At 35.7% G+C, this 63882-nt stretch overlaps 1 protein-coding gene across 1 annotated transcript; it reads left to right on the top strand.

Moving 5' to 3' along the window:
• The first annotated feature begins 18695 nt into the window (after positions 1-18695).
• Positions 18696-60307, top strand: LOC142344450 (protein transport protein Sec24B-like). Its single transcript, XM_075396103.1, has 15 exons — positions 18696-19446; positions 20042-20642; positions 27781-27887; positions 28431-28662; positions 31674-31831; positions 32475-32576; positions 32855-32978; positions 39502-39654; positions 39913-40058; positions 40948-41086; positions 46524-46843; positions 51712-51842; positions 52446-52572; positions 52649-52752; positions 59587-60307. Exons 1-15 carry the CDS (start codon positions 18745-18747, stop codon positions 59708-59710), a joined length of 3270 nt encoding a protein of 1089 aa, XP_075252218.1. The 5' UTR covers positions 18696-18744; the 3' UTR covers positions 59711-60307.
• The last annotated feature ends 3575 nt before the right edge of the window (positions 60308-63882 follow it).

Raw genomic sequence — 63882 nt, forward strand, 5'->3', positions numbered from 1 at the left:
CTCAATTCGCGTCCTTTAACACCCGTAAGCGCCGATCCGTGCGATTTGAACGCTTTAACGCCCAACCACTTTCTTTTAGGAGAATACTCTACCGGTATTCCGTCTGTTGTTGGCAATAATGAGCTTGACCATCGTAAACGCTACGCCCGTGCGCAGTCGTACGCTAATGCGATCTGGTCCCGTTGGATCAAAGAGTACGTACCGACGCTGAACAGACGCTCTAAGTGGCAGACGCCTGCCGAGCAACACCTTAAGACCGGTGACTTGGTTTGGATAGTTGAAGAAACCAACCCTAGGGGTTACTACCCAACCGCTCGGATTGTGGAACTCCGTTACGGCTCCGATAGCGTCGCGCGCTCCGCCGTTTTACGTACGTCGACCGGTTCACTCGTCCGCCCGCTTGTAAAACTTGTACCAGTTTTCCCAACATCTTCTTCCGGGCCGGAGGATGTTACGAAGTAAATAAGTAAGCGAGATATTATCAGCCAATCAGAATCGAGTATTTCTAAACTTTAAAATAAGATTTAAATACGTTCTAATATACGTAGAAAGTTCCGAAAAAGTTCATTTAACCTAATTTAAAATAAATATAGCCACTATATGTATCGATTAAGCTGGATTTCAGCTTAATATTTTTAGGTTTTCTAGACAACTGCCGATTGAATACGAACTGATTTGACGTCAGTAACATCAGACAAAAAACCAGTAAAAGAGCATCGAAAAAACCTTGCCGTCTAAGTATCACTTGTTGCTTTGTACGTCTTAATGCTTACACGTTGTTGCTATCTTATACGTTGATTTGTCCAATTTGCGCTTTATATCGATTTGGATTATGAATAAATTGAAAATCTGAAACGGTAGACTGTTTTACTTCTCAGCTACATTGAGTTTTTGGGAAGAAAAATAATTAAGCTTTACATAGATGTGGAGCTTCGCTAATTTCTGATTGTTGTATTTTCACCCAGTGTAGACCTGGATAAAAAAATCTCCGGCAGAAAATATACTATTTGGATCGCTGATATAGGAAAACCTCTCAGCTTCATTATGGGCGAATCTGATTATAACTTATGTGTGCCAATAAACTTCAAAAAACACTATGTAGGTCTGGAAGAACACAGCCTGCGACAAAAAGTCCACTATTTTGATCGCTGATAGCTGATCTCAGCTTCGTCGATGTAGATTCTAAAAAAAACTTCTCATTGGTTGCCTCAATTCCACCTAAAAACTCTCTCTTTAAACCTCGTCCAATTACAAATTATTCAACGTTGTCCGCATCCAATGTGCGGAACTCTTCATTCGGACATTGTCTCGGGCCATTGGAGGCCCAAGCGAAATCCTCGTTGCATCGGTCCCTAATGTGACCTTTTTGTCGTGGCATCCTCTTTAATGCCAAAATGTCCCTTTATATTTGACAGAATAATGAAAAAAAAAATTAAAGCACTTAATGGAAACAAAACAGGTCGTGAACCTCGACAAATGCTCAAACGACCTCCTCTAGTTTTTTATTTGGAACATGACACAAGCATTAAAACTGCCCTACATTTAATACTTAAGACTTAAAACTCCACAATCACTTAATCAACAAAAGCATACCAAATGCAGTCGATAAACCACTTTATGGACTCTGTCTCTGATGATAGACACAAGTTCTGCGGATTCATTTTTGCTACAATAGATCTTAATAATGAATATACCCAAATCCCCCTGCATCCTTCTAACAATGTCATGTTTTGGAGAAGTTTCCTTTTATTGAAAAGGACATTAAAAGAGCAGGAATCCGATATTAGCACCGTCCTCGAACAGCTCGACAACCCAAATTTGGCGATCAAACTCAAAAATTCAAATTGGCCCGTTCAATCATGTGACTGGAATAATATATCTGCCCACTGGGTAAAAATCCAAATTTTTGAACAAACAGATTCCATTAGGAAAATCAAACCCACTAGAAATCTTATACAACATAGCCAGTTAATCGGCTCCATTATGCAACGAACAAAATTCTCGCTTTATCTGGTACCCCTTGACCCTATTCTCGCCCTCCCAAAAAAATGATTGAAAAATAGTACAATAAACCGAAGCAGACACGTCGGCTCTTAAACGCCATCAAAAAAGTTACAGAAATCATGGAATATAAACATTTCGATATCACAAAAAATAGCGAGAGAAATTTGACGCCGGTGATCTTAGTTTGGGCACTTACCTTGATCCGTTACATTACTGGCACTCCACGCAGTAGTTTGGGCAGATTAACTTTCTCGCTACTACCTCCATGGCTCAGAATTTTGGGTAATTACTGACCGGAGTACCCTCTGTCGGCACTTAAAATAATAGGGGGCACAAGACGAGAACGAAGCACAGGAGGCGGCCCTCCTCCTCTGGCTCAAATTCACAATAAATCACTTTCCTGGTAAAGTCTTGAGATTCACCGATTACTTTGCTTGGCAGCACCAAAAGTCAGCGCAGATGACGAAATCCTTGTTAACTGAATAAATGATGTGACGCACATAAACTAGCCTCTTTTTCTGCCAGTCAAATGGCTGTAAATAATAAAACATTTCCGACTGGATATCATCATTAGAAAAACACAACCCAACAAAGTTTTGTTATTCTCCTACTGATGATCAAACGCTTTTTCCCATTCATTCTTTACTTTCACTGAATTCATTTAACCACAAAAAACAAAAAAACAATTTCCAACAAAATATACGTGCTAAAAAAGGTAGTTCGTCAAGTGAAACCTCAGAAATTTCAATAAAAAAACGTTATCGTGCATTCAACAGGACTGTCACAATCCCAATGAACCACTAGCAACCTCCCGAACACTTATCAATAGAAATTCAAGCCAAGCCGTCGGCGGAGACAAAACTGATCCAAGAGTATATGCATCCATCTCCATTCTTTTGAACTCTGAACCGACTCAAGATGACTGTCATAAATTACAAAAAGGTTTCTAGAGAGAAATTTTTAGTTGAAGCTACTCTCAAAGATTGCAATGTCAACACAATTATTCCTCTCCTGGACAAACAAAATTGGAAAACCGTTAAATCAATTAGCAAATACTTTTCAGCAGGATCTCTCAATCTGCCCCTGTTGCTGTCTGGTCTACGATGGGAAACTAGTATTCCTCCAACAACTAAAATTGCTCGTGCTTAACGCGCTTCATTGGACCAACCCCGACAGGTATTCTTGTTCAGGTATGCCAATTTTTTCTGGTTTCCCCAATTTTACAGAAAAATTATGCTAAAACCGAAAACCTACAAGCAATGCATTGATCAAGGTAACAAATTCAAGTCCTTACTCAACTAACCTGGAGAAAAATAACCAAGAGATCAGTTAGAGTTTGCTGGCCAACGTTCGCGGCCCGCTGAATCCTAAACAAAACGCTTATATATTAATCTCAGCAGATAGATGTTCTCGTTACCCGGCAGTCTAGTGCTTAGTAACTGCAAAACCTCCACAGCAATAGATTTTCTACAAAATGATTTTCGATCGCCATTGCTTGTGCAAAATGGTACGATCAAGTTCAGGGGTTTAAGTCTTAATCACTTCAAATTTTGGAAAAAATATTGAACTCATCATCTACTCGTCAAACGACCACCGGGCTACTGGCATGGTTGAAGGTTAGTACAGATGTTTAAACCTCGCCTCCTATCAACATCTTCTCAAGGGAACCTCAACATCCCCCAGCGAAGTTTTTGCCTGTCCCCAATGTAATATCGGACTCGGATTTATACTAAATCCCCCTAATAAACAACAACATGTCGGGTGCTATCATTCCGTCTAGATATTTTTTCCAGATGAGGGATAAAACGACAATTATCGATAAAGTAAAGCGAAACGCTGCACGTAAAACATTAGTTAGAGGAAATATTGAACCCCCGAGGGACTCTAAACCCATCGGGTCTATAATTTCAGATTGAGCAGTAATGAATTATACCCTCGATATTAATAACAGAAGGGAAAACAATCATTCGGAAAAATGACTTTGTTGCATTTAAGACAGTGTTGAAACATAATAGGAGTCAAAGTAAAATAGAAAAATTTGTTTAGACAAACAAGCCGCTCGTAAACAAGCAGACTCTGCGGGCCCCTCAGGTTCCTCAACTCTTGCAACCCCCACCGGACATTGTACAATATATCTCAAAGGCTGCAATTTGATCTCAGGTTTTTCACGTCAAACACAGCTTCGGATGTATCAAAAGGACCATTTTGGGCGCAGAAGATAAAGTCGAAAGAGAACAAGTAAAACCCTGCAAAAAGAAAAATGTGCAAAAGTCGCCAAAACATATCCGGAAGCGGACCTCAGCGGCCCACGAAACAGCAAAAACAGTCGTCCACTGTAAGCCTCGAGAATTTTTCCAACAACTTAAAAACAATTCAGAGATTGTCGCCCAAGTTGCCTTCAGCACTTATAATTGTATTCACATAATTTCAAATGACTTTTATGTACAGGACAATACCTCGAAGCCCAAATATAAGATGGACTTTGGCAAGCAAAGTCCTAGGCAAAACCCACAGTCAGAAAGCTCTACATAGCCCTAACAATAACACCAGTTATCGACTTACTTGAGACTATCGTGAATTCTGCCCCAATGAACTCAGCACGCTCGCTCAACCGATGTCTATCAGCCATAACTACGTTAATCTAGGCACTTATTATATCGTCCTTTCCTCAGACTCCCAAATAACGACGTAATCGTTCTATTAGGCTTGGTTCACTATCTCCGTAACTTCTGGACCAGTCCACTAGGTTCCTCGACAGTCCAATACTCACACACACAGCACCATCAATCCTCTTTTCAACGGACTCATTTGACGAAATGGACTAAATTTCAACCTCAGTCTCGTCTTCAGGAAAAAAACGTGCTCGGAGTTTGGTGGGGCGCTGAAATCATTTCGTAAATATAAGCTTCCTACGCCTACTATTAAAAACTTGTACGGACTGTTTTTTTGCTCTTGAATACATTTTTGCTCTTGAGTACTTGAGTTGTCTTGTTCACTGTCAGTTTACTAGTTGTGTGTTAAAGAATTGAATTCTTCTCAACTATTTTTGCCTGGCAAAGATAATGAAAATAATAATAATAATAATGATATTAATAAAAATAATAATAATAATAATAATAATAATAATAATAATAATAATAATAAAAATAATAATAATAATAATAATAATAATAATAATAATAATAATAATAATAATAATAATAATAATAATGAAAATAATAATAACAAAAATACAAATCATAATATTGAAATAACCATAAAACTAATAATGATAACAAAAATAAAAACAATAATAATAGACATAGCAATGAAAACAACGATACTAATAGTTACAAAAATGGTAAACGTGGTAATACGATTACAGGATTTAGAGTCAAGCATTTTCATCCTTTTTGCAGTTCTTCAGTGCAATTTTATTCTGTTAAGAGGATTAAAGCTGTCTGATCTGCATACACCTCTCCCGGTAAGATTAGTGTCTTCGGAGTAGCTTTTGAGGATGAGATTACACTCAAAATTTTGAATGGTCGCCTGACTGGGGAAACTTTCACCAACTTCACATAAACTCAAAAACTGAAAAACTGTAGTTGGAGAGCAGTTTCATTCTGGAAAACAAATTTCCGTTGATCTTTTATAATCACAATTTTGATGACAGAAGTTTGCTTTGATTGTTTGTTGGAGTAGCTTCATCAATTCCTTAAATTTTTTTATTTTTCAGCTTCAAATTCTCCTCATTTAACGGATAACTAGGTTAACAGATCCTGCATTTCAACAAACAGGCTGAAATGTAGGATGAAAAATGCTTTTTCTCCGATTGCAATAGTCTATTTGCTAAACTAAGATCCTTTTTGCATGAGGTTGAAGCTCTTTGGATGCTGAAAAGGTCTTTTAGTCTGATAACCAAGTGTGAGAGGCGTGCACAACAAAAAAAATCTAAAATTTCCAAAGCTCTGCAGCGTTACAACAAAAGCAAAACGTGATTCAAGGGACTGTACGTAGGATTTTCAATGCAACCAATGATTGGTAATCTTTGGATGAAGCTCTTCATGGAAGTCAGTTTATTTGGACTAAGAACCAGTATCCAAGTGAGTCGCCGGCCAGTTTTGTTAATGAGACATAGATTTAAATAGCCACAAACAAAAAGGTTACAGCAAAATCCTCCGAGAATGAACAACCAGACAACACAATTAAAAATCAACATTAATTAGCTTAAACCGATGTTTTTTCATAATTAGAGAGGAATCAGGCCTCTAATTTTTGCCTCTAAATATCTGTTAAAAAAGGCAATTTCAACTGTAAATAAATTTAAAAATTTGTCGTTGCTTTAACTCATTTCATAGAATTTTTAAGATATATTCAAGGACAGGTATATATATTTTGTTAAAAATTTTAATCAATTGGGAATCCATTTTTAATGAAATCTGGGGATAAACCCAACTTTCGAAAAGGTTCATGTTTTAAAAACTCCAAATAATTTTTGGTTGAGAGTTCCATTTTTTCTTTAGCTATATTCATTTTGGTTGAAAACAGTCATAGAGTAACGTTGATAACCTGACAAAGCTAGTTCAAGACAATACGTTTGTTTTTAGACTTAGATTTGGACTATTTGACTTTTAATTTATTCAATTTGTTTTAAGCCAGTTTATCATTTGTTGATAAATTTGAACTTCACGGAATTTTTCTGACAACGTAGTGCTGCGAGGGCCTATGAACAGCCAATAAATATCCAGGATTGGAAAGGAGCTTTTTCTAATTTTGCGGTAAATGTATATACCTTGCTGTGATGATTTAGAGGGGAGCTCACTGTTCCGTCCAATGAATTGATCAGACCAAGTTGACCAATTCCAAAAGCTCAAACAACTTTTAGATATTTTTTCTTTTTGAGTCTCACTTGAAATATTCCAGAGCTTCTTTAGAGGGTAACAATTTGGAGGATAATGAGCAAACATTTTTGCTTGATTTTAAAGGCTTGCAACGAATGTTCAATTTAAGTCTGGTAAAATATGGTATAGGTAATGGGATGTATTAGCCATGAGTGCTTCCTTAGCCCTAGATTTGCCAAATCTTTGGATAAAATTTGTGAAAAACCCTTGCAGAAACCAACTGAGGTAAGGTAGAAAAAACTGCTGGATTGAAGGGAATGTGCGTTGATTTTAACCGACTCGTGACTTTCCGCGGGAAACGAGTCGAGTGCGAATCATCTAAAAAGTGATTTCATTAAAAATGCCAAGGTGTTCCGGACACGGAAATTGAGAATGTGCAGGGTATTTTTCTAGATCTGTTTATTTTGCGCACAAAAAGGTGCAACCGAAGACAAACATGAAATGAAATCATTCAAGAGCTATGTGGATGACATTGTGTACACTGGTAAATAGAATCCTCTAGAGAACCTTGAATATGCAAACTCTTCACCAAAACCTACAATTCCCTGTTGAAACAGCCAACGCTAATGGAAACCACTACGATGACCCACAAAATAGCTGTCATATGTATCAAAAATCAACTGATACCGAAAAATCTACAATTTCCGTAGCTGTTCACCGTTACAACATAAGCAAAATGTGATTCAAAGGACTTTACATAGGTTTTTTTTGCAACCAGTAATTGGCAATCTTTGCATTTAGCTCTTCATAAAAAGGAAATCTTGACTAAAAACCAGTATCAAACTGAGTGCTCTTTCAGTAATTTTATTGAGACGTTGAATCAAATAGTCGCAATTGAAAAGGTTACATTAATACCCTCTGAGAATGAAAAACAGGTCAAAACATTTAAAAATATCAACAACAATTAACTTACACCGGTGGATTTGAGTATTAAAGAGGAAGTATTATTCTAAATTTTGCTAGCAGTCTGAAAATCTTGTGTTATATTCAAATAGTTTTCTCAACAAGGTAATTAAGATTTGGCTCGCTCACTCTGAAACCATCTTTTGACAAAAAACTTAAATTGCTTGTGGTATTGAGAGTCACATGTAAGGATTCAATTCTATCTATTCTGGCCAATCAAGCTACCACTAGACGATCGGAGCATCAAAAGAAATATTCTCTTGCTGGCGAACACTTCGTTGAAAGTTGAGGAACAGCGCATAATATTGAATGTGACATCCTCAACGCATGTTGTGAAGTTAATAGCAAGTAAAGCTGTGCAAATTAAAAAGGTAAAGCCGAAACCAAAAACGCGCGACAAGTACCGGTTGCGATATTGACATTGAAGTATTACTTAAAAAGCAGAAAATTTCATTTTTGATATTCAAAAATTATTTTGGCATATGTTAGTTCAGAATTTTGTCAACCTCAACCAATGAAGGATAACAGCAAATAAAAATGAGGGTTCAAACTCCTTCTCAGGAAATGAAAAACAAAATACTCGTTAATTTCAAAAACTCAGGAATATAGATTTTATTTGTTTGGTATATTAAAAGCAAATAAAACTAAATTTAGCTTCAACTAAAAATAAATTTAAAAAACTGTTGCTTTAACTCATTTCATAGAATTTTGTAAAAGTCTATACACATTGTTAAAATTTTTAATCGATTGGGTATGAGCTTTAATCAATCCTGGCAATGAACCCAATGATCGGAAAAAATTTTTGTTTTAAAAAATCAAAATAATTTTTAGTTGACATTTCCTTTTTTCTGCATCTATTTTCATTTTGGTTGAAAACTGTCATATACTAACGTTGACTACCTGACAATGCTAGTTAAAGCCGAATCGTTTTTTTAGATTTAGAATGGGACTAATTGACTTTTAATTTTTTCAATTTATTTTAAGCCAGTTTGTCATTTTGTTGATGAATTTGAACTTTACGTAATTTTTTCCGACAACGTAGTGCTGCGAGGGCCTAGGAACAACCAATAATTATCCAGGATTGGAGAGAAGCTTTTTCTAATTTTGCGGTAAATTTATATACACTGCTGTGATGATTCAGAGGGGAGCTCACTGTTCCGTCTATTGATTTGATCACACCAAGTTAACCCATTCCAAAATTCAAACAATTTTAATCTCTATTTCAATTCTAGATATTTTTTCTTTTTGAGTCTCACTTGAAATATTCCAGAGCTGCTTTAGAGGGTAACAATATGGAGGAAGATGAGCAAACAGTATCGCCTGATGTTGAAGGCTTGTATACCAATGAACCGCTAGAGGAGGTGATTGAAATTGCTCTTAGAGAACTGTACTCTTGTGACGACGTTCCGGAAAGTCCGAGGTCAGAAATGAAAAGTTTTTAAAGATAGCTGTTATGAATGTTTAATTTAAGTCTGGTAAAGTATGGAGTAGGTAATCAGATGGTTTAGCCATTAGTGCTTTGCTAGCCGTAGATTTGCCAAATTTTTGGATAAAACTTCTGAAAAACGCTTGCAGAAACCAATTGAGAGAAAGAAGAAAAAACAGCTGAACTGATGGGAATAGGCATTGAATGTAATCGACGCCTTGCTTTCCGCTTGAAGTTAATCGAGTGCAAATCATCTAGAAATTGATTTCCTGAAACATGCCAATCTATTCCTGACACGAGAACTAAGGACGTGCAGGGAATTTTTTGGAACTGTTTATATTGTGCGGAAAAATATGCAACAGAAGACACACAAGAAACAATAATATTGAGTACAGTGGTAAATAGAATCCTCTAGTTAACCTTGAATATGTGAATTTTCTTCACTAAAACCTACAATTCACTATTGAGATAGCCAACGATAATAGAAACCATGACAATGACCGACAAATAAGCTGCCATAGGCATCAAAAATTTACTGATACCTGCAAAATCTAAAATTTTTGTAGCTCTGCTCCGTTACAACATAAGCAAAATTTGATTGAAGTGACTGTACATAGTTTTTTTAATGCCACCAGTCGTTGGCAATCTTTGATTGTAGCTCTTCAAAAAAATCAGGAGATCTGGACCAATTAAAATCTTGCTCGCCCACTCTAAAACCATCTCTTGACTCAACTTTTATATTGCATGTGTTATTAATAATTGCATGTAAGGATGCAATTCCAACTATGTTGGCCCATCAATTTACCACTAGAATTTCTGAAAATCAAAAGAAAGATTCTTCTATGGGAGATCACCTAGTTGAAACTTGTGGTACAGCGCATAATTTTGAATTGAAACATTCTCGATACAAGTCTCGGGGTTAAAGAACTAATGACAATTGTAGAAATTCGAATCAGAAAGTTAAAATCACAAACAAATAAGCGCATTGATAACCGTGGAATGGAAATTGAAGTATCGGTTAAAAGCAAAAAGTTCTCTTTTGAAATTCAAATATTGTTTTCCTACACTGTAGTTTGAAATTTTGTCAACCCTATGAACGGAAGAATACCAACAAATTGGAATGAGGTTTAAAATTTTTCTAAAAAATGGAAAAAAAATACCCGTGGATCTCAAAAACTCCGGAAAAGAGATTTTAATTTTTTTGTTGCATTAAATGTAATACTATATGTCTATGTAAGTTTAACTAAAAATAAACTCAAAACGTCGTTGTCACTTTAACTCAGTTTGCAAAATTGATAGATATAGTCAATGATAAGTATATATACTTCGCAAAAATTTTTCTCGCTTGTGAATCTTTTTTAAACTACCGTGATTAAGTGAGAAATACGGTGAGTATGGGAAAACAGGAACAAAAAACGCAAAGCATCGCGGCAGTTTAGCAACTGATTGAAAACAACGTTACTGCTTGAGCGAAGTTGGAACAAAATGTATTTTGCAGCTACATAAACAAGAGAACGAAAACACGGGAGGCAATCCCTTGCCTGGGAGAGCACGATGGAGAAAAGACAGCAGACAAAACGAAAACAGACAAAGAGAAAGTATATTTATTTTCTGATTTCTTTCTATCAGTATTCACCAGGGAACCACAAGGATCTTGCGGTATTCACATTGAAGGTAAGTGTTGCATATCCGACGACATTAATTTCAACGAAACTGAGGTACTGAGAGAATTAGAAAAGATTGATACAGATAGAATTAGAAAAGATTGATAGGACACTACTAATTAAAGACCGGTTAGTTTAACATATATTGAATGTTAAGTCATGGAAAAGTTCATTCGGTGGCACATAATTGGTTATCTAAATGAATAAAATGTCCTAAGACCAGTGCAATTGGGATGCAAGACCGGAAAATTGACAGTTAAATAAAACCATGGACGAGTGGACCGAAGCACTGGACAATGGACACTAAGCAGATATTATATATCTTGACTTTAAGAAAACCTTTGAAACTGTGCCTCACGGTCGTCTACTTGGAGTGCTAGAGCAGTAAGGAATAAAGGGCAGAACAATGGGTTGGATAATATGTTTTCTCAGACAATGGGATCAAAGGGTTGCGTTAAACAGGACCTACTCCAACTGGGAACCAGTTCAAGGTGGCATCAAGCAAACTTCCATATTGGACCTACACTTTTCATCATGTACATAAAATTAATGGCAAACTGCTCGAAGTCACCTATAAAAATTTGGGCAGATGATGCTGAATTATTCAGAACAGTCTATGGAAAAGACGATCAGAGACCACTTCAAGGAGTTCTGAACGATATTTCGATGTGCTCTAAACATAGTTTACTATGTTTCAGCTCACAGGAATGCGTTAGATTATCTTTACCAATTAAAAACAATCGAAGAGAACACGTCTTAAATTTGATCAGTGATGAAGATCTGACCTGAGTTGAATCAGAGACCGACCTTGAAGTAAGCCGAGTCTACTACGTTTCAGCTTACAAAAATCAGCTAGGTTGACGTTACCAACGGAGAACAGTCAAACTGATTGGATCTAGAACTTGGACAGTGATGAAGAACTAACAGTAGTTGAATCAGAAAATGACCTCGGCGTAAGCATAGACTACTTTTTTTCAGGTTAAAAAAATTCGCAAGACTGACGTTGTCAACGAAGAACAGTCAAACAGAGTGGAAAAAAACATGGACAGTGATGAAGAATTAACTAGATTTTAATAAGAGAAATACCTCGTTGTTAGCATAGACCGAAAGCTAATGTAGAATCCTCATATAGCATCACAAGTAAAGAAAGCAAACTCAGTTCCTGCAGTTATCAAGAATAAATTCCAAATGGTGGCAAACCAGACCTTCTTCCAGCTGTACAAGGCATTTGTATGGCCACTCGTTGACTATGCAAACAAAGTCTACGTAATGAGGAAACGTTAAATTTATTAGAGAATGTACAACGTCGAGCAAACTGCATTGTTGGATAGATCAGAGGAAAGAATTACTGAGAGAGACTCAAGTTACTGAGGCTGCCTACATAAATTTATCGCAGAAAGTAAGGCAGAATGATACAATATACAATATGCTGACAGAGATGTACGACGCAAAGGTGATAACTGGCATAATTGGAGAGAAATGTAGAGACATAAGGGGGAACCAATGCAAAATCCTCGCCAAGAACTGAGTTGTGGAAGAACTACTTAATAGTATAGGCACAATATTAGTGGAATCAGCTACCAGATGAAGTATGAAGACCATCCCTGGACAATTTCCAGGCGAGACTGGATAAACACTGAGCCCTCAACAATAAGACACCTTTGAGTTGATATGCGTTCGATGGATAACACTGATGAGCTGATCAACAGAGGCGTGAGCCCGTCAATCAGAATGTTTAATTTTAATTTTATTTTAAGTAAAACTGGAGATGATTTCATTGTTCGAAAATTTTCGTTTTTTAAAATCAAATTAATTTTCAATCGGTAATTACTTTTTCTCTGCACCTATTTTCATTTTGGTTGAAAAAATTTACAGAGCAAAGTTGATGACCTGACGATGCTAGTTATAGCAAAACGTTAATTTTTAAGTTTAGAATTAAACTAATTGGCATTAAATTTTCTTTAATTTTATTAAGCCAATTTATTGTCATTTAATTGATAAATTTGAACAATTTGAAATATATTTTGACGACGTAGTGCTGGGAAGGCATTGGACCAGACAATATGTACGCAGGATTTTGGAAGAGCATTTCTTAATTTTGCAGTGAATTTGTTTACGCTGCTGTGATGCTTCCGATGGAAGCTCAATGTTCCGTCCCTTGAATTAATCAGAACCATTTTTAGAAATTTTTTGAAGATAAGTGGTACATTATCGTGAATCTATTTTGTTTTGCCCCACCTCGGATTAAAGGGATTATGTTTTTAGGCTCCCTAGACACTGGTAATGTTTTTTACATAGGAACGTTCTATATATAAATTTTTAATTTGTAACGGGGGGCGTAAAGACACTCCCCAGACCGCAAATAGTTGGCAAATGTCTGATTATTGTATTAACCTATATATGCAATACGATCCAATTTCATTAACGGGTGGAGCGTTTGGTAATTAATTTTGAAGCACTGTTCAGGAAAGCCCACCAGCTCCTTGTTTTCCGGCGATAGCAGGCAATAACTTAACAGCTTCCCATCAGAAAACTTAGAGTCAGAATGATAATATAAATGCGTCACAAACTTTAAACTCTGAAAGCAGTTTGAGTTCATCACCAGAGCACTCTGCAGGGGAAAGTTCGCCAGCATGCAGTGGAAGTGGAGCAGAAGGGGGAGAATCAGAATCGGCAGACTCGGATACAATAAGTGGAACCACTAATAGATCAGAGCACCTGAATAATCAGCATCAATCGTCTTTGGAGGAGACGATCAGAGTATACCTCAATGATATCTGAACAATATTTTGATGTTTTCCAAGCATAGTCAACATCGAGCAGACCGCATGGTGGGAGAGCTCAGAGGAAAGAATTACGGAGAGAGACTCAAGATACCGAGGCGGCCTGCATAAAACTATCGCAGGAAGAGAGGAAGGATGAGATAAAATACAAGATGATGACGGAGAAGTACGACGCAAAGGTAACAATGGGCTTATTTTGAAAGACCTGTAGAGACATAAGGGGGAACCAATGCAAAATCCTTGCCAGGAACTGAATTGTGGAAGAACTATTTAATAGCATAGGCAACAAATGAGTGGAATCAACTCCCAGATGAAGTATCAAGACCATCCCTGGCAGAATTCCAGGAGAGACTGGATAAACACTGAGCCCCTCAACAATAAGACACCGTTGAGTTGATATGAGTGAGATTGATAACACTAATGAGCTGATCAACAGAGGCGTGAGCCCGTCAATCAGAATGCTGAAACTAAACTTATGTAAACCTGACGAACATAATATTTGAAAAGATGCAGAGAATTAATTGTCAATTATAATTTAAATTGATTAATTAAAACGAACGTTTTCGAACATTGCGTTCATCGTCGGGTTTAAAAAATTAAATGAAATCATTTACAAAGTATATAAAATTGTCTTTGACTATAATTCTAAGAAATGACTTAAAGTAACATCGATTTTTTGAAATTATTTACAGTTAAATTCACATTTACAACATTTTATTTACACTTATTACACTAAAATCAATTCACTTTTTTATTCCGGATTTTAAGAAAATCCCGAGTATAATGCTTTCTGTTCCTGAAGAGATTTTTTCTTTCATTCCTATCTGTTTTTTTTTTACTTTTTGGGGTTGACAAAATTTCGAATTAACATGTACCAGTATATAATTTTTTGAATTTTAAAAGTCAAATTTTTCTATTTGAACTAGCACTTCAATGTAAATTCCCGCCCCCGATACTCGTCGCGCGTATTTATTTTGCGGTTTCAACTTTTTTATGTAGATCGCTTCTATCGTCATTAGGCTTTCAACCCCGCGACATGCATCAAGAATCTCCCATTTTACGTTATGCGTTGTACCACAACATTCAACGAGGTGTTGTCCAACAGGGGAATCCTTGTTTTGATTCTCTGAAATTGTAGTGGTAACATGTTGGCTGGTTTGGCCAACATAGATGAAACTGCATCCATTACATGTAACTTTATATACCACGTGGGATTTCAAATTCTTATCAAAAGGTGACTTCAGGGTGGGCAAGCAATTTCTTAGTTTTCTTGTTATGAAAATGATTTGAATATCACACAATTTTTTCAGTCTACTTGCAAGATTTTGCGTGATATTTCCTCTGTATTGAACAAAAAACCTAGGTTTAGGCTCCCTATTGTTAAGATGTTGTTCAATTTCGGGTGGTTTTGCTGTGACTTTTTCCTTTCTGACTATCTTATCCAACGTCTCAGTAACAATACTGGAGGACCACTCCGTTGGGTATTGATTTTAATTCCAGATCTCTTGATTTTTCTTAAGAGCTACATCAAAGGATTGCCAGTCACTGGTCTTATTAAAAATCCTATGCACATTCCCTTGAATCACATTTCTCTTATGTTGTAACGGTGCACAGCTATGGAAATTTAGGATTATGCCGGTATCAGTTGAATTTTGATACCAATGACAGCTGATTTTTCTATCTTCGTTTAGGTTTATGTTTAGATCTAGGAATGCCAGGTCTCTACTTCTGTTTTGTGTCTCAAGAGTGAATTGTAAGTTCTTATGAAGAGAATTTGCATACTCAAGGTAATCTAGAGGGTTCCACTTTACCGTGCACACTACGTCATCCTCATACCTCTTGAATAATTTCAATTCCAGTGTGTCCTCTTTTCTACCTTTTTCTGCACAATAGGAACGGATCCAAACAATTTCCTGCAGGGTCTTATATTCGGTGTCAGTGATACCTTATCATTTTGCATGAAACCAGTTTTTGCATGATTCGCTCTCGACTCCTTTTCCGCGGAAAGTAACGCGTCGGTTACAGTCAATGCATATCACATTTGGGTGATGAGTTTTGATCCCCCTTCCTTTTTTTGGTTTCTGCAAAGATTTTCAAAGGATTTCAACCACAAATTTGCCAAAATTACCGCCAGGAAAGCACCCATTGCTAAACCGTCCGATTGAGTGTACCATATCTTATTACACTTAAAGTGATCATTCGTTGCGGCTAGTCTCAAAAGGCTCTTCATAGCTGACCTCGGAATCTCAGGTACCTCGTCACTGGAGTACAATTCCTTAAGCGCAATTTCAATTGCCTCCTCAATCGGTACATTGGTGTTTAAACTTTTTGCATCGAGAGATACCACTAGCTCATCTTCATCCAGTTTGGTAGCCTCTGGAGCCGCTCTGGCATCTTTCGATTTTGTCTCAATATTTGCACCTGGTAACTTCCCGAAAAAGGGAGAGAGAAATTTATTGGGGTTCTCGTAACTACTAACGGGTTTTGACAGAAGAAGCCGAAGCGGCTTACCAATCTTATGTACCTTAGCAAGTCCAAAAAGCTTGGCTGGTTGCGATCCAGTTGTGCTGAGCCTGTGATAATTTTTTTTACTTATTTTTCTATGGTTCACTAATTGGTGCAAACTGCTATATATCAGTTTCTCCGTGTTTATTGTTAGATCATCACGTTTTTCATTACGAAGCTCAAACTGAATGGAACTGAGAATTTCATTTAGTTTATCCGAGAATGTTGTCTGTTTCATAATAAAAAAACCGCAACCTTTATCAAGTGGTACAGCTAGTGGTTTTTGATCTTTCAAATAATCAATAGCTCTTTTAACCCCTCTATCCATTGGGGTTTCACGTACATTCTTGGTTTATCATTTGGCAGACGATTCTATTTCAAATAACTTTTCACCATCAGTTCTGTTCTCCCTTAACTCACGAACAAATCTGTCTACATCCGCAAGGAAGTGCACTTCCTTAAATTTGTCCCTGACTGGATGCTTTGGATCTAACGATAAAACGTCCAGGACAAATTTTGGAAGTTCAACACCATCCAGTGTAATAACATTCTTATGAGATCCATTCCGCAAAGGCCTGTTCATTTTTTCAAATCAAATTAACTTTAATTGATTATTATTTTTTCTCTGCATCTATTTTCATTTTGGTTTAAAACACTCATAGAGAAAAGTTGATAACCTGACGATGCTAGTTATAGCGAAAAAGTTCGTTTTTGATACTAGAATTAGACTAATTGGCTTTTAACTTCTTTTGATTTTATTAAACCAGTTTATCATTTTGTGATAAATTTGAACAATATGAAATGCTTCTGACGACGTAATGCTGGGACGGCTTTGGACCCGCCAATATTCACCCAGGATTGGGAAAATTTTCTTTTTTTTTGCGATGAGTAGTAGCAGTAGTAGTAGTAGTAATAGACTCAATTCCTTGTTAGGGAAGAACTTAAAAGCGTACAAAGAATGCTAAAACAACTTTTACAGATCAAAAGGTGATTAAATTAAGACAAAGTTCTGCAAAAAGTGCAACAGCATTTTGTATAAAAAGAACATGAGTTTTCTAGGTCAAAGTACTCAATTCGAGTGCGTAACAACTGGTCAGTTGCATACGTAATCTGACGTTTAGACATGTCAAATTCGATAATCTTCATTCGCATCAGATGATTGATGATTTGCGGCACGTTGGGATCGATTCAAAAAGTTTTCATCTGTCTTAAGTTTCATGCTTTTTGAAATTTCAAATTGTCGAAAGTTATGAATTCTTGATGTCGAGGTGACGAAGTTGCATTAAGATTCGAATCAATAAAACCATTTAGTAATTTCCATAGAAGGAGTAGGTCTCTTCTTATTACCTGAAAAGAAACGGGCAAGATGTCCAAGACTTTCAAACTTTCAAAGTAAGACAATTCAGAACCCATTTGAGACAGCGGTGTTGAGACTTTTCCAACTTTCGCTATGCCGAAATTGAAGGATACCACGCAGGCGAACCGTACTCCAAAATAGACGACACCATCGATTTATATAAAAGTTTTCTTCTAGAAACATAAACTCCGATTGGAACACTACGCTTCAAAAAATTTAAAGATTTCGTAGCCTGTGCAATGCTGAGGTCAACATGCTTATCCCAACACAATAAACTGTTCTTAGTGATGCCCAAATCTACAATTGAATCCACGTGTTTCAAGCGCGACCGATTCAAAGAGAGTTCAGCATTTTTGTAGCGTTGACTAAAAGACAAAATTTTTCACTTGTCCGGATGAAAGTCCAACTCGTTTAAAATTGACCAGGAGGATAAGCTGTCTATATCATTTTGAATTTTGTTTATTGAAGAAACAGAAAACAATTTAAGGTCATCGCAATAAAGAAAATATCCAGAATGTTGTATTGAGTCTGTAACATCGTTAATAAAAATGATAAGGAGAAGTGGACCCAGCACGCTACCTTGAGGAACTCCTGATGTCACCACTGCGTCACTTGAAAAACATCCCTCCATTTTAACAACTTGCTTTAGACCGGTGAGATATGATTGAAAGAGCATTAGGAGATTGTGATCAAAACCAAATGAAGATGAATTATGTAACAGTAACCCGTGCGAAACTGAATCAAAAGCTTTTTTTCACATCAAAATATACTATCAAGCAATCGTGAGTTGTATCTTTAGCAGCTTAAACTTTGTCCAAGTATGAAATGAGTTGAGTGTCCGTGCTACGATGTTTCATGAACCCGTGCTGTTCGCGTTTTAATCATCACAGGAGCGGTAAATTTATATACGCTGCTGTGATGATTCAGAGGGGAGCTCACTATTCCGTCCATTGAAATAATCATACCCATGTTTATAAGATTTTGAAGATTAGTGGTACCTTATCGCGGATCTATTCTGTTTGCCCCCCCCCCACCCCCAGATCAGTGGGATTATATCTTTTACGCCCCTAGGCACACGTGCTATTTTTTACATAGTAACGTGCTATATAACAACATATACTTTGTAACGGGGACGTAAAAACACTGGGGGGACAGGATACAGAACAGGTCCCTTTTCGCAGTGAAGAATGATTATAGAACTGATGGTGTCTTGAAATACGCGATGCACACTCATTTCAGCTCAAAGAGTGCTTTTCAGCCAGTACAGCCAAATTCTGGTGCAGGAACGACATCAGCTGGCGCAGTAATACCTACAATGCAGTATCCTCAAAGTCAAATGTATAATTATCCCCCAAACCAGTTTTATGCCGGGCATATGAATCCCACGCCCCAGACCGCAAATACTCAGCAAATGTCTTATAATTATTCTAACCCTTATATGCAATACAATCAGAATTCATTCACGGGTGGAGCGATCGGTAACTCACATTGGAACACTGTCCAGGGAAGTCAACCAGCGTCTTCTGGTCCGTCGATAGCAAGCAATAACTTAACAGCTTCCCATCAGAAAACTTCGAGTCAGAATGATAATATAAATGCGTCACAAACTTTAAACTCTGAAAGCAGTTTGAGTTCATCACCAGAGCACTCTGCAGGGGAAAGTTCGCCAGCAGGCAGTGGAAGTGGAGCAGAAGGGGGAGAATCAGAATCGGCAGACTCGGATACAATAAGTGGAACCACTAATAGATCAGAGCACCTGAATAATCAGCATCAAACCATCCAAACATCATCTGGTGCTACTGGGGGAACTGTGCAGTCTAGAAATGTTAACAGTCAGTATAACAGCTCACAGCCTGTGCCTAAGTCAAGTGTCCTGGGCAAGAGACCAGCTGCCAATCCCGGTGGATTTACGTACCCTACACCGGTAAGAAAAAGTATCTCAAATTGCCCTCAAACGAAGTTTATAGCTATTGTTTTTTTGCATTATTTTGTACTGCCATTTTTTTGGTTTTTTTAAAAATGAATTTTTCACGCTTGACTTCTTGATCTTTTTGTGTTAAATTGCCCTGATTCAGTATAATTTAAATGGCGGCAGTTTACTACTAAAAGTCATGTGAAAGCACGCCGATATTTTGTTTTTCAAATTTAAATCTTGCTTTGTAAAATGAGATCTAATAGCAGCACTTGAAGCCCCGTTTGTAACCCTTTGCTAAAGACATTTTAATTGATCCCCCATTGTTTGAGAGAATTTCGTCCGGCATTAGTCGATTGTTTGAATTAGGGTTTTTATGTTGTTCTGTTCGCAAGCTTTTTGTTCTTCGGGATCCTCCTCCCCCAAGCTTAGTAGACAGACAGGTTACCCCCATCACATAGTATCATAAATATAGCGTGAGCATCATTGGGGGTCTATAACGAGAAAGATCTTATTTTTTTTAGTTATGCAGAAATTGGTGGCAAGATTTGTAAATTCAAGATTTTATCAACTGTTAATTTTGGAAAATAAATTTGGAATTTTTTAGTCGTGGCAGCAATCAAGAAGTTATGGAACACCAGCTGCACCTCATTTTCCTCAGACACAGAACGTTCCTTCAGGCCCGCCAAATATGAATTTGCCTCAAAATTCAAACAGTTATGCGAATCAATATCCCACCACCAGTGCAGCTGGGCCAAGTTTCCCACCCCAACCTCCCACATCAACACAATACATGGGATCGATGCCAGGCCAGTTTTCAAATTTGTCTCTTTCTCCGCAGAACAGTTTCAACAATGGCTCATCCCTGCCGCAACCTGTAAATTTGCTATCGAATAGGCACATTTTGCCCTCAAAACCTGTGCCACCTGTTAGCCCCAATGTGCCCGACCAGTACAAAGGCTTGAATTGCGACCCCAGCATAATGCGATGCACTATAAATGCAATTCCACATAAGCAGGAGGAGATAACGAAAGCAAAGCTGCCGTTTGGTCTCTTGATACACCCGTTTAAAGATCTGCAAAATTTGCCCGTCATTCAATCCTCAGTCATCGTGAGATGCAAATCGTGTAGGACATACATCAACCCATTTGTGTCATTTGTGGATCAGAGAAGGTGGAAGTGCAACATGTGCTACAGAACAAACGACAGTGAGTAAAAGATCATGCTTTCGACAAATATTTCTCATTTTTTGAAATCACTTTAAAAGCAAATTTTTTGAAAGCCAAGTTACCGAGACGAGTGCTCCAGTTGTCTTGGCTTTGGCTGCTCTATGAGTAGCTGCCTTGCTGTTTTTTGTTTTCCTTTGCAAAGTCAGGATGTGCGTGCGGTTTCTTGTTTCAGAAAAAAATGCATTTTTTATTTAGCAAATTTATTTACCAATTTTAATTAATTGCTCTTGAACGAAGTTGATAGCAATTGTTGTAAACGTGTTGGTCTTTTTTGTGCAAATCTTTCGCTTGAAAATTTTGCGCTTTTCTTCTAGAACATTCTTTGACTTCTCAAGTGACTTTTTCACTCTTTCGTTCTTCATTTTTGAGTGATCTCTCTTGCTCTCACTCCGAAGTAAAGCTTGTTACTAATATAAAGTTGGTTGCAGCAAAGAAAAGTTAAGGGCCAAACAGCACAGTCCGCAGTGCATAGAGTTATGAAACGGGAGGTCAATGGTTTGAATCGCGGTGGGATAAAATTTTTTCCCACCTGCCTGTCGTTCGAGAAATGTGTATTGTTAATTGTTCTCAAGCGAAGTTTGTAGCATTTATATTAGTCCTGCAGGTCGTTTTTATCCAATTTTTCGTACTACCCTCTTTTTGTCAGACTGGTCGTTTTTCGTCTGATCGTGTGATTTTTTGTCCTCAAAAACGGGAAAAACAGGTAAACGCATTAAGTGGCTGAGCAGCTTAGACCCTTATTGGTCTCCAACTATGCTATTCACTAAAATAGCTGAGAAGACTTTTTTCATAATCTCACTCCAATCCCCTCCCCCCACTTCAACCCCCACCATTGAGATCCGCCTTCGCTCCCCCCATGCTCCCTCTTTTTCTACTTTTCACCTCTCAGTTAAACAAAAGCTAGTCACCCTAAGATCTAGCTAGCTATCGGCGAAGCCAGTCGTTTGAGAGCAAACTGCCTGAAGTTAGTGAGTTATGTTTTATGATGTTCATTCGTTTTGTATCCGGGTCAGATCCATCTTAAACCATGACATACAAGTGTTATCTCATTTAAAAAGGAATGGCTGTTTTAGATTAAGTATAGTGAAAAATGAAAATACGTATTTGTTTTCCAATCGATTTTTGTGTAATGCGTTTAGCCTATTTTTCGTTTGGGCAGTTTAATTACTGCCATTTCTGACTATAGTTTTGCTTGTCTTAAATTTTTATTTCGGTTACTTCTGTTCTCTAATTCACTGAAAAGTGTTTATTTTTCTTCGCATATCTCTAACAGTTGATGCTGACGCTCAATTAAACTTTAACTTCGATTCGTTCCCGGAACTCTTGTCTTGTATCCGTGTTTTTTGGTCGGGCGTATAAGAAAGGAGGAAAAGTTTAACCTGAAACTGTTGAACAAAGTCAAAAGCAGAAATTAGAGGAAATTGTTTTTTATTCATACTAACAACGTATGATCAATCAATATGGCTAATTGAGCAAAATCGATTCAGCGTTAATGCGTTTTTACATAGTTTCAATTTGATTTCATTTTGATATCCAATTTAAAATTTTTTGACCTATGATTGTTTGAACATTTGCTGGTGTTTTTCTTGAAATATGCTTAAGTTAAAATTTTAGAGTTGTTTTTGGTATTTCGCAATATTGAGACTTTGTGATTTCCACCGTCATCTGAAGTCGACAGGTGATTTCTTTGCTGGCCTAGATCAAGTAACTGACTCCGTTTACTGTGAAGCTTTCCGGACTTTCCATCATAGTTTTTTAGGGTTTCTCAATATTCTGAGAATCAATTCTCTAAAACTGCTACCAATTTTTTGCATTCTATTGCTGAGAAGCGACAAACGTTGTTTCAACCCTTTTAGAACAAATATTTTTTTTCTGGCGTTTTGTGTCTTTCATTAGTTTTTCTGTTTGTATTTATTGACTTCTGTTGATAATAGTAATTTTTACTTCGCAAATAGAGAGTTCGAATTAAGTTCTTTTGTTTTTTTGATATTGTTTTTCTCATTAGAATCTTTTTGGGCCTTGATGCAACGTATCGTTTCACAAAAACTTGCTGTTTAGATTTTACGACAGTTCTTAATCTTTTAAATTTATATCACATTTAGTGTTTTTTCATTGATAATTTTTTGATTTTTGCAAGCTCCGAGGGTTGCTCTTCTGCTATTTAAAGTTTGAGTGACAATGTGGACATTTGTTGTTCCGACCCTCTTGAGGGGGGAGGAACTATATACTCAAATGGGTTTTTTGTTCAGTCAATTTTGGCCGATCGATATATTCATCGTAGAGAGTTGAGCCTGGTATCATTAGAAAGCTTATCCGGCAAAGAATATGGAATTAAAAAGATTTTTTGATTTTCGAATTTTACGGGGAGTTATCGCGAATTAAACTTTTGAGAAAATAGAGTGAATTCCGTTGATTTTATTCACTTTTTCCGGAATTTTCACCAATTTTCGACTAAAATTTTGCCTATTTTGTTAAAACATTTTTTAAGAACGTGTTGTTGATTTTATTTTTAGATATAAAAAATTCTCGGCTTTTTTTATTTTGATTTTTTTGTCAAAAAATCTGCCTAAATATTTCAAAATTCAGACTTCTTCATCAAAAACACGAAAAAAAGTTTCTTTAGTCCACTTTGATTAAGTTTGTAGGAAGCAGACACCCAAAGACCACTAACACAATCTTTATAGACGCAGAAGAGGGCTATTTCTGCTTCAACTTCCGATGCGAGTGCTCCGTAAAAAAACTGTGCCGTTTTTTGCTAACTTTACTCGTTGATTATCAAAAAACTCCCATTGACACAAGGGAAGGTGTCAAAAGAAATTGGTGTCGAAAAATCAAGTTTTCAGAATTTGTTATGACTTTACTGGCTTCGACACGCGTTACAAAAAGTAAATTAGTTTTTGATTTTAGTCAATTTGACGTTCTTTTTGTAGACGTAAAACATATTCTGGATAATTGCACGTCTCAGGGCATCTTTTGGAAGAACAAATGAATCTATTTCTTTGTTAATAGCCGCACTGCGATAGCTGGGGCTATTATTGGCCTTCTCTTGGTTTTTTTATTTCGTCGTCATGATTTTTGTTAGGACCATATGACGTCACAGCCACTTTCTGTGCATTCGTTCATGCAATTTCAACTGAATTGCACGTGTGACGTCATTTTTCGCTCTTAGTGGAGCGAGTTCTTTTGTTCATGCGCGTGATTAAATTTTTGATCACACTTGACTTACCTCACTCTGAAAAATGACTTCCTCACTTTGAAATTGACTTTTATTTACTTTAATTCAAAGAGATAAGGTCAAATGGGTGCGTGTCACTCTAAATGAAAGTTATTTGAGATCAGCTAATAGAGGCAGCAATAACTTATACAGATTTTTAATCAAAATATAACAGATCAGCCTTCAATGAAAAGACGAATTTTTTTGGTCTCTTTTTTACTGTTTTTTTAAACTGCCGATCTACGAATCTATTGCGGCTATTTTCTGGTAATCTGCCAGCTATGTTTTCATTTTATAATTAATGGCTTTCTTCTCTTTGGAAATATTTTTTTTTCGAAAAAAAAGTTACTTAATTTTGCCTTTCTTTTTGTCTATTTGTTAAATGAGAGGTCACATAATACATACGAATTACGTACAAGGCCCTCCTTCGGAAGAATAAACGAATCTATTTCATTATTTCATTTTACAATTAATGGCTTTCATCTATTTTGAAATATTTTTTTCGAAGTTTTAAGTTTTACTTATTTTTGCCTTTCTTTTTGTCTATTTGTTACTTAGTTTCATTAATAAAAGGTCACATAATACTTTATCGGTGTTCAAAGAATGTGCAATCAAACATTTTTTGAGGGCCAAAGTATGGCTTTACGGCTTTCAAAGCGTTTTCTGGCAAGCTTTAATTGATTTTTTAATTGTTGTCTATTTGTTGTTCTTTTTGTAACCGCATAAAAATTGAATACTGACAGTTTTAATTTCCTTTCTATAGAAGCGCTTTTGCCCCGCACCCCACTGACCGAGCTTTTGCCCCGCACCCCACTGTTGCCAATCCCCCCTCCCCATCAGACCCCCGGTGTAATCACCCCCTCCCGTGGCTACTGATGAACAACCGATCGCCAAAACCACGCAATTTTATACTAATTTTAAGCTTTGTGAAAATTTTGTTCATTTTTTGAGTTTTTTCAGCCCTAGGTGTCACGGAACTTCCTCTAGGGTTTTATATTAGGTTAGTGCATAATTTGTAGTGGTAGTGGAATGGTTTCAACATTTTAAAGTCACGAATTTTAGCATTTTTTTTTTGACAAAACGTGCAATTTTCAATTTTTTTTGACATTTAATTTTTTTATTATCCACTTCCTTAAGGGTTTGATAATAAGTTACGGGAACAATTTTATTTGCCATGGAATAGCTTTCAATTTTTTAATATGACAATTTTTATCATTTTTTTGGATAAAACACGTCCTTGAGGGTTTGATAATAAGCTATTGGAACAATTTTATTTGCCATGGAATAGCTTTCAATTTTTTAATATGACAAATTTTATCAATTTTTTTGATAAAACTTGCGTTTTTTCAAGTTTTTGTCGGTTTTAAGGTTTCTCCAGCCTCAAGACTCGAGAAAATTCCTCTGGGGTTCAGAAATAGGTACTGTATAATTTCTAAATGTGATTATTGTTTTTCCAGATTTCAAAACCACGAATTTCAGCATTTTTTTTTGACAAAACTTGCAATTTTTAAATTTTTTTAACATTTATTGTCAGTTTATTATCGCTATTGTCAGTTTCTTTGTCATTATTGTCATTTATTCAGGTCTTTCAGCCTAACTGAAAATCTCCGTTAGGTCTTGATAATAAGTTACTGGAAAATGTTTGTTGACCATGGATTAGTAACTTATCACAAATTTTAGCAGTTTATTTGCAAAGTTTTTTTTTTTGAAATTTTTGTCATTTTTTGGTTTCTCCAGCCTCAACAGCCACATAACCTCCTCTAGAGTTTGAGCAGAAGTTACTGTATAACTTCTATTTTTAATGGAATGTTTTTCAAGATTTTACGATCATCAATTCTTAAAATTATTTGAAATTTTTTCAAGTTTTTTTGAACCTGTTTGACTTTATCATTTTTTCCGGCACCAGAGTCCTAGGGACCTCCTCCAAGGCTTTATGGTAAGCTGTCACATAGTTTCTAGATTAATGAAGTGGTTATCAATATTTTAATGACTCCAGCTTTAGATCTTTTTTGATAAAAATTATTTTTTTAAAATTTTTTAAATTATTTTTATGTTCCAAGTATATGGATCTTTTTGAGCCAGGGAAACTGTTGCAAGCTTGAAATGGTGATACTGTGTAGTCTCTTGAGACAATGAAATGGTTTTGAAGATTTTAATGTCTTGAATTTTAGCAAGATTTTAAAGTTTGCGATTGTTTTCAAAATTTTTGAGTGTTTTTGTCCTTTTCTGAGTTTAACTATCATACTTGCTAACGAAGTTTTTCAAGTCCTGCAGATGGGTTACTTGAAATAATTCAGGAGAGAAAAAGTAGTTTTGAACATTTTCACTGCGAATTTGAAATTAATTATTAATTTTCTAAATTTAGCAATATTTTGCAATTTTTTTAAATCAATTTTCTATTTGATTTGTTTACTAACAAAGCTGGAAAACTAAAAGTTGCAGAGTCGAATCAAGCTAACACTAGCTTAAATAAACCGTAGCTAGCTACTGACGAAGCCAACCGCAATTGGCGCGACGTTAGTCGGTTATGTTATTGATTAAGATATTGAGACATAAGCCAAGTTTCTACTTAAAATTGCTTTCATCTTCTTTATTTTTGTCAAGCCGTATGCGCTAAATAGAGAGGATTTGTTTTTTCTTGATGCGTTTGAGATCGGATGTTTTAGCTTTTCAATAATAATAATAATATTTTTCCCTCTAAATGATATAAAGCAATCAAGGTTAGGAGCACTTAAAATATACAAAAGTCGGCTGAATGTTTTTCTCCTGTGTTAAGCCAGTTAGTCCTTTCTATATATAATTGTTTTTTGTACCTTTATCTGTAAACGCTTGTATTTTTTGTGATCCAGAGTTTAAACAGCTTAGTTTAGGTGGCTGCTTTTCAAGTACTAGAAGTCTCATAGAGAGTGCACTCACAGTATCTTCATTTGAATATTTTGTTGTATAATTAGCTCTAATAAGCTTTTTTGAAGCCTAGCTATGCACCCTCAGCTGAAGCAGGTTTTAATTGATACCCCTGCCCATATGAGCCTCGAAATCAATTGGTTCAACTTTAACCGGTTATGTCTATAATTTAGTTTTTACGACCATCAAACTGCAGGGGTCAGTGTTTCTGCACTAAAACAGAAAACATTTATAGTGATCTGAAAAGTTTCCTTTGAAATATGCGAGTTCTCTGTAATTCAAATTACGCAATTCTTTTGCTGGTGTTTTGTGAAACGTTTTGGCGACCAGCTGCTTGCTTAGAGAATTCAAATTTAGTTTTTTTGCCTACAACTGATTTAAATTTTTGGATTTTTACATGTCATATACTCTTACGTTGATATCACATTGCCATGAGAAGTATTTTTAAAACTTTGTTTTCCTGCAGACCTTAATCTGCCAGTGGCACTGATCTGTGGAAAAGTATATTATTCAACTTTTGTTTGGAATTAGCAAATTTTAAATAAAGATATTAAATCCATAAATTGCTGAATTTTTTGCTGAAGTTAAGTCAAAACAGAATATTTTAATCTTTTGAGCCTAATTTTTTTGTGAAAAATTTAAATATTAAAGCAAGACCAAAGTGTATTCCGATTAGAATCGGAACATCTACTGTAGAATCAAGAGCAATTTCATCATTTTAAATAAATTGTCGGCAGCCAAACTTGCCCATGGTTAAGAAATCCACCAAAATTATTAGTTTAGTGATCTTGGTAGATTTTTCAACCCCTCTGCGCCGCGCTCACCCCACGCCTCTTTAATTAGCCAAAGCTAGCCTCCCTAAACCGTAGCTACCTAATGACAAAGACAACTTCATTAGTCGTTTGAGAGTAATTCGTCCGACGTTATCGGTTATGTTAGTTATTATTATATTAATTATTAATAATTTTAGTTATAATAATTGACGTTTTTACTTTTCAGTTCCGAGTGACTTTGTGATGACTGCGAATGGGCGCACTGAAGATGTGACGAGGCGTCCCGAGATCCGAAACTCAACAGTTGAGTTCATTGCCCCTGGAGATTACATGGTAAGAAATCCTTCAAAATTATTTAGGTCGTAGATATCCTGATCTATTATTTATTTTTTTTTGTTTTCGTCGAAGCTCAGCTGTGCTGTTCACTGCTCTTAAAGTATTTTTTATTTTGGTTACGTTATTGTGATGAAATTTTATGAATTTTTAAAAAATATTGACGGGTCTTTCCTATTGTAGCCCCTCTATGAAGTTATAGTCCCCCATTATGGTATATGATGGGGGGGGGGGGGGGGTGTTTTATCTGACCACTAAGCTGGAGGGGTGGCTATAATGGGTAAGACTATGAGGGATTGACTATGAGCGATAAACTCGTCGAACTGGATGCAATTTTTTCAACACGGTTATTTGCAAGATGTTGCAACATAACCTTTACTCAAGGGAATAGGTTCGTTGTGGGAGGGGGAATTTTACAATAGCCCTCCTCTTGCAGGGGGCTGGCAAGATAATCGTCCTTTTGTAAATGTTAAGAAGCTATACGCTATAGAAGTGTTGCATGGTGACCATCGGAGTTTGACGATATCACATGACTTGTTTTAGCTGAGACCTCCCCAGGCAGCCCTGTACCTGTTTTTACTGGACGTAACAGCACAGGCAGTGGCCACGGGTTACCTGGATGTTGTGTGTCCGGTATTGAAGAAGAATCTTGCAAACCTGCCCGGAGATGCCAGGACAAAAGTGGCCATCATCTGTTTCGACACCTCTATTCACTACCTAGCAGTGTTGGAGAACCAGGAAAAGGCTCAGCTTCTCACTTTTCCTGATATTGAAGGTTTGTAAGGAATATAATTTGGCTGTCATTGTCATTGATACACCAATTTATGAGATCTCGTGTGATCACATTCACAGACGATGAAACGGAAAAGAGTGCATGATTTATAAAAGTGCGAGTTATCGGACTCTGAGCTGAATGTTTGTTGTGTTAATGTTTTTAATCAACTCTTGCGATTACAACAGTAGCATAACTGTGTATGTGATTAGACCACCTTTTCTGTCACTCTTCATATAGCAGTAGTGGCAAGAAGTGCCGTAAAAAGATAGTCTAATCCCAAAGCATAGTTTCGCCATTGTTCCAGATTTGCGTAAGATACTTCGGCCGCTAACTAGTTATTTCATCGGTAGGTTATGTGACTGTTGATATCGCAACGAAAGTAGTTTAATATGTATTCCTTCTAGACATGCAATATAGACCAAATAATGCATCACTGAATCGCAAATAATAATCGGCTAGGCATGAAATCAGTTTCCCCGATAGTACTTTATTATTAATAGCCGCCCTCATCTTCTCAGCCGGCTATTATAGCGCTCCTATTTTTTTTACAATTCAAAGAATTTTTACAATTCAAAGAATTTGAATTGTATTGGGGCGCTGTCTTTTTTTTTAAGATCTGTTCACACATTTTCATGATATTTGAAGTCAAATTGGAGTAGTGATTTTGGTCACGCCGAAACAGGAAATGGAGCGAAAAAGCGAGTGGTTTTTTGGGCGTTTTTTTTCGCTCTAATTTTAAAGTAGAGTGAGAAAACGGTGTTTGAACAAAAATTCGGTTCCTCGGTAGTGGTTTTTTGTTCACATGCGGCAATTTCACTCTGATTTTTAATAGCCGCCCTAATCTTCTCAGCCGGCTATTATAGCGCTCCTATTTTTTTTACAATTCAAAGAATTTTTACAATTCAAAGAATTTGAATTGTATTGGGGCGCTGTCTTTTTTTTTAAGATCTGTTCACACATTTTCATGATATTTGAAGTCAAATTGGAGTAGTGATTTTGGTCACGCCGAAACAGGAAATGGAGCGAAAAAGCGAGTGGTTTTTTGGGCGTTTTTTTTCGCTCTAATTTTAAAGTAGAGTGAGAAAACGGTGTTTGAACAAAAATTCGGTTCCTCGGTAGTGGTTTTTTGTTCACATGCGGCAATTTCACTCTGATTTTTAATAGCCGCCCTCATCTTCTCAGCCGGCTATTATAGCGCTCCTATTTTTTTTTACTTCGTCGAATAAAAAAATGTTTCGCTTTACCTCATTTTGCCGCCTTTTCAACATTTTGCGTGAGATCTTTTTGACTTCTCTAGGCTAGTTTCTCTCTTCTCCCATTCTGCTAAAAGTGATTTTGAACATCAGTTGCTCAGCAAAGCAATTCAAAATGAACAGAGTCAGTATAAAAAATTGAAGTCAGAAGTAGAAACGGGATAAACCCATAAAGCCCAATTTTAGATGCCCGCTAGTTGAACGTCAATCCTATAAGTCTTAGTTACCATCTCTAATGCTTATTGGTATTGATATTAGCCCCTGTAGCCTCTCTCTAAAACAGAAGTATGTTCAACCACGAAATGCCATCAAAATAAATCGGACTTAAAAAAATGTTTTTGCACAAAAATCTTTTTTTTTCAATATCTTCTGTTATTTCACTCCCAATCATGCTTATTGGAATCAACGGCGGCTATTTTCCGGCAATCTGCCGGGTATGTTTACTGTTTTTTCAATTTTTTGGATTGGATTTTTTTCTAAATCGTTTTCCCAATCCATTCACAGCTCATTCTAGACCTAGTTTTTTGTTTGAATTAATTTTTAATTTCTCGCTAGTGGTTTTTTGTTTTTTTGGTTCACATGCAGCATTTTGACATTGATTTTCTGTTTTTTCTTGTTTTTTATCTGATTTTTTCTAAAATGGTTTTCTCAATTCACTCATAGTCCATTCTAGGTCTAGTTTTTCTGTTTAGTCAATGAAAATTCTTTGAATTATACGTCAGGACTTGTCCTGCTATGTTTTTTTACTTCGTCGAATAAAAAAATGTTTCGCTTTACCTCATTTTGCCGCTTTTTCAACATTTTGCGTGATTTCTTTTTGACTTCTCTAGTTTCTCTCTTCTCTCATTCTGCTAAAATTTATTTTGAACATCAGTTGCTCAGCAAAGCAATTCAAAATGAACAGAGTCAGTATAAAAAATTAAAGTCAGAAGTAGAAACGGGATAAACCCATAAAGCCCAATTTTAGATGCCCGCTATTTGAACGTCGTTCCTATAAGTCTAAGTTACCATCTCTAATGCTTATTGGTATTGATAGTAGCCCCTGTAGTCTCTCTCTAAGAAACAGAAGTACGTTATGTTCAACTACGAAATGCCATCAAATTAAATCGGACTTAAAAAATGTTTTGTACAAAAATCTTTTTTTTTTCAATATCTTCTATTCTTTCAATCCCAATCATGCTTATTGGAATCAACGGCGGCTATTTTCCGGCAATCTGCCGGGTATGTTAACTATTTGAACAGCGAATGTTTTCGTGGAGAATTTTGCCTGGTCAAAAGTTAACTCACTTTATCATATCTACCAGATGGTCTGAGGCTCTTTAGTAACAATACAGTTTCTTTAAGTAGTCCTAAATGGATTCAATTTAGTAGCCGTAGATACGGAAGAAAACAGCTCAAAATTTAATCTTGGCAACATCTTTTTACCTCAATGGAAGATATTTGAGGAACATTTTTATTGAATTTACTGTTCAATGCACTGTACGCGTTCGGAAGAAACATAAAGTAGATATGCTCATTTTTCATGAAGCAAATTTAAATTTGAGTTTTGTTGAATGTATCTTTCGACCATGGCATCCGATGAATCAAACCTTTCATCTCATCATCGGAATCCATGTATGAGTCATGGGCAAACAATGTAATGGCCCGTTTGGTCCGTGTGTAACAGTTATTCATAACATTATTTGAGTGAGTTCTATGATTAAATTGGGTTATCGATCTTGTTTTCAAATGAGTTCTGAATTTCAAAACATGTTTCAGATCTTGAAGTTCCTCGACATGATGACCTGTTGGTGAATTTACATGAGAACATGGATAAACTGTCGAATCTTGTTGACAAATTGCCTGACATATTTCGGAAGAATGTACAAACACGCAGCGCACTTGGATCTGCGCTCACAGCCGGACAGAAGCTTTTAGTAAGTCCTTTTTAATTGCTCTCGAACGAAGTTTGAAGCGATAATGTTCCGTTTGACCGGTTTGTTCTAGAACATTCTTTCGACTTCAGCTTTTTTGAGTGACTTTTTCACGGTTGACTTTTTGATTTTTTTTGTGATTTGAAATGCATGCATTCACAGAAATTAAGTTGTTGCTATACTTTTTTAACGTGGTAGATATGGATGATGTCAACAAGGATGAGGAAATGGAAAAGAATTGATAAGAATAAATTGTCTTCTGGTGCTATTATCAGAATAATTAGACATTTTAATGACCTCTACTCATTAATTTAAGAGCATCACTCCTGAGAGATCACTTTTAGGCGAGATGGCCCCTTTTTCACGCGCAAGCGTAAGAAATTGGAAGTTTTGTCCGTTTTTTAATAGTTAAAATTTATAGCGGAAAAATTTCCTTACCCTTATTCATTGTGATTGAGAAAACAAAATTTATGAGAAAGAAGTATGTGTCATTACTTAAGGTTGAATTTATGATGAATATGAAAATTCATAAGCAGCAATTATGGACAGAACAACGATAGTTTCCTCATTTTTGTCATATGTTAGAAATTGTATCCAGAAGGTCGTGTTGGTGGATTTCTTCTATGGCATTTATATAATGTTTCAGGCCAGCACGGGTGGCAGGATAACAGTATTCCAGTCAGTGTTGCCATCATTGGGTCCTGGAAGACTCAGCTCTCGAGAAGATCCTAACGAGCGCGCATCCACGGTATTGAGCAATTCCTTTCAACGCCTAATGTTTTAGTTACGCTAAGAACGCAAAATGGTTCCTAAAACAAAGCTGGGATGTTACTTCAAAAGAGCTGGACCAGTTCTTATTGAGCATGTTTGACTTGATCAGAGCGCGACGTTTTGCACAGCTTCAATGTTTAACTGTGGAAACGGGAAGATTCTAGTTTTTTCTTCGAAAGCTAACGATTTTAGGCATTTATTTTTAAGGAGTGTTGTTTTTTCGAGCGATAACAATCATAGTATCTGTTTTTGTAGGAGATCAAGAATCTGAAGCCAGCTACTGATTTCTACAAGTCGTTGGCTCTCACCTGCAGTGGAAACCAGACAGCGATAGATCTCTTTGCCATCAACTCAGAGTACATCGACATGGCAACGCTGAGTAAGTTGCTACGCAACAGTTCTCAAAATTTAATTATTAATAGCCGCCCTCATCTTCTCAGCCGGCTATTATAGCGCTCCTATTTTTTTGCAATTCAAAGAATTTGAATTGTATTGTGGCGCTGTCTTTTTACGACTCGAAGAGGAGTATTGGTTTTCTTAAGGTTTTTTTTTTTTTTACCGGAAGTACTATTCGTTCAGACGCTTTTTTGACCTAAAAGCGAAAGCGAGAAAAATTGCCGTGTGAACTATTTTTTTCTGAGCGAGAGAAGTTTTTTGATCATGAGCTGCGTTTAGTGAATGACTTTTTGACTTTGAAAAGTAGTTTTTGACTGAATGGCACATATAGATAACCGTTTTTAGCCGTTTTTCGTCTAAATGGCCCATTTTTTTGCTTGTAATTTGGTTTTTTGTTCGAAATGATTTTTATTCGATGCTATATTCAAATGTAAACCTTGGAAATTATTAGCACAGTGTTTTGCAGAGCCTGAAAACGCGTTTCAAGTTCCATATTGGCATAAATTTCTTGATTTTATAATTAATTTTTGGCTTTTTTCCTATTATTTTCTTAATTTGTGGATCTTTTGGCCGTCTTTTTGTCAAGAATCAGTCAATATGACAACTTCCCGTTTACAATTCATATACTCAATGCCTCTTTTCACCTCGATGTAATTTTGTTTTTATAAAATTGTACATATGCTAATCCGATTTTGGTAGCTTTTTTTCCTATTTTTCTCAGTTTTTTGTCTGTATTTTGGTTTTAATTACTAGAAATATTCTTTTTGTGCAACTTGAGGGGCTTTTATTTCGTTTCAATATAAACGTCAATAATTTTTTAGCATTAAATTTTTGAAAAACCGTTAATTTTATAAATGCAGTCCTGAAAATTTTTTTACATTTTTTTTGCAAAATGTTTCAATGTTTCGTATGTTTGATTTCTGCTTTTTCTTTTTTTAGCTGTTCAGGAGGATAGATTTTTGTCTGGGATGAATAGTTGTCTTTTCTATGTCTCGAATGCTGAAAAATGAAATGGTGTTAGTTTTTCTTGTTGTTTTAAATTTGATTTTTAAACTTTCAAAACTTTTAAACTTTGATTTGAACTTTCAAAAATCAAGAATTAGTCTTTGTTACGGTGTTCCTTACATTGTTTCCATTTTTTTCACATTCTAGGTTGTATCATTCTAGCTCTGTCCTGGCACCTACATTTATACTGGTTATATTGATTTTTTCAGTTATTGACAAATTGAATGATTTCGGCTTTTTCTTAGATTTTCGTCATTCCTTTGGGTTGCAATTGATTTCATTCAACATAAGGCAGTACTAAGAGTTTACTAGAAAACCTTCTCCAAAATTTCCACTTATTACTTTTTATTGTATTTTTTCCGACCTTGGTATTGTTCTTAAACATTTTTTTGCCTTTAAATATTACTCTGTTGCTTTTCTATGATTATTTTAATTTTTGAATTAGTTTGAAATCATGTTGTCTATCATATATACAAGATAAAAAAGTATATGTTGTTTTTGTCTAAATTGCAAAGATGAGAAATCTAACTGTAGTAGTTTTTCTGGTTCTTAACTTTGAGCATTATTTTTTGAAAAATTTAATTTAGTTTCTAAGTTATTATTATCTGCCGTTTGCAGTAGCGATCTTTTTGAGATTAGAATCATGAATTTTTTGAGGTAAGTTGATAGCCCTTTCAGCTTTTTGAGACTATCAGTGTTTTGACTATCCTAGTTATTTTGCACTTATCCTTCCCAAACGTTTTCAATAATAAATTTTTTTGCGGCATTTTGTTTCTCTTGGTGACAGTGGTTTAAATTTCACCAATTTTTAGATCAGACCGCGGGGGGGGGGGGGGTGAAACCATTCTAAAGGGAATGGTTTCAGCTGCAAATAGGGTTTTTGTCAAGTTTTTACGCTTCGAGTCGCTTCCGGAATTCTTCCGGCTGTTTTTTTTTAAGATTGTTCACACATTTTCATGATTTTTGAAGTCAAATTGGAGCAGTGATTTTGGTCACGCCGAAACATGAAATGGAGCGAAAAAGCGAGCGGTTTTGTGGCGTGAATTGTTTCGCTCTAATTTCAAAGTAGAGTGAGAAAACGGTGTTTGAACAAAAATTCGGTTTCTCGGTAGCGGTTTTTTGTTCACATGCGGCAATTTCACTCTGATTTTTACTGTTTTTTCAATTTTTTGGATCGGATTTTTTTTCTAAATGGTTTTCCCAATCCATTCACAGCTCATTCTAGGCCTAGGTTTTTTGTTTAAATTAAATTCTCATATCTCGCTGGTGGTTTGTTCACATGCGGCATTTTGACATTGATTTTCTGTTGTTTTCTTATTTTTTTGATCTGATTTTTTTTAAAAAATGGTTTTCTAAATTATCTCACAGTCCCTTCCAGGTCTAGATTTTCTGTTTAGTCAATGAAAATTCTTTGAATTGTACGTCAGGACTTGTGCTGCTATTTTTTTTTAAGATCTGTTCACACTTTCATGATTTTTGAAGTCAAATTGGAGTGGTGATTTTGGTCACGCCGAAACAGGAAACGGAGCGAAAAAGCGAGTGGTTTTGCGGCGTGAAATTTTTTTGCTCTAATTTTAAAGTAGAGTGAGAAAACGGTGTTTGAACAAAAATTAGCTTTCTCGCTATTGGTTTTTTGTTCACATGCGGCAATTTCACTCTGATTTTTACTGTTTTCTCGATTTTTTGGATCGGATTTTTTCTAAATGGTTTTTCGAATCCATTCATAGTTCATTCTAGGCCTAGTTTTTTGTATGAACCAAATTTCCATTTCTCGCTAATGATTTTTTTCTTGACATTTTGACATTGATTTTCTGTTTTTTTTTTTGTTAAATTTTTTTTTCTGATTTTTTTGAAGTGGTTTTTTTAATTCGCTCATTTTAAGGTCTAGATATTTGTTTAGTCAATGAAAACTCTTTGAATTGTTCTTCAGGACTTGTCCTGCTATGTTTTTTTACTTCGTCGAATAAAAAAATCGCTTTACCTCATTTTGCCGCTTTTTCAACATTTTGCGTGATATCTTTTTGACTTCTCTAGGCTAGTTTCTCTCTTCTCTCATTCTGCTAAAAGTTATTTTGAACATCAGTTGCTCAGCAAAGCAATTCAAAATAAACAGAGTCAGTATAAAAAATTGAAGTCAGAAGTAGAAGCGCGATAAACCCATAAAGCTCAATTTTAGATGCCCGCTATTTGAACGTCGTTCCTATAAGTCTTAGTTACCATCTCTAATGCTTATTGGTATTGATAGTAGCCCCTGTAGCCTCTCTCTAAGAAACAGAAGTAGGTTATGTCAACTACGAAATGCCATCAAATTAAATCGGTCTTAAAAAATGTTTTTGTACAAAAATCTTTTTCATTATCTATTCTTTCAATCCCAATCATGCTTATTGGAATCAACGGCGGCTTTTTTCCGGCAATCTGCCTGGTTTGTTTTTCTTTTGCAGCTTAGCAAATTTCAAGAGCTGGGAAAAGAGTGGCGATATTGTCAAACAGAGCGAGAGAAATGTGAAAAAATTCGCGTTATAAAAAACAAACGAGTAAAAGTTTTCTATCATGCAATTTTTATAGTTTTAATTCCAACTTTTTTGGCCTGAGGGGTTTGTCTCGCAAGTATTTGTAGACGTAGATGCATTTTTTAGCTATTTTTAACATTTTGACGTCTTAGATTTTAGAATTTCAAGTTCCTTGTTGACGGAGTTCTTTTCTATAGCTGCGAAGCTGTAAGCTGAGTGGACCTATATTGCGGTGATCTTGGTTTTTTGTTTCGTCGTCTGACGCTTTTTTTCCTTTTACATTTGTTAAGACAGCAAAGCTGTAAAGATCAAATTTTCTGAATGACTTCTTATTTCTCACTAACTCTGCGGCTATTATTTAGGCGCTCTTCTTACATATCAAAGAATTTGAAATGTATTGTGGCACTGTCTTTTTTTTAATAGCCGCGAAGCGATAGCTGAGGCTAATATTGGCCTTCTTTTGGTTTTTTTATTTCGTCAAAATTTTTGTTATGACCATATGACGTCACAGCCACTTCAAATCTGCTGTTTGTTCTTTTCTTTATTCAATTTCAACTGAATTGCGAACGTGACGTCATTTTTCGCTCTTAGTGGAGCTAGTATTTTTGTTCATTCGTGTGATTAAATTTTTGGTCACACGTGACTTACCTCAATCTTGAAAATGACTTCCTCACTCTGAAATTGACTTTTGTTTACTTTTATTCAAAGAGATAAGGTCAAATGAGTGATTGTCACTCTAATTGAAGGTTAATTAAGAGCAGCAAATAGAAACAGCAATAATTCATACAGATTCTTAATGAAAATTTAACGTCTCAATCCTTAATGAAAAAAATAAGTTTCTTTTTTTGGTCTGTGTTTTTTTAAACCTTTTTGAGACTACAGATCTATGAAGCGATTGCGGCTATTTTCTTGCAATTCGCCAGTTATGTTTAAGATCTGTGCACAATCTTTCATGATTTTGTATCGGAATTTTTCTGTGCACAATCTTTATTGTATCGGAATTTTTTTCCAAATGGTTTTCCTAATCCATTCATAGTTCATTTTAGGCCTATTTTTTTGTTAGAATTAAATTTACAATTCTCGTAAGTGGTTTTTTGTTCTCGCTAGCGGCATTTTGACCTTGATTTTCCTGTTTTTGTTTCTTCTTAATGGCCGCATTAGCGTTTCCCGGCGGCTCTTCTTGTGCTCCTAATTTTTTTTGTCTAACAGATTTTTGTTTCGTCTTACCCTTACTTCTTGGACTTTTTCAATGACTTCAGTGACCTCTACTGATTTGCAGTTGAAATTTATGTTTCTGACGTCATTTCTGCTTTTTGGTTAATTGCGTGATTTACCCCACTCAAAAACATGACTTCTGAGCTCACTTTTGGAACTTTAAATTTTATGAACATTTACTAATTAAAAGTCACTAGTTTGCATCTAAGTAGTGCCAAACTTATATGAGTAATAGAGTCTTGAGTTTTAATGTCGAATATTAATTTTGAAAAATCTCCAATAGGGCTTTTTCCTTGTAGAGCAAATGTGTCTCATAAAAATGACATTTCGAATCTAACCCAAAAAGTCTAGTGGTCTATTAAAAAGCTGGTGGTCGATCTGTCAATCCTATTTCTTTAGTTGTTTCGATACATGGTAGGCCACAAGCGTCTATCGCGGCTATTTTTCGGCAATCTGCAGGCTATGTGTATTGTTTTTTTTTATCTGATGTTTTTTAGAAATAGTTCTGAATTCACTTATAGTCCGTTCTAAGTCTTGTTTTTTGCTTAGCCAGTGAAAATTCTTTGAATTGTACGTCAGGACTTGTTCTGCCATGTTTTTTTAAATTGTTTTTTTCTTTGGTCATGTTTTTCGTTTTACATAAGTCACGATTTTCACGTTTGACTTCTGGCTTACTGCACTCACTGTTTGAACTGAATGGATTTTAAATTCTTTCACGCATTGAATTATTTAATGTAGTGAATACGATCAATGTGAAGATAGCGAAATCAAAAGAGCGAGATTAACCGTTAAAGCCTGGCCATTAAGTCATAGTGCATTAGGTTATCAAAGTTCATTAGACTTTGCTAGCTGACATTGGTTTTAAGCTTATTAACTTTCAGTTTAAAAGCTGAATTAAGTATAGTTTTAGAATCTAACTGTAACTGCACGCCAAATTAACAATTTTGACACTGAAAAAAGAAACAGAAAATTTGGTCAATTTGTCTCATGTCCCTTTTCTGTTTCAATCAATACCGATGTGCAGCCAGCTTGTCAACAGCAGCTATTTTCCAGCAATCTGCCGGCTATGTTTAGATTTTGATCATACGTGTTTTAACTTCACTTAATAAATTGACTTTTGCACTTTAAAACTTAATTAAGTTTAATCTGAATTAGTTCAAGGCCAAAAGAACTCATATGTGCAGCATAGGTCCCTTATAAAATGACTTATGTGGAATGATTTTTAACAGTCTTTATTAATTTATCGCGGAATATTTCTTAAATAGCTTTTTGAGCGGCATCGATTTTTCAATCAATTCTGATCTGTATTTGATTGTATCTCTATTGTACGGCACGCAAGTCTATTTCGCAGCTTTTCCGGCAATCTGCCGGCTATTTTGTCCAAATAGAGTTTATGGAGTTTGTTGAAAAAATTTATATCATTAAACCAATTGTCGAGTATTTTCAGTTTTGCTTTTTTCACAATTGTCCGAGTTCTATTGGTGGCTTTGATGATATTTTATTGGTATCGTCTTGATGGGCCAGGCTTATCAAATGATGGAAACAATTTTGTACACAAAACTATTCAGGTTTTTAATGGCCGCCTTCAAAGAATTTTAATTGCATTTGGGCGCTGTCTATTTTCACGATAACTTCATTCTTTTTGGATAAGTCAGATTAGACTGATGAGGTTTCACTCATAAAGAGGAAGTTGAATGAAAAGGTGGCAATTTTCCGGCAATGTGCGTCTATTTTGTTAATATTTTCAACTCTCTCATTCGAGGTGATTCATTTCAGGTGGAATGTCCAGATTTTGTGGTGGAAGCGTGCAGATGTTTCCAAATCTGTCGCCTAAATCGCCGCAGCTGGAAAGACTGGAGAAAGATTTCACTCGATATCTCACTAGAAAGCTCGGGTTCGAGGCGGTGTTGAGAGTGCGTTGCACAAGAGGTAAGGAATCGTGCAATTATATTTGAAAGGGAGCCAAAAAGATGGTATCGGACATGTAGAAAAAAATGAGTGGGTTTTAGGTGGGGTTTGTAATCCAGCTGAGAGCGACGTCTTTGAAAAGAATAAAAATATTTTCAAACAATTCTTTTTTCAATGCAAATAATTTTGACGTGAGTGAGCGTGAGTTTATTCGAGTTTTCGATTTGATGAATCGCAGTTCTAGCATGAGGTTTGATCCGGTTTGTGTTGTGTGATTAGGATTGACAGTATCTGACTTCTACGGGAACTTCTTCGTGCGGTCCACGGATCTGCTGGCATTCCCGAATGTGAATCCTGATGCAGGAGTGGCCATGCGAGTGAGGATAGAGGACAATCTCACAAGTGCATCTCATTGCTGCTTCCAAGTTAGTATATTGAACTCTGCTATTGATATTTGAAGTCACTGCGAATACAAGTCTTCTTAGAAATTAAGATTAAAAAATTCCGCTGTCAATGAAAAAAACTGCTCGTGGTATAATGAGATGATACGATCGTGGTTGTAATGGGAGAATGCGCGCCTGATGTAAAATCTAAATTTATTACCAACTTTTAAGTGTCGATTGGTTGTAACCCCTGAGTGTTTTCTACTCCGAATATAAGGATTAAAAGGATCAATTCTCCCAAGCTTTGTTGGCAATTAATTAACGTGCTATTTAACTTATAAATTGTGATTGGGGGCCATAAAAACGGGGGGGGGGGGGGCAGATGAGATCGTAAATTTTACTATGCTCAAAGATTCGCTCACTCTCAATGACTCAATGAAAAAATCCGTTCATTTGATTACGTGTTGTAATGAAAACAGTTGATCGTTGTCAGAATAGGTGACTGCCCACTTGATGAAAAAGTCTACATTTACTACAAACTTTAAGTTCCGATCGGTTGTCACCATTGGGTATTTTGTACGACAAATATAAGGATTAAGGTACCAGGGAGCTGAAATTCCTCAGCGCCCATTTCGTCCTGATCATAAAAGCAGGCTCTCAAATACAACGACAAACTGCCCGCGCTGTAGGGTAAACCTTATTGTGCGCTAGATGGATTAAAAACTCAATAGAGGCTCTAGCGATAGCGATTAATTAATTTGAGATTAATTAATTTGAGATAGCGATTAATTAATTAATTAATTTTTTGAGAATCAGCGAGACATTTTAGCCTGCTATTATTGAGAGAAACCATTGTAACAAGCTAAGATTTAAAAATCACGAAAACTGTTGTGCTACTTAAATGATAAACATGTGAGTGTTTTGTTTGCAGGCGGCATTGCTGTACACAAGCACGAAAGGTGAAAGACGCATTCGTGTTCACACTTTGTACCTGCCTATGGCCAATGGGGTGCAGGATGTCGTTGCCTCAGCAGATGTACAGGCAGTCTCTTGCTTCTTAGCACAAATGGGTTAGTTGTAACCAGATTGACAAGATATCGAAAACAGTTTATTTTTACTCAAGAAACGTCCAGAATACGTATTCTTTAAGTTGATCGAATGTTTGGTCGAAATTGATTCAAAATACTTACTTTTACAATAATGGGCAAATTTTTTTATTGCAGCTCGGTAGTATGCCTTTTAATGGCGGCAAGTTTGTGGCTATTATATTAGACCTGTAGTCTTTTTGCGCAATTTTTGTTTGATCAAATCTTTGCCTTACGTTTTCAACCCTTTGTCCTCAAAACAGGATAAACAGGTAAAGACCGGATTGGATTGACGTAAGTCACGGAGCAGGGATTTACTAGTCTCTCAAAAACAGAAAATCATGTAAGGGACAATTTTTGGGCGGCTTGAACCCCATCAAGTCTGCACACTCCACTCCTAATATATCCACTCATGCTTTCAAGCTGGCTACCACTGACGACAACCAGCGGCCTGTCATTTGGAACAATTCGCCCGAACTTAGTTTTTTTTATAGCTGCGAAGCTGTCAGCTGAGCGAAGCTATATTGCGGTGCTCTTGGTTTTTTTTACAATTCAAAGAATTCGAAATGTATTGGGGCGCTGTCTTTTTTTTAAGATCTGTTCACACATTTTCTTGATTTTTGAAGGCAAATTGGAGTAGTGATTTTAGTCACGCCGAAACAGGAAATAGAGCGAAAAAGCGAGTGGTTTTGCGGCGTGAATTTTTTTCGCTCTAATTTTAAAGTAGAGTGAGAGAATGGTGTTTGAACAAAAATTCGGTTTCTCGGTAGTGGTTTTTTGTTCACATGCGGCAATTTCACTCTGATTTTTACTGTTTTTTCGATTTTTTGGATCAGATTTTTTTTCTAAATGGTTTTCCCAATCCATTCACAGCTCATTCTAGGCCTAGTTTTTGTTTGAATTGAATTTTCAGTTCTCGCTAGTGGTTTTTTTGTTCACATGCGGCATTTTGACATTGATTTTCTGTTTTTTTTCCCTTAATTTTTGATCTGATTTTTTAAAATGGTTTTCTCAATTCACTCATAGTCCATTCATGGTCTAGTTTTTCTGTTTAGTAAATGAAAATTCTTTGAATTGTACGTCAGGACTTGTCCTGCTATGTTTTTTTTGTTTCGTCTTTTTTCGTTTTACATTTGTTCACACAGCAAAGCTGAAGAAGTCAAATTTTCTGAATGACTTCTTCCTCTCACTAACGGCATTTGCGCGCGTGACGTCATTTCTCACTCGCTTTAGCAAAAGTTTTTAGGTTATTTGCATGATCAGATTTTGATCATACGTGACTTACCTCACTCAATAAAATGACTTTTGCACTTTAAAACTTAAGTTTAATCTGAATTTGTTTAAGGTCAAAGGAACTCATATGTGCAGTAGAGGTCCTTAATAGGAAGCTTCTGCGGAATGAATTTTAACAAGGTTTGTTAATTTATCGCTAAGTGATTTTGTACCTAGTTTTTTGAGCGGCGTCAATTTTTTTTTCAATTTAGATCTGTATCTGTTTCTATCTCAATTTTATGGCACGCAGGTCTATTCTTTCGCAGCTATTCCGGCAACCTGCCGGCTATGTTCATAGTTGATGGATCGTGCGCAAGAGTAGCTGAAATGAGTTCAGAGGTCGTGATTTCGGCGTCTTTTTAATTGCTCTCAAACGAAGATTGTAGTCCTGTCGGTCTTTTTTTATGCGATTTTTCGCTTGATCGATTTTTCGTCTGACGCTTTTGACTTTTCATCCTCAAAAATGGAATAAACAGGTAGAGCCCAGTGGGCATTAAGTGTTCTTAGAGCCTCTCAGCTCTGTTTCAGCTCAAACTGTTTTGGAGACATACTTATAGTGTGAAGGGTGGTTCTTAGAGGTTGAAGACACCCCCACTGTTGACCCCCAACCCACGCCCCCACCGCGCTGCTGCCCCCCACTGTTGCCCCCTCCCTCCCCATCAGCCCTTCAGTGCACCCCCTTCCCATGGCTACGTTCGAACAACTGATCTCGCTAAAAAAACGCAATTTTATACTAATTTTCACGTTTTTTCATGCTTTTTGAAAATTTTTTTCATTTTTTTGACATTTATTTTCATGATTCAGGTTTTTCAGCCTAACAAAAAATCTACGTTAGGGTTTGAAAATAAGTTTTTGGCCATGGATTAGTTTGCAACATTTTTCACAAATTAAGCAGTTTTTTTGCAACTTGCTATTTTTCAAGTTTTTTGAATTTTTTGTCCTTTTTTAGATTTTTCCTGCCTCAAGAGCCACATAACCTCCTCTAGGGTTCGATTATAGGTTACTGCATAGCTTCTTGATGTAATGGCATGTTTTTCAAGTTTTGAGTTTCAGTCCTAGGTTCTTCAAATTTTTGGATGTTTATCAGCCAACTTTTGATTTTTTTGTCTTCTTGGAGTTTAACGATAGTTTCTGGCCAATGAAGTTTTTCAAGTCTTGTAGATGGGTTACTTGACCTAACTCCAGAGACAAAAAGTAGTTTTGGACGTTTTCACTGCGAAATCTGGAATCTTTTCTTTTAAATTTTGAAATATTTTGCAAATTTGTAAAATATCAGTTTTTTATTGGATTTATTCACTAACTAGGCTAGAAAACTAAAAGTTGCATAGTCGAGTCAAACGAAGGTAGCCTCACTAAACCGTGACTAGCTACTGACGAAGCCAACCGCTCGCCGGTCGTTCGAGAGCAATTCGCCAGACGTTAGTCGTTCATTTTACATTATGTAATTGAAAACTACTCAGATTTAATAATAGTTAGTCAAGTTTGTAATTTACTTATTAGTTGAGCTCAAACGATGTTTGTAGCAAGTATATTAGTCCTGTTGGTCTTTTTTAATGTGATTTTTTGGACAGAGCTGAAAGGCTCTAAGAGCACTTAATTCCCACTGGGCGCTACCTGTTTATCCGTTTTTGAGGACGAAAAGTCAAATGGGTCGGACGAAAAATCGGTCAAGGATAATTTGTAAGATTTCTAAAAGTTTGTGCACTCTGCCACTATTTGCGTTTAGCATGTAAGGCGTTAATTGCTGTCTTTAACGGCTCTTATTTAGTAGTTTTTGAAAAAAGTCGTTATCAGTAAATTTAGGTTTTGGTGTGTTCACTTCATAAAGAATAAAAAACTAATAATTTTCATAAGAACTGAAAAAAAGATGTTGTTTTTCATCTTTCAAAAACGCTCTTCGTTTGTTCTGTATGAGAAAGTGACAATCATTAAAGTATTTAATTTTTCTATTTATAGAAACGCCCATCGACCGGAAAAGATTAATTCGAATTGCAATTTCAATGTGCAGAGAAATAAAAAATAATTGTCTTCTAAATTTAGTAAAAAAAGTTTTTTTAATGTTTTACCTGGCGATGAATAAGTCCTCTAACTCACAAATTCTTCTGTATTGCAATATGCGAGAGGAATTTAGTTCGAACGACAGAAATACAAACAAAAAATGTAAGAAAAGATTTCCATCTTTACTGTTCAATCTGACGAAATAAAAAGAATTGATGGCAAAAGTACTCTAGAATCTAGACAAGAATACATTTTTCTGCTTTTGGTAAGAGCACTTAATGCCCACTGGGCGCTACCTGTTTATCCGTTTTTGAGGACGAAAAGTCAAATGGGTCGGACGAAAAAGTTGATTTTTACTATTTTGATAGCTCGGAATTGCCGGAAGTCCTCTGTTTTCCTAAAAAATCTGTTGGTTACAGAGAAACACTTGTTCTTTTAATTGTTTTTCATCGGCAGAAACAGCATTTTAGAAAAAATTTGTAGACAAAAAAATGTCCAAATTTTTGGTTTTTCGAATTTTTAGGCTTGAGAGAGCACAGAATTGGTCCTGAATACTAAAGCTCCCTTGACCTAACTAATTTTACAGGAAATTTCACCATTCTTTAATTTCAATGCGATCTGTTAACCCCCACCTCCCCAGAGATTTTTGTTTTCGATTTTTCCCTCGAAACTCTAAAGCATTCCCCCCTTTTTCAATTCTCTGATTTTAATCAAAACTACATCCTGTGGACTATAAAATGTTTTTTCTCGACGATGCGTAAACAAGAACAGTGAAAATTTGACTGAATGATTTTTTTTTCAAACAAATAAAGAAAAAAACTGGATTGAGCAGTGCTGTGCAATGGACGTGCTGCAACCTATCAAATGAACGTTGTTTCATGGTGTGTGGGAGAAACGTACGAGTAGATAGCGGACAAGAACATTTGTTAAAGTACAGTGTAGAATTAAAAAGATACATTCTTAGTCGGCGACTATCCTTGAAAAAAAATTGTTGCTGTTGTTTTCTTAGAGCAACAACAAAGCCAAGAGTGCTTGGATTAGTAGCCTTGAATTATAAATTTTATGAGAATTTTAAATTTTCGATGTGTACAACCGAAATGTTCCATCTAAAAGCTGCATGTAACGTTTTTTTACCAATTGTAGAGATGATTATGTAAACTAATTTCCACTTTAAAATCAACGTCCGACAAAATTTTTTAAGCAATACAAATAGTCTCATTTCTATCGGCTTTTGCATTTCTATCTTCGACGAACAATTGCTTCATTAAGATTAACCTACCCGACAGATTGCCAGATTATAGCCGCAATTGATTCTCATGATCGCTATTGGGACTGAATGAAGCAAAAAAATGGAATCAGTTTTCATCAATTTGATCCGCATCAGACATTTAGTAATACCTTACAACCGAGGAATACCCGTTTATTCCGCATGAGACAACACCAAATCCAAGTAAAGGGTACTTTTGTGTCGCTTGCGGCATTCTGGTTATAAGTTCGTTGCAATTTTTGCTTGAACGGGAGGAACTGGTAAAGCCTGAGGGCATTAAGTGTCTGAGCAGCTCTCTTAGGTCCTTAGGAGGCCCTGAGTGTACGGTTCGGCAGATCTGCCGAGGAACCGTTTACAAGGCATCTGTTCACACACTTTCTAACTTGAACTGGTGTACAGTAAAGAAGAAGGGAATGGACCATGTTGAAAAGTGTGAATTAGGATCAGCAAAGGGCATGGAGCACTGCGGCTATTAATTAGGGCACCCGATGATGGGTGATTAATGTCATGCCATATGGAAAGATATGACAGAGTTCAAGCTGCCTTACTACGCATGTAAGGAGAAGACTATCTAGTCATGCTAAATTGTTTGCTGGCAAGTGACAAAAATGAAGAACTAGAAATACTAGAAAACTTATTGCGAGAGAAGTGAACGTCTAGAAACTATGCTCATGATACAATTAGTGGTGATTGTGATCAAACTTCGGTAGTCTAAGAATGGGATGTCAGTTCGCTCCATTATCAACGTGCTACGCTTGTCTCATTTAAAAATTCTCTTAGAATGTCCACGCTGTCGCTAGTCCAGTGCCTTTTGATGTTGAAAAGATGTGTCAAAAGAAGCTGGCATAATGCGTGGAGCCAAGATAATATGCAGTTTTGTTTCAGCTGTTGACCGGAGTCTGGACTCGACAATTGGCGATGCCAGAGACGCTCTAGTGAACGCAGTTACAGATTGTCTGGCCGCCTACCGTGCTTCGTTGCCAGGCCATGCTTCGAGCGGCACGGTGTTGGTTGCGCCACCCTCGTTGTCCCTCTTCCCGCTATACATTGGTGGACTGTTGAAAACTCGGGCGCTAAGAGTGGGTGCGAGCACTAAGTTGGATGACAGACTGGCATCAATGATTGAGATATTGTCGATGCCAGTGTTTCATGTCATGCATATGGTTTATCCTCCCTTGTATCCCGTCCATAACATTCATCACCAGGTATTCAAAACTTTATTCATATAGAAGGAAAATCATAATTTCTAAAATTAGGCAGCTTTAGGTTGAACTAGTCTCAAATATAGGTTTTATTAATAGCCGCCTCAGCTTCTCAGCCGGCTATTATAGCGCTCCTATTTTTTTTACGACTCGAAGAGGAGTGTTGGTTTTCTCTCGATCTTTTTTTTTACAGGAAGTAGTTTTGTTCACGCGGCATTTTGACCACGATTCGAAGAGGAGTGTTGGTTTTTACGACTCGAAGAGGAGTATTGGTTTTCTTAAGGTTTTTTTTTTACCGGAAGTACTATTCGTTCAGACGATGTTTTGACCTAAAAGCGAAAGCGAGTAAAATTGCAGTGTGAACTAATTTTTTCTGAGCGAGAGAAGTTTTTTTGATCATGCGCTGCGTTTAGTGAATGACTTTTTGAGATTGAAAAGTAGTTTTTGACTGAATGGCACATAGATAACCGTTTTTAGCCGTTTTTTCGTCTAAGTGGCCTAGTTTTTTTGCTTGTAATTCGGTTTTTTGTAGAAATAATTTTTAATCGATGCTATGTTGAAATGTAAACCCGGGAAATTGTTAGCACAGTATTTTGCATAGCCTGAAATTGCGTTTCAAATGCGAAATTGGCACATATTTCTTGATTTTTTAGTTAATTTTTGTTTTTTTTTCTATTAATTTCTTCATTTTTGGATCTTTTAGCTGTTTTTTTATCAGTTAATATGGCAACTTCCCTTTGATAATTCATATACTCAATGCCTCTTTCTACCTCGATCTAATTTTGTTTCATAAAATTGAACATTTGCTAATCCGATGTTCGTAGTTTTTTGCAATTTTTTTTCAGTTTTTTGTTTGTATTTTGCTTTTAATTACTCGAAATAGTATTTTGGGGAAAATGAGGGACTTTAATTTCGTTTCAATAAAAATTCAATCATTTTTTGGTGTTAAGTTTTTGAAAAAACAGATAAGTTTTTTTCATAAATGCAGTCTTAAATATTTTTTGACCACTTTTTTGAAAAATGTTTCATTGTTTCGTATGTCTGAATTCTGCTTTTTCTTGTTTTATTCTGTTCAGCAGGCTGGATTTTTGTCTCGAATGACTCGTTGTCTTTTCTATGTCTCGAATGCTGATCAATGAAATGTACTCGTTTTTCTTGATTTTTTAAATTTGATTTTTAACTTTCAAAAATCAAGAACTGGTTTTGTTACGGTGTTCCTAACATTGTGTCCATATTCTTCACATTCTCGTTTGTATCATTCTGGTTTTGTCCTGGCACCTACTTTTGTTTTCGTTATATTGATTTTTTCAGTTGTTAGAAAATTGAATGAATTCAGCTTTTTCTTAGATCTTGGTTTCTTCGGTTTGCAATTGATTTAATTCAAAATAAGGCAGTACTGGGAGTTTGCTAGAAAGTCGTTTCCAACATTTTGACTTATTACTATTCATTGCAATTTTATTCCGGGCTGGGTATTGTTTTTAGACGAATGTTTGCCTTTGAATATTATTCTGTTGCTTTTGTTTTTCTATGATTAATTTAATTTTTGAATTAGTATGAAATCTTGTTGTCTAGCATATATACAACAAGGAAGAATCATGTTTTATTTTTGTCTTAATTGCCGTGATTAGAAATCTAATTGTAGTGGTTCTCTGATTCTTAAGTTTGGGTACTCTTTTTTGAATAATTTTGACTTTCCTGTCTTTTTGAAAAGTTTTTTATCTGCCGTTTGCTTTCGCGATCTTTTTGAGATTAGAATCATTAATTATCTGAGGGCAATTGATGGCCCTGTCAGCTTTGTCAGGCTATCAGTTTTTTGACCATCCTAAATATTTCAGTTTTTTTAACCTTACCAAACGTTTTCAAAAATAAAATTTTGCTGCATTTTCTTTCTCTTGGTGACAGTGGTTTAAATTTCACCGATTTTTAGATCAGACCCGCGGAGGTAATGAGTTAATGGTTTAATACAAAAGCTATTGGCTTCAGCTTTTTGTGAAGTTTTGGTGCTTCGAGTCGCTTCCGGAATTCTTTCGGCTATGTTCTCTCGGTCTTTTTTTACAGGAAGTAGTTTTGTGCACGCGGCATATTGACCACGACTCGAAGAGGAGTGTTGGTTTTCTCTCGGTCTTTTTTACAGTAAGTAGTTTTGTTCACGCGGCATTTTTGACCTAAAAGCGAAAGTGAGAAAAGCTGTCATGGTGAACAGATTTTCGCTAAGTGAAAGAAGTTTTTTGATCATGCGCTGCGTTCAGTTAATGACTTTATGACTTTGAAAAATATTCTTGAGAGAACGGTGAATATAAAGAACCGTTTTTAGCCGGTTTTTCGTCCGTTCGGCTCAATTTTTTTTACTTGAAGTTTGGTTTTTTTTTCGAAATTGTTTTTGATCAGTGCTGCGTCAATATGTAACTTTATAAAATTGATACCACAAAATGTTCAAGAGCCTAATAATATTCAAGTGTAGAATGGGCTCATGTTTCTTAATTTTAAACTTGATTTATAGATTTTTTCAATTATTTCCTGTTTGTACCTTCGAGCGAACTTTTTTCTGAAAAATAAATGTATATGGCAACGTTTGATTGGTAATTCGTGCATTGGAAAACTCTTTTGGACTTCTTTGTTTTCTCAAATTGTACACATACTACTCGTTTGTTTTTTGATGTCTAATCTTTGAAATTCAAGGGAAATTCGTTTCCTAGTTACAATTTTATTATTTTTTATACATAATTTTAATACTTTGACAATTTTTTTTGCAAAGTGTTTCAGTTTAGCGAATCTAAATAATAGCTAAATAAATATATGTACCTAATTTTGGATCAATAAATTTTTTAGTGTATTTCAAACAGAATAAAAAAGTCAATGCCGCATGAGAAAACTGTGTTTAGGCCTAACGGGTAAACTAATCGAAAAGCAGAGAAGAAAGAGCGATTTTCTGATCGTAATGTTAAAAACCATCGTATATATTAAAGACGATAAAAGTAGTTGTGAAAAAAATTTCGCTAATAGAACCAATTTTTTGATCACGTGCAGATTTTTCATAACAGTTTCTTAGTTTTAATGCCCTCTTTTCAATCAAAGGTGTTTCTGACAATTTTCTAATCTAGTAGTAGTGTTTTGGAAGCACTTTTGACCATCTGAAGCAAATATTACACTATTAGATTCAATCTTCATCTATTTTTACCATTTTGCCTATTTTAAGCTTTTCTTGCTTTTTGTATTCCTCTGTAAATTTTTTTATAATCTTTGAGGAGCTATGTGGTTGAAACAAGTTTTTGTAGCGGTTTTTGTGATCCTTCGTCATGAGCTATAAATTTTCAATTTTGAGAAAAACTGGCTAAATTCGAGCAAAATTTTGCAGTTTTTTTTCTACGTTTTTATGGTTTTTGACTTTCTTCCGACCTTACGCTTCCCGCTCTAGTCTTTCTCTGTCAATTCTAAGTGGAGAGTTTTTTTTTCGGTGTTGCTACTATGAACTGAAAGATGAAATCTAGTCAGGCAATTTTCTCAATCTTAAATTACCTTTTTTTCAGTTTGTTCTTAGCAGTTTCCAACAGTCAATTGATTTTTTCTCCCTCGTTTTGGTTGAGTGACTGATCTGGCAGAGAACGTTTGAAAAATAGTTTACCGAATAATAGTTGTGAAGAATTGTGAAAGCTAAACAGGTCACATATCACTTTATTAAATTAAACAAATTTTATAATTAATTTGTTTTTTTGCTCCTATATTTTACTTGTTGCTTATTACTCTCGAGTCAGTTGTTGGTTGGATGACTGATTTACGAGAGATTGTAAATAACGTTTTCCCCAAATTAATGGCTCGGAAATTGCATTTAGCGTTTGCAGAGATTTTTTGAGATTTCTACTTCAAATTTTTGTCCGTCATCTCCTTTCCCTTTCGAGTTTCTTTTTGTGAACCCATTTTATCGGGTTGTCTGTCAATTGTTATTATTTCGTTGCAAACTACCTGTATAACAGGTTCCCTTACCAATAGTTTTTTTCTGGAGTTGCCCCGAAAGTTTAATTTTATCAGTTTTTGTAATACTTATAATTTTCCTGTTTTTTCAAAATGCTCAGTATAATTAGGTGGAATATGCATTAGGTCAGTGAAGATGGCCACTTTTCTACTTCGAGTCAGTTCCGGAATTCTACCGGCTATGTTTTTGTACCTCGTCCAATAAAAAATTTTCGCTTTACCTTAGTTCGCAGCTTGTTCAACTTTTGCGTGAAATCTTTTTGACTTCTCCAGGCTAGTTTCACTCTTCTCGCATTCTGCTAAGTGTTTTTCGACAGCAGTTGCTCAGCAAAGCAATTAAAAATAAACAGAGTCATTATAAAAAAAGAAATCAGAAATAGAAACGGGATAAACCCATAGAGCCCAGTTTTAGATGCTCGTTACTCGAACTTGGTCTTAGTTATCATCGCTAATGCTTATTGATATTGATAGTAGCTCCTATATCGCCTCACTATGAAACAGGAGAATGTTCAACTGCTAAATGACATCAAAATAGTTTGCACTTTAAAATTGTTCTTCTACAAAAATCAATTTTATTATTTTCTCTTCTTTCAATCCCAATCTTGGTTATGGGAATCAACGGAGGCTATTTTCCGGCAAGCTGTCAGGTATGTTTTAAGATCTTATCGCTAATAAAGAAGAATTTCTCTGTTACAAACGAAATTAACGTAAGTTCTATTTCATTCAGCACAAAGGACAGTGAGCTGAAAAACTGGGCAATCTATAATTTGGTTCCATTGGTTACTTAGACAAGTGGTAACTTTATTTGATTCTTGACTAAATTTCGTTTGAGCTAAAAATAAAATATTTTTCTAATTTTCCAAGCAAGACTGTGGGGTAATTGAAAATACTTTATTATATAGCCTCTGATGGGGGGTTCTGATTCTGACGAGACACCTACAAATACAAACCCTGACACGACAAACTTCAGTTTCTCAGAGGGAGTGGTGCCAGAGCCTCCTCAGTTGCAGCTGTCTGCTGAGAGTCTTTCAAGGTGAGTGTTGTTTCAATCAGGTGACTGTATTAAACCAAAGATCTTTGAACCGGCTGTATTGAACAAAGGATATTTTTTGCATGGATTATTGTACGCTGTTGAAAACAACAATTGACGTCCAATAATTTTGCGTTATTGAACTTTTTGTGTGCTGTGGAACATTTTGATTGAATTAGGGCCGTATTTAACCATGTAAGGGATTTTCTTTTATTTAATTGCATTGACTTAGTTTTATTTTAGTTTTATTTTAAAAGACATCTAATTGAAAGTACAGCTGCATTCACAATTTGTCAAATCCTTCAATCACGAGTTTTTATTCTTACCTGACCAAAGTGGGGAGAATATAAACGAACATTTCACGCGTGCAAATTTGAAATGGACAGTTGAATTTAGAATTATTGAACTGCTGATCTGTTGAATTAATTACCATAGTTATGATAACCAAGTTAATTATAATTTAATTATAATAAAAATTTATTTTATAAATTTTCATTCTAGTTTTTAAAAGATTTAGGATTTTAAGTTTCATTTAATGGATTTTGTGTTCATTAATTGCATGGGCTGATTTTTAATGATGCTTAATACGATAATTTAAATTTCTAGGGACGGTGCGTATCTGTTGGATAAAGGCAAACAGATGATCATTCTGGTCAGGCAACAGGTGTCCATGAATTGGTGCATGAAGGTCCTCGATCTCCCCAATACAGCTTCAATTCCCGCTGGGGGAATGGTGAGTGCCGATAGTGTAATCTTATATTTTTTTTAAAAAAAAAGTGTTAAATTAAAAAAAAGCCGTGTCCGTTTAGAAACACCTTCCTGAATTGGACAATAATGTCTCGAAAGCCCTGAGGGCGTTCATCGACCACCTTTTGGACTCAAGGCCAAATCATGCTCCCATCCTCATTCTCAGGTAAGATGAGGAGTAATTTTTGTCCAAGCCTTGAATCAAAGTTCTTCAAGATCACACCATATATTTATAGTGTGTCATTTATTATATTCGAAAGTTCTAAATTTTAAAGGGAGGTTATTGACTTCGGCTGCTAGGAGTTTCACTTAAAATGATGTTGCGGTGAACTAATAATCAAGTGAACATCTGATCTCAGATATTTCTTTTGCTTCAATTAAGAGTACTGAAGGTTGATCAGCTTTAGTTGTAGCCTACAACTGTGATGTTTTTCGCAGCCTCAATTTTAAGGCGAGCTTTTTCTTCTGTTAATTTCAGCAGAAAAATTGGAGCCCCGGTAAAATTGCTGATAACTTTCTCAGAAAAACAGTTTAAATTAGGATTGTTAAAGTTGTGGAAAATTGGGGAACGCTTTCATGCTGGTTGAGATACTCTCTATGCGGCAATCAGCAAATGATGAATTCTCACTGGCTGAAATTTAGTGTGTCTGATTTTTAGAAATGTAGAGTTTTGATATATCAATCTCAGTTGTTTTACTGCTGATGAATTCATCTAATAAACGACACCACAGAACTTGTAGATGCTGAAATAAATGCGAATATCTCGAGTTCCTTCATCCGTCCGAATTCTCACTTTATGTGGTTATTTTTAAATTTTTTATTAATAGCCACCGTCAGCCTCTGAAACGGCAATTATTTAGGCGCTCTCCTTTTTTACAATTCAAATCATTTGAACTGTATTGGGGCGCTGTCTTTTTTTAATGATCTGTTTACACATTTTCATGATTTTTGAAGTCAAATTGGAGTGGTGATTTTGGTCACACCGAAACAGGAAGTGGAGCGAAAAAGCGAGTGGTTTTGCGGCGTGAAGTTTTTCGCTCTAATTTTAAAGTAGAGCGAGAAAACGCTGGTTGAACAAAAAATCGCTTTCTCGCTGGTGGTTTTTTGTTTACATACGGCAATTTCACTTCGATTTTTACTGTTTATTCTTTGGAGCGGATTTTTTTCTAAATGGTTTTTCCAATCCAATCATAGTTCATTCTGGGCCTAGTTTTTTGTTTAAACCAAATTGCCCTTTCTCGCAAGTGGTTTTTTGTTCACATGCGGCATTCTGTCATTGATTTTCTGTATTTTTTTTTTAAATTTTTTAATCTGATTTTTTCAGAAATGGTTTTCCCAGTTCACTCATACTCGGTTCCATGTCTAACTGTTAGTTTAGTCAATGAAAATTCTTTCAATTGTGCTTCAGGACTTGTCCTGCTACGTTTTTTTTATTCGCTTTACCTTTTGATCAAGTTTCCTGTTTTACATAAGTCACCATTTTCACGTTTGACTTCTGACTTACCTCACTCAGTGTTTCAACTGAATGGATTTTAAGTTTTTTTACGCATTGAATTATGCAATATATTGAATACTGTCGAGATCAGAAGAGCAAAATCAAAAGAAACGGAATAAACCGATAAAGCCCGGTCGTTAAGTCATAGTACATTAGGTTATCAAAGTTCATTAGAGCGATTGCTAGCTGATATTAGTGTTAAGCTTAATACCCTTCTGTTTAGAAGCTGAAGTAGTTTAGGCTAAGAACCTAACTGAAACTGCACACTTAATTAGAACAATTTTTGAATCTTAGGGAAAAAATTGTGTCAATTTCAATCTTTTTTTGTTTTCCGTTTCAATCCCGATGTGCGTCTAGCGCGTCAGCGGGGGCTGCTTTCCAGCAATCTGCCGGCTATGTTATAAGCTTTCAGTTGAATGTCGGAAACAGCTGAACGGAAAGACAGGTGTGCGAGACCCCTTTGACAAGGACTGCGCAGATTTTTTGTTTCCTGGCTAGTTTAGACTACAATAAGCAGCTCGCATTGCTTAACTGTTTTGAAGACGAGATCGAATGAATTATAACTATAGCTGTGCCGATATTTGTTTTGCTCGAGGTTTCGGCTTTTTGGTCAATTTATCCACAGCGCAGATTTCGTCTATTCCCTAATTTTTGTTATCGATGCCAAAATTTTTGGCCTATTGTCTTTAATATCCGAGGCATCAGAACTAATTTTTTAAATCATCTTTGTTGGTGTGTTCAGTTTTTTGTAATGTTTCAGAGGTCTTAGGCTTCATGTAAGAGGTGCAATAATTTCTAGAGCACGTAGTTACAACTATTCTACTTGTGAACTTAAAACCAAATTTCGGAATTTGAGATCTTACTGATTTGTTAAATTTTTCAAATGCACGAAAAGTTTTAAATTTTTTTCCACTAAATGAACTGATTTATGGTCTATTTTTCGGAAACATGGCGTATCGAAAATTTCAATTAAATTAATTACTCTTCTGATGATGGTAATTGGTGAACACTAAAGCTCATTTTGCAATTAGGTAATTTAGTTCCGGCTGTGTCAATTGTGATTCAGGCTCTGATTTTTATACCCCTTCTCGTCCAACTCAAAAACAATTTGGCAGAAGTTTTTAGTCTACTACTCAAAACAAATTTTGATGTGTTAAGTATTCTTAAACCAAAGGGCTTCTTAACTTGTCTCATGCTTGCTGGGCTTCGTGGATAATTGCTCTATTTTCGACCAATTATCGAAAGGTAAAGGATTCCCATTTTTTAGACGTTCAACCTTCAGCAAAATGGGCAATACTGTCAAGCTTTTTTGTTTCAAACATGAAGTGATCAAATTTTTTAAGACATTTCACAATGACTTCGAGCTGTTTATTGGTGGTGAATGTGTTTAATGCCTTATAGAAATCCCTAATTTTAAATCCACGATTAACAGCCGTGAGCTACTTAGAAAGCTATGATTTGGACACATTTTTTGCATTCTAAAAGACTAATAGCCGCCGTCAGCCTCTCAACAGCCTTTGTTTAGGTGCTCTCCTTTTTTAAAAACACGCTTTACCTTTTAATCACGTTGTTCGTTTTACATAAGTCAGGATTTTCATGTTTGACTTCTGAATTACTTCACTCACACCTTCAACTTAATGGATTTCAAATTCTTTCACGCATTCAACTACGCGATGTGGTGAATACTGTCAAAGCGAGAAGATTAAATTGAAGAGGGACGGGATGAACCGAAAAAGCCCGGTCATTAAGTCAATGAGAATTAGATTATCAAAGTTCTTTAGAGTGTTTGCTAGCTGACATTGGTATTAATCTTGTTAGCTTTTAGTTAAGAAGCTGAACTAAGTGTAGGTTCAGGATCTAACTGAAAATGCACTTTTAATTAGAACAATTATTGAAATTTAGCAAAAATTTTTGTCAATTTCAACAAGCTGTTCTTTTCTCTCTGTTTCAATCCCGATGTGCGTCTAGCGCGTCAACGGAGGCAATCTGCCGGCTATGTTATAAGCCTTCAGTTAAATGTCGAAAACCGCTGTACGGAAGGACAAGTGTGCGAGCCCCCTGTGACCAATAGGATTGCGTAGATTTTCTTTTTCAAGGCTAGTTTTGACTGCACTAGGCAGCTCGCATTGCTTAACTGTTTTGAAGACGAGGTCTAAGGATTTATAACTATAGCTGTGCCGATATTTGTTTTGCTCGAGGTTTTGGCTTCTTTAGTAAAGTTATCTACAGCGCTGATTTCCTCCATTACCTAGTTTTTTTGGCGATGCCGAAATTTTTGGCCTATTGTCTTTATGATCCGAGTCATCAGAACTAATTATTTAAATCAACTTTGCTGGTGTGTTCACTGTTTTTTGTAAGGTTTCAGAGGTCTAAGGCTTCATTTCACAGGTGCAATAATTTCTAGAGGAGGTAGTTGCAACAATGCTACTTGTGAATTTGAAGCAAAATTGCGGAATCTGATATCTGAGTGATTTATTAAAATTTTCAATTGCGCGAAATGAATTGATTTCTGGTTCAATTTTTGGAAACATGACATCTCCAAAATTTATATTAAATTAATTTCTCTTCTGATGATGACGAAGTAATCTTTGAACACTACAGCTCATTTTCCAATTAGGTAATTTGGTTCCGGCTGTGTAAATTGTGTGATTCAGGCTCTGATTTTTATTCCGAAAACAATTTGACAGAAGTTCTTAGTTACTGCTGAAAACAAATTTTGATGTTTTAAGTTTTCTTAAACCACAGGGGCTTCTTAACTTGTCTCATGCTTGCTGGGCTTCATGGATAATTGCTCTATTTTCGACCATTTATTGAAAGGTAGAGGACGCCCATTTTTTAGACGTTCAGCCTTCAGAAAAATAGGCAATACTGTCAAGATTTTCTGTTTCAATCATGAAGTAATCAATATTTTTAAGACGTGTCACAATGACTTCGAGCGGTTTATTTGTGTTGAATTTGTTTAATGCCTTATAGAAATCCCTAATTTTAAATCCACGATTAACAGCCGTGAGCTATTTAGGAAGCTATGATTTTAGGCTCATTTTTTGCATTCTAAAAGACTAATAGCCGCCGTCAGCATCTCAACGGCTATTATTAGTTGCTCTCCTTTTTTAAAAACACGCTTCACCTTTCGATCACGTTTTTCGTTTTACATAAGTCACGATTTTCATCTTTGACACTTCACTCACTCTTTGAACTGAATGAATTTCAAATTTTTCATGCATTCAATTACGCAATGTGGTTAATACTGTCAAAATGAAAAAATCAGAAGAGACAGGATAAAACTATACAGCCCGGTCATTGAGAATTAGGTTATCAAAGTTCTTTTGAGTGTTTGGTAGCTGATATTGGTTTAAAGTTTAGTAGCTCTTAGATTAGAAGCTGAATTAAGTTTAGTTTTAGAATCCAACTGAAACTGAACGTGAAATTAGAACTTTTTCTGACGTTGAAAAAGAAACTGAAAAATGTCCGGTCATTTCATCGAATTGTTTCTTCAATCCCTACGTGCATCGAAGGAATCAACGCGATCTCCTATTTACAAATCGAAGACTTTGAATTGTATTGCGGTGCTGTCTTTTTAAGATCTGTTCTCACATTTTCATGCGTTTTGAAGTCCAATTGGAGTTGTGATTTCGGTCACGCCGAAACAGGAAGTGGAGCTAAATGGCTGAGAAAAAGCTCTTTTGGGGCGAGAAAGTTTTTTTGATCTAAACATAAGGTACAGTGAGAAAACTTTGTCTGAACAAAAATTCGCGTTCTCGCTAGTGGTGTTTTGTTCACATGCGGCTATTTCACTTCAAATTAAATTTTGATTTTAAAAACATTTAAATTATATGTTTTTTGCTTTTTTTGATCGGGTTTATTTTCTTATTGGTTTTACCAATTTGTTCTTAGTACATTCTGGGCCTAGTTTTGTGTTTGAACCAAATTTCAATTTCTCACTTTAATTTTGAATGTTTTTTTTTTATTTTTTGGATTCGGTTTATTTTCTAATTGGTTTTTCCAATCCGTTCATGGTACTTTCTTAGCCTAGTTTTGTGTTCGAACCAAATTTCGATTTCTCGCTATTGGTTTTTTGTTCACATGGGGCTTTTTGACATGGGTTTTTTTTGGTTTTTTTAAAAAAATATTCTCAATTCACTCATGGTCCGTTGTAGGTCTTGTTTTTCTTTAGTCAATAAAAATTCTATGAATTGTATTCCAGGACTTTTCCTGCTATGTTTTGTCTCTTTACCTTTTGATCTAGTTTTTAGTTTTACATAAGTGACGATTTTCACATTTGACTTCTGTTTTACTTCACTCACTCTTTGAATTGAATGGATTTTAAATTCTTTCAGGCATTCAATTACTTAATTTGATGAATACTGTCAAAGTCAAAAGATCAAAAGAGACGGGATAAACCGATAAAGCCCTGTCATTAATTCATGGAAAGTTAGGTTATCAAAGTTTATTAGAGTGTTTGCTGCTGACAATGGTATTAAACTTAATAGCTTTCAGTTTAGAAGCTGAATTAGGTATAGTTTTAGAAAATTAAAAGTTTCAGTTTTCACCTTATGGTTCTTTTTTGATTTTCTTCCAACAGTCTGCGCCTGTTAATCGGTCTAGATGATATAGCTCTGTGGCTATAAGAATTTTTAATTCATATTTCTGTTTTTTTTTGTTAGTGACAGTTTGCAATTTTTTTCGCATGCTTGTGACTACTTTCTGAGTTTTCCATGTTTCTGTGGTTGAAAAATGCAGATGTTTTGTTGGCTTGATCCCATTACCTCAATGATTATTTTCAAGGCATTAAAAACTTTTTTCCCCGGTATTTTGCTTATTTTTTGAAGCTGAGCTCTGTACAAATGTGTGATCTGAAATTGCTTCTCATCTGGCTTTTCAATCCCATTAGTCTTGATGGGGCTCAATGGCGGCTATTTTCCGACTGTCTTAATTAGATCTGGTTTTGCTATTCAAATGTCTATTTGAATTTCCGATTCCTCTGATACAATTTTGCTCTCATTATTATTAATGCAGCTGTGCTTAGTAGCCATAAATAAATGGTCTTCAGTTTTGTTTTCCTTTTTTTCCCAAACTAAGCTTTATCTAATTATTCTTTTATTCGCCATCTTCTTTTCATACCGCCCTAAGCAAACGTTGTTTGTATTTAGTACTTCGTCCGACATTGTTTTGGTACTCTTTATTGTAGATAATGGCGCTTTTGTTCATTTTCAGGTGTTCATGCAATAACTTCACCAGCTAAAATTGTGACGTTTCTGCTGTCTGCTTAAATTTAGTTGTAATTTGTTGTAAAATGTATTGCCAATAGCCTGTTTAATCGATTAAGGTGGCCTTTCCGGTAAATATCTATTCGAAGTTAAAAAAACAGTTATCCAATATTTTGTATTTGATATCCGCAATGCTCGACATGCTTAGGCGCTTCAACATTAGATTGGAAATTTGATACCTTATAGTATATGGAAAATTTAATGGATAGCTGTGAATGACAATACTCTTTCTTTTCAGAGATGACGAACCAAATAAGGCGCTCTTTTTCGAGTGCCTCTTTGACGATCGGGCTGAAAACAGTTCCTCATACGTTGAATTCCTACAACACATCAACAACTGCATTGTCAAAATGAAGAAATAAATAAATTAATCAACCTCAAACAAACAAACAAACAAACGAACGAACGAAAGAAAAGAAAAGCAGACATACACTGACCCGCTGATATTTATTCCCTCACTCAGCTAGTTGGGATTCAATTTACAATCCTTGCTTTTCAATACTTCTCTCCTAAAAATAAAATGACGCTGACTCTCTCTTCATTTGCTGGTTACCAAAACAGGCTAAATTTTATTATTTACTTGGTGCTATGGCTTGCTCATTTTGCTGTTTTCTCATGGCTCTCATGTTTCACCCTTTTCCGAGATTTATTTTCAGGACAATATTGTTATGTTTGGCTCTGGGTTTTAGCATCAAAAAGTGCTTAAACCCTAATTTGTGGAACTACCTGTGAAATTTTTCCCTCTTCACTCTCAGCTGTCCCAAAATAGCGTAATAATTTGTTCGTTTTTGAATAATTGATTCATATATAACGTTTAATTGAAATCACTGTAATTAGATCTTATGTTGCGGTGTAGCCAAATGACAAACGAAAGTGCTCCAGCATTTTGATATAATTTGCGGGCTAGGACAGTAGATCGAAAGACAGTAAATGAAAGCAAAAAAAAATTAGGATAATGATTGAAAGCGATACTTAATTATGCCTTGAAGTGGTTAAAGAAAATCAAAGAATACGCGATGTTTTTGTATAACTTATCGGTCTTGCTAATTTGTTCGGTTGTGATAGATTCATATCAAGTCCCATGGCCCACGAGGTCACATAGCCAATCTCATGTTTAAAAATTTACAAGTCTTAAAAGTCTTAACAATTGTCAATTAGAGTATATTACACGGTTTCTATTTTTCTATCTGTTGTCCCAATTCTTGCGAAATCTAGCATTTGCAATCTACTGTCCCTTCGATTTACTGCCCCCTCCCCGATATAATTTCACCCCTCACCATACCATTGAATTATGAAATATTCTAGATATTCCGATTTAATTATTTCCTGTAAATTTTATGTAGTCTCTATTTCTCCGGTTACCATGTAATTATTTGTTCCTGTACCAGCGAAGTTTACCTTTGGAGTGGTGTATTTCCATCATTTTTCTTTCCCTTTTTGAAGTTTAGACGACATCCAATCATTGATGAGGTGAGATCGTTACACGTTAACCCTAAATTTGTTAACCCTAAATTTGTTAGCGCTGAATTTGTTGAAGTTAAAAATTTCGTATAGGGTATAACGTGTTATGTTGAAATGTGGGCTATTAACCCTACCCAGTTAGTCGAAACTTGATGCAGCTTGATAACACGTGCATGATCTTGCAAAGCTTGAAACATTTTGCCAAGAACTTGATATCCATACAAAGATCTTGCAAGTTCGTACATATCTTGATGTTTTCATAGCAAGTGCCATGTAAAGATCTAGGCAAGATGTTTTGTATCTTATCAAGGTGTATCATGTTTCTATTTACTGGGTACCTTTTAGTTGTTTCAATCAATGCTTAAATTTTGGGATTATTTCAAACCATTTTCATGCAATATGTTGAAGTAGCATTAATATACTCGCTGTTGTTAGTATAACTTGTGAAGACAATAATGTTGGATGCCGGGTTGATTTGAAAAATTATATTGAATTATTTTTGAGAAATTTATTGTAATTGCAGAAAGATGGTGCGGAGAATAAAGATGTTAATGATATAATTTTGTCGAAAGATTGAATTGAAGCATCGCTGGTAACTATTTTACTGAAACAAGCAATACCAGCTGTTTTGAGACTGACAGACGAGATAATCGGGTTCCAGTTGTTAATGGCTTTGACATTAATTTTAACACATCTTGGTCTTCTTTGTCTTCCGGCTGTATAGCAAGAGGCTGATAACAAGAACGGGTTATGGATAGCGTTCGCTGTGTTCATTCTCAAATTGATCTTTCTTTCTTATTTGCTTCATTATGAATTACTGGAGAAGAGATGAAAGCTCATTTTATGCAATTTTCAACGTTACTAAGAGCTGAGATAGCAATAGCTGAGTGAGGCTATTATTGGCCTTCTCTTAGTTTGCGCGACGCGGAGAGGAGTATTGCTGGAGCGTCTTATTTGATTGATTATTATGTTGGAGTGTATTTGAAACAGAAAGGAAAAAGTTTTTGGGCCAAATTGCTGAAGAAAAGAGAAAGAAGAGAGTGTTTTTGTGTTCACTCTCTTCTCATTTTTGGAAAAGGCTAGAAAATAGGTGTAATAAATTAACGCTGAGCGAGCAAAATTTTATGACAACTTGCGGCTTTTTAAAAGCATTTTTTCAGTTTTAACCGTATTCTTTTCGCCCGAAATGGTGTTTCATCGTTTTATTAAACAGTAGTGGCGCGTTTGGACGTGTTCTTGTCCATTTGAAGCAAATATAAAGAGTTTTTGATGCAATTTTTAGCTATTTCCTTTTTAGACGCTTTTTCAGCAGGTTTTGTTTTCTATTTTTTTGGTATTCGGTGACGTAAGTTTTCACTCTTGCGAGTGGAGCGAGTTGTTTTGTTCGTTCGCGTGATTAAGTTTTTGGTGACACGTGCTGTACCTCACCCTAAAAATTACCTCCTTTTCCCTCATTTTCAAAAAATGATTTTTCTATTTAAGATAGGATCAACTGAGTATGTTTGTCTTATTGAAGATTTTGTGAGGGCAACTAGTGAAAACAAGACAGGTTTCTTTCAATATCTACTAAATCAAAATTTGACATATGTGCAATAGATATATAAAAACTGATCACTTCGGTCTTATTGTTCCGACCCCACTTTTAGTGGCCTTCTCTTAGTTTGCGCGACGCGGAGAGGAGTATTGCTGGAGCGTCTTATTTGATTGATTATTATGTTGGAGTGTATTTGAAACAGAGGTGAAAAAGTTTTTGGGCCAAATTGCTGAAGAAAAGAGAAAGAAGAGAGTGTTTTTGTGTTCACTCTCTTCTCATTTTTGGAAAAGGCTAGAAAATAGGTGTAATAAATTAACGCTGAGCGAGCAAAATTTTATGACAACTTGCGGCTTTTTAAAAGCATTTTTTCAGTTTTAACCGTATTCTTTTCGCCCGAAATGGTGTTTCATCGTTTTATTAAACAGTAGTGGCGCGTTTGGACGTGTTCTTGTCCATTTGAAGCAAATATAAAGAGTTTTTGATGCAATTTTTAGCTATTTCCTTTTTAGACGCTTTTTCAGCAGGTTTTGTTTTCTATTTTTTTTGGTATTCGGTGACGTAAGTTTTCACTCTTGCGAGTGGAGCGAGTTGTTTTGTTCGTTCGCGTGATTAAGTTTTTGGTGACACGTGCTGTACCTCACCCTAAAAATTACCTCCTTTTCCCTCATTTTCAAAAAATGATTTTTCTATTTAAGATAGGATCAACTGAGTATGTTTGTCTTATTGAAGATTTTGTGAGGGCAACTAGTGAAAACAAGACAGGTTTCTTTCAATATCTACTAAATCAAAATTTGACATATGTGCAATAGATATATAAAAACTGATCACTTCGGTCTTATTGTTCCGACCCCACTTTTAGTGGCCTTCTCTTAGTTTGCGCGACGCGGAGAGGAGTATTGCTGGAGCGTCTTATTTGATTGATTATTATGTTGGAGTGTATTTGAAACAGAGGTGAAAAAGTTTTTGGGCCAAATTGCTGAAGAAAAGAGAAAGAAGAGAGTGTTTTTGTGTTCACTCTCTTCTCATTTTTGGAAAAGCTAGAAAATAGGTGTAATAAATTAACGCTGAGCGAGCAAAATTTTATGACAACTTGAGGCTTTTTAAAAGCATTTTTTCAGTTTTAACCGTATTCTTTTCGCCCGAAATGGTGTTTCATCGTTTTATTAAACAGTAGTGGCGCGTTTGGACGCGTTCTTGTCCATTTGAAGCAAATATAAAGAGTTTTCGATGCAATTTTTAGCTATTTCCTTTTTAGACGCTTTTTCAGCAGGTTTTGTTTTCTATTTTTTTTTGGTATTCGGTGACATAAGTTTTCACTCTTGCGAGTGGAGCGAGTTGTTTTGTTCGTTCGCGTGATTAAGTTTTTGGTGACACGTGCTGTACCTCACCCTAAAAATGACCTTTTCCCTCATTTTCAAAAAATGATTTTTCTATTTAAGATAGGATCAACTGAGTATGTTTGTCTTATTGAAGATTTTGTGAGGGCAACTAGTGAAAACAAGACAGGTTTCTTTCAATATCTACTAAATCAAAATTTGA

The sequence above is a fragment of the Convolutriloba macropyga genome, chromosome 8 (assembly GCF_964194025.1).
Source record: "Convolutriloba macropyga chromosome 8, txConMacr16.3, whole genome shotgun sequence".
Classification (NCBI taxonomy): domain Eukaryota; kingdom Metazoa; phylum Xenacoelomorpha; order Acoela; family Convolutidae; genus Convolutriloba; species Convolutriloba macropyga.

Coding starts and splice junctions, on each gene's coding strand:
- LOC142344450 (XM_075396103.1), top strand. CDS start 18,745: ATGCACACTCATTTCAGCTCAAAGAGTGCTTTTCAGCCAGTACAGCCA. Junction 40,059..40,947: donor CATCTCATTGCTGCTTCCAA/GTTAGTATATTG, acceptor TTTTGTTTGCAG/GCGGCATTGCTGTACACAAG. Junction 46,844..51,711: donor TCCATAACATTCATCACCAG/GTATTCAAAACT, acceptor TTTATTATATAG/CCTCTGATGGGGGGTTCTGA.